The sequence below is a fragment of the Ictalurus punctatus genome, chromosome 26 (genome assembly GCF_001660625.3).
Source record: "Ictalurus punctatus breed USDA103 chromosome 26, Coco_2.0, whole genome shotgun sequence".
NCBI classification, from domain to species: domain Eukaryota; kingdom Metazoa; phylum Chordata; class Actinopteri; order Siluriformes; family Ictaluridae; genus Ictalurus; species Ictalurus punctatus.
The window spans coordinates 3461626-3524261 of NC_030441.2; the positions used below are offsets into that span (position 1 = coordinate 3461626).

The 62636-nt window shown below is 39.8% G+C and overlaps 2 protein-coding genes across 6 annotated transcripts; both read left to right on the top strand.

Moving 5' to 3' along the window:
- The first annotated feature begins 13932 nt into the window (after window positions 1–13932).
- fn1b (fibronectin 1b) lies at window positions 13933–50547 on the top strand. Of its 5 annotated transcripts, none has more exons than XM_017457249.3 (48): window positions 13933–14250; window positions 16793–16918; window positions 17454–17591; window positions 17975–18106; window positions 19018–19155; window positions 19767–19937; window positions 20887–21084; window positions 21459–21641; window positions 23121–23297; window positions 23907–24059; window positions 25238–25366; window positions 25672–25812; window positions 29267–29379; window positions 30361–30529; window positions 31225–31401; window positions 31956–32084; window positions 32428–32517; window positions 32613–32807; window positions 35534–35815; window positions 35899–36165; window positions 36359–36453; window positions 36716–36884; window positions 36979–37065; window positions 37526–37717; window positions 38428–38706; window positions 40030–40218; window positions 40436–40525; window positions 40619–40885; window positions 41058–41174; window positions 41305–41478; window positions 42263–42418; window positions 42519–42638; window positions 43375–43530; window positions 43624–43743; window positions 43972–44241; window positions 44537–44724; window positions 44887–44977; window positions 45686–45865; window positions 45962–46051; window positions 46252–46440; window positions 46630–46719; window positions 47430–47875; window positions 48081–48219; window positions 48367–48528; window positions 48806–48931; window positions 49291–49397; window positions 49544–49636; window positions 49783–50547. In XM_017457249.3, the coding sequence occupies exons 1-48, from the start codon at window positions 14112–14114 to the stop codon at window positions 49858–49860; spliced, it is 7707 nt and encodes a 2568-aa protein (XP_017312738.1). In that variant the 5' UTR covers window positions 13933–14111; the 3' UTR covers window positions 49861–50547. The 5 variants fall into 5 exon arrangements, with proteins under 5 accessions (XP_017312738.1, XP_017312739.1, XP_017312743.1 ...); XM_017457250.3 differs by having other exon boundaries at window positions 19767–19922; XM_017457254.3 differs by lacking the exon at window positions 38428–38706.
- A 3535-nt stretch (window positions 50548–54082) lies between these two features.
- On the top strand, window positions 54083–57351 carry LOC108258559 (tripartite motif-containing protein 16-like). Its single transcript, XM_017457267.3, has 6 exons — window positions 54083–54702; window positions 55050–55145; window positions 55328–55561; window positions 55777–55936; window positions 56144–56194; window positions 56308–57351. The coding sequence occupies exons 1-6, from the start codon at window positions 54097–54099 to the stop codon at window positions 56829–56831; spliced, it is 1671 nt and encodes a 556-aa protein (XP_017312756.1). The 5' UTR covers window positions 54083–54096; the 3' UTR covers window positions 56832–57351.
- Window positions 57352–62636: the final 5285 nt, after the last annotated feature.

Sequence of the window (62636 nt, forward strand, 5' to 3'; positions counted from 1 at the left end):
TTTATCAGAATAATTGAATCATTGAAATGAATGGGGGCAAATGGGACAGTTTCGACTGGCGTGTTTGGGCTGCTAGTGTGAGAATTTCATTCAGCCATATCCAAATTGTAGCTTTTGTTGGAGAAATACCAGAGGCCACTAATGCTATGAAAAAGTTTGCTTGCAGTAGTACCTTTTTCACCACCTTTTCAAGCCTAATAAAGGAAGTAAAGAATTCAAGCCTATGATGCTAAATGACCCCTGCTACTCAGTGCTCATTTCTGTGCTCCCATTTCCACTAAAGTCCTGCCGTCAGCGCTGTGGGAAAATCTGCTATCTAAATTATCCGAGCGCTGACCGGTGAACTGAGCCTGGCTGCGGTCTATCCAGCCTCGCTCACTCGGTCGTTAACGGAGTGTGGTATTTCTCGTGGAAAAACTGCGGCGGCCATTTAAGGAGGCCTGAGAAATACTGTGAGGCAGGCTCATATCCTCCACGCCAGCAGACTGTTTTATTATGACTACGAGAAAGAGATCATACGAGGGAACAGACGTTCTTTTGGAGGGACCCGGGTTGAGCCATGGTATGGAGGAGAGTAAATTTAGAGCTCTCGTGAAAGAACAAGATGAAAACTTGTAGCAGGAGGAGGAGGGGATGAAAACATGGAATTGTCTCCATTGGTGAATCACGTTGTTGCGGGTTGTGTGTGTGTGTGTGTGTGTGTGTGTGTGTGTGTTGACCTAGGAAAACCTTCTCAAACCCTTTTCAAAGTGAAAAAGGACGTTCCAGAGGATTTTATTTTTGAGTGAGCCTGAATTGCATTCACATTACTATCTTGGTAGACATTTCCTCATTTATTTATTTTTTTTAAGCTCCTTTACATCTGGATGTCTGTCTGTCTAGCTGAAAGAAACGCTGGGGTTTTAGTCATGCGGGAATCTGAGATCAGCATCACCTTGTACGGTACTCAAACGCACAAATATGTGAGAGAGACGTCCAAATGTGGTCGAGTCTGATTATAAACCAGGCTTTGGTATGCAAATGGGAAGTACGCTGCCGTCGCTCGGCTGGGTTTGTGGGTTCTTAACTGAGCAAACACAAGCTTCCTGATGCTGGCACGATCTACTCGGCCATCAGCTGTGATCGTAAAGCTAACGTTAATGTGGCTAATAACAGTGTAACAGTTACTATATTCAAATATTTGCCTCAAATGAGCCTGGTACATGGTAAATCTGCATTAAATAGGATTTATTTCCCTTAAAGTCGTAGTATATTTATTTTTTTACTTACAACATGTTGGGTATTTTCCTCTAGCAAGTCATTCATCTGAACCGCTAACTGCTAGTTGTGTTGTTTTTAGCGAAATGGCTTACTCAGCTAGCTCTTAATAAAGATGAAATAAACACACAATAGTTTTGTTTTGTTTTGTTTTTTAACTAATAGCACCAAAAATAGATGAACAAGCAGAAAATGAAAACAAAATGAGCTTAGCTATAGCAATTAGACAGGGACTGCCCCTGCTAGACAGGTTGCTAGAAGCTTAATGGCTAGAAAAATAAGCTAGCATCATATTGCATAAAGTAGCGCTCTACATGGGTAACCTAAATCACTTTAGTTTTTTTTTTATTATTAAAATTACAGGATTACACTAGATAGCCGAATCATATTTAACTTTAAAAAAAAAAAGTTAATGAGACCTAGCATTCCACAATTATAGTATCTATTAGCATTTATTTTGAGTGAACTGTTTCTCTTTTCATTGCTAAAACATTTCTGAATGTTTCCTTGAACCTTTTGAAATGTCATTTTACTCAAAATAAGGAGTAAGTGCTCCTTTAAAATCGCAGACGTTGACCAGCTGCTGGTCTGAACAGCTGTGATGCAAAAAACTACAGCAGGTTTATTAAGTGTCCTGCGGTTAGCGAGGATGACTCAGGACATTCTGGTATTTGGCTAATTCTCAATGAACTAACAGCACCATCTTTGTCTTTGGAAAGCATGCTTTTGGAATTAACCTGTTTGTGTGTGTGTGCGTGTGTGTGCGTGTGTGTGTGTGTGTGTGTGTGTGTGTGTGTGTGTGTTCATGCTGGCCTGAGTATAGATTGTACAGTTGGCCTGATTTGAACAGTTTTCAGTTGAGTTCCAGTTAATCCGTGGGAGCTTCCTCGCCCGCTAAATCAACTCCGAGTGGGCACACACAGACACACACACACACATACACACACACACACACACTCAGCATAACGGTCCGGACGTCTGGACATAGCCAAACACAGGAAGACCACAGCCGTCTGGGGCCCGTACAAGAGAAAACAGAGAGTGTTATGTTCAAGAAAAAAAACACAATGATTTCTTTAAGAAGGCTGTGGTCAGTTAGCCAGATAACAAGTTCTTGCTGATTCATCACCACACCATTCAAGTCTATAATGATGCTAGTCATAACGTTGCATCTTTTCAGTTGTTAGCTAATAGCTGCATACAAATATGCATATCACTTACAAAGTCGACAAAAGCTAGGTTTGTGGTTGATGCTAGCTGTAGTACTGGGTAATTCCAGTCAACCAGAATCTAGGAAAATCAGGTTGTCATTTGAAGTACTAGCAGTTTGTGGCAGTGTACATAGACACAGCTTTACAACAGAAGAGAAGGTCAATTTGGGGTTAAAAAGTAGTTAGCTCACAGCCTAATAGGAATTAGCTACAGTGGTGTTGAAAACATTTTCTATATTCATGCATAAATATGACCTAAAACATCATCAGATTTTCACACAAGTCCTACAAGACAAAAATATTGACTTGGCCATTCCAAAACATTAACTTTATTCTTCGTTGACCATTCTTTAGTAGAGCAACTTGTGTGTTTAGAGTCGTTGTCTTGCTGCATGACCCACTTTCTCTTGAGATTCAGTAAATGGAGAGATGTCCTGACATTTTACTTTAGAATTCACTGGTATCCTTCAGAATTCATTGTTCCATCAATGATGGCAAGTCGTCCTGGCCCAGATGCAGCAAAACAGGCCCAAACCATGACGCTTCCACCACCATGTTTCACAGATGGGATAAGGAGCTTATGCTGGAATGCAGTGTTTTCCTTTCTCCAAACATAACTCTTCTCATTTAAACCAAAAATTCTATTTTGGTCTCATCCATCCACAAAACATTTTCCCAATAGCCTTATAGCTCATCCATGTGACCTTTGAACTGTAGAAGGGCAGAAATGTTCTTTTTGGAGAGCAGTGGCTTTCTCCTTGCAACCCTGCCATGCACACCATTGTTGTTCAGTGTTCTCCTCATAGTGAACTCATGAACATTAACATTAGACAGTGTGAGAGAGGCCTTTATTTGTGTAGAAGTTACCCTGGGTAACTATGTGACCTCTCGGTCTATTACATGTCTTGCTCTAGGAGTGACCTTGGTTGGTCAACCACTCCTGTGGAGGGTAATAATGGTCTTTAATGTCCTCTGTCTGTGTGACTGTGGATTGGAGGAGTCCAAACACTTTAGAGATGGTTTTGTTCCCTTTTCCAGCCTGATGAGCTTCAACAACTCTTTTTTTCTGTGGCCCTCAGAAGTTCCTTTTGTTCTTGGCACAATACACTTCCACAAGCATGCGTTGTGAAGATCAGACTTAGAGGGTCACATGCTTTTGCCACTCACTGATATGTAATATAGTCTAACTAGCGGTTACTATATGAGAATAGATAGACTCAACACACATCTGCAAAGCAAGCCTCATGGCCAGAAACTGGTATATTGTGCGTTCTTCTACATTTATTGACAGAATGGCAGATCGTAAACAGACTGTCCAGCCATATATGTTGGAAAAGACTATGTACCTCCACCAGTTTCCATAGCTTTGAACTAAAACATTTGGAAAACTGAGGTTTTACAGCTGCATATACCGTAACCAGAGGTTTACTAGGCTGTATTTTTAGATGTTTTGGGTGTGATGGTGCGTGACAAGAGCGTTTAAAAAAAGGAATAGGATATAGAAAGTTTTTGATGGCCCCTAACAACATGGTAAAATGTGCAGACACCTCAACAAACAGAGTCCTCAGGACAAACTCGCTCCATTGGTGGGGGGGGCGGGGTGTGAGCGAGAGAGAGAGAGTGTGTGTGTGGTGTTTGGAAGGGGGTCGGGCAGGCAGTGAAAGTTTCCAGACTCTGTTTAGACTTTCCTCAGGTGTTGCCTACAATCCCTACAAACACGTTACACAGTAAAACAGGCTAACTGTGCTTTTTCTTTACTTGAAAACGATTCCTTCTTGTCGTGTTTAACCACACACCTACACACACATAAACACGCAATTACATTTCGGATATGTGGCTTGCTAATTGCTTGGTTAACCCCGTTTCCCCAACATTTTAAAAAGTTTGTCACCGAAGACCAGGCACGTACTGATACGTGATGTTTCATATCACACATTTAGTCATATTTTCTATGATAAACAATATAGGGTAGTTGATCTTCTTAACATATTTGGTTCTTGCAAGCTAGCTCGCTGATGCTAGCTATGTAGCAGTATACAGCAAAAAGCAGTACACGTAGCTTGGGCTGTCCTTAACTAGCTAGCTTTTTTTCTGCTAATTGGTTATATCTTCGATTTTTGGAGAATTAATGGTTGGAGTTTATTCATTAGGAAGAAGGCGGAGTTTGTGCGAGGTTGCATTTACATGCATATTGCACACTGCATTTCGTCATCTAGAACATCACCCTCGTTTAGAGGCCATTTCATGGGGACTTTAAATAGGTGATTGACTCTTTTTATTGAAGGGCGGGACTTACGCAGTTTTGCTGCCATTTTGAGAGTCTCCCTCTGCCACGTTTATATTTCAATGAGTGTACCGTCTCTACTCCATATAGTCTTTGCTTACATGTAGTTGAACACTGAGTAAAAATGGTGCGCCACCTCTAGATGGCGTTATAATCATTGTTGAATAATGCCATTTGTGGCTGTTAAATTGCTCATCCTTGTAACAGATAGGTTTGAAGGTTTTTTTGGACTTAGACTGAGTTTAGACGTTAGCCTTGTAGCTTGTAGCAAAACCGAAGAAGCAAGTCGGCTAATTGTGTACATGTTTGCGAGCAAGGAAAAGCTAGGTTGCTGCTTGAGGTGTCAACAGTGGGTCCCGTCACACCTGGAGGCCTAACTCTGCGTCTAGACAGAAATGCTTGAGTAATCCTTTCACCAAAATGGGTGATGTGACTCAGAAAGTAAACCACATGTTTCTTTATTCAGTTGAGCCAGCCATTCTTTTCATGCATTTAATTCATTAAAACTCGTTCCATAACGCATTTATCTGAAGGCCTGGCACATGAGTTTTATTTACGGTCAAAGTGCACAGTTTAACTGTCAACTCTTTCACACACACACACACACACACACAGAAAAAGGAGTTGTTAAAAAAATGGATATTGGCGTATTAATCAGTCAGATAAGAAAATACACTCGAGGTCAAAGTTGAGCTCGAGAATGCAGAGATATTCCTTCAGTTAAAGTATTTAAACACACATCATGTATGTGTTTAGGAGGTCTTTCCCAGAATTCATTCCATAACACTAAGGAGCAGAACTTTGGTGGGGGAAACAAAATAAAATATTTAGAATATATTATATTATATTAAGGCACATGGTGGCTTAGTGGTTAATGGCCTCACACCTCCAGGGTCGGAGGTTCGATTCCCACCGTGGTCTTGTGGGTGCATTTTCTCCCCGGGGTTTGCATTTTCTCCCCGTGCTGCGGGGGTTTCCTCCGGGTACTCCGGTTTCCTCCCCCAGTCCAAAGACATGCATGGTAGGCTGATTGGCGTGTCTAAAGTGTCCGTAGTGTGTGAGTGTGTATGTGATTGTGCCCTGCGATGGATTGGCACCCTGTCCATGGTGTACCCCGCCTTGTGCCTGATGCCCCCTGGGATAGGCTCCAGGTTTCCCCGTCGCCCTGAAAAGGATTAAGCTGTATAGAAGATGGACGGATGGATGGATGGGATTATATTATAATAGTACAAGTAATTTTATGCAATTTCATAATTAACTGGAGCTATAAGAGTACAAAAAAAATTAAATAACTGAAAATGTCTCTTACATGTACTATGCTAAAGTAAGTGTCTGTGTAGTATGTACTACTTTAAATATATATATATATATATATATATATATATATATATATATATATATATATATATATATATATATATATATATATATATTTTTTTTTTAAACTCATCCTAAAGTTCTGTCAAAATTTGATTAATGGCCACTTACTGGCCTTCAGTGTGTCATGGTGTGTCATGTGCCAATAAGAAAGAAAGCTTTTGTTCCTAAAACTCCAGGACAAATATAGCTAAGAAACGCCTCAGCGCTAGCAGACACAGACGTAGCATGGTCCGAACGCACGTCCCTGACACCGTCCAGTGATCAAAACAGACGTCACCGTCTTGCCATGACCTCGCCGACACACACTGACACACAGACACACACACCATCACCCCGTCCGTTGATTCAGTGGTAGCAGGGGCAGCTAGCGCCACTGCCGGACACCTAGTTTAGCATCTGTGCTAACAGGAAGTAGGGCTTTGTGGGAAATGTAACACCTTGCCGAAAATCTGACTGTGAAGCGTCAAAGTGCTGGTCTTTCAAAATGATTAGTAAGTAGATTCGGGGATGGGGGATGGGGCATAGACGAAGAATAAAATAAAACGCCTCTGTCAGGATTTAGTGTTACAGAAGTTTAGCAAGAAATATTAGTAATAAAAGAGAAAATGAAACGGATGACTTGGTCGTTAAAATAATTCACTTTCCCATTAACTTCCTTCTTGTGGTATATTTATTTAAAAAGGGTCAGAGGTAATCCCCCCCCCCCCCCCCCAAAAAAAAAAAAAAAAAATCCTATATATATTATATGATAGGAGTAACTGCAGGATATTTTAGTAATGAATGAATTTAAGTTAAAATAACAACAACAACAACAACAACAAAGCGTAGATATGACACTATGGCCTCCCACTTACAAATTTGTAATAATGTGCACATTTTGTATGGAAAGCTACAAAAGTTAACATCGAAAACCCTTTTTGTCAAATTCAAAGAAATCCATCCAACTGGCCTTCAATTGTTTGAATTTTCTATGGTTCCTACAAGATTAGGTACAGAAATGATTCATTTAATAGCTTTAATAACGTTACTGTAATCTAACTAAAACTAACTAACTAACTGAAACAGTTCTTCAATCTTCAATAAATAAATAAATTCACTTTAGTTAACTTTCCTGTAGTTGTCCAATTGCAGGTGTCTTTATATATGTTTATACCACATTTCTCTTGAATTCTGGATTCTGATTGGTCAGAAGGTGTTTTGTCTGATTTGTCTGATTGGTCAGAAGGCATTGCACATCAAAGGTTTAATAATAATGTGCTCTCTCTTATAGGTTATCGTTTCTATCGTAACAGCTCGTTCACAAGTACAGCGGATGCTCCGTATAACCTAAGAATCTAACAATTAGTGACCCTGAAAAGGAGTAAGCGGTAGAAGATGGATGGATGGATGGAAGGAGTCTCCAGTGTCAGCGCTTTGTATGCAGAGGTAAAAAGCTGTGACTTGAAAATTTTCTGGCCTCATAGTTTCTTGGTAACATGACAAGCATGATACCTGTACTTAACGTGTTTCATGGATGTTCCACAACATTAAATGTAACAAGAAATTGATAAAATAAAATATAATTTAGTAATAAATGAAAAATTTGAATTACTGGCAAGTATAATAGGAATAAAACCCTTCAAGTGGTGCTTTTTTTGGAAAATGATGAACAGTAACTCCGCTTAATTACACCACTTTGTCGTTGATTATTTTCCGATAACAGCATGACACCAAGAGTTTCATTCCTTACATATCATATACGTTTTATAACTATATTTTCACCACAGTATTACAGTTATACTGCAAAAAAAAAAAAAAAAATGTGTAAAAAACAAGATAGCAGTAACAAAGAAATCCATCACTTTCCCAAATGTTCTACAAATGACATGAGACCACAAAAGCAACATGATGTTGAGAAACAATGAACAGTACTGCCATGATAAGTCTGAGAGGTGCATTGTGGATTGACCGAGGATCTCAAATAGTCTTGCCAGGTCATGGCCTTGTTACACCTAGCAAGAGTCACTCTGGGTCAGCAGGCAGACAGACAGAGAGAGAGAGTGAGAGAGAGAGAGAGCGAGAGAGGGAGAGAGGCAGGGGGGTGGGGGGTGGGGGGTTAAGTGATTCACTGCTCCACTTGACGGTGGTTTTAACACTCGTACGTGAATTCAGCTTGGAAATGGAAATGAGAGTACACTTTTCCAGTGGTTTCTTCTGCAGGCTGTTTAAAATCATGTGTCTATAAATGTACAATTGCATATTTGTTTACAGCAGCAGGGGTGAGAGAACTGAGCGAAAAATCTTCTCATGCAGTTCACAAATATGCAATAAATCATTTAGATGTGCACCATGTGTTATCTCAGCAGTATGATGTGTGTGTGTGTGTGTGTGTGTGTGTGTGTGTGTGTGTGTGTGTGTGTGTGGGTGGGTGGGTGGGTGGGTGTATGACTCAACTGTTACAGAAAACCATATAGATACACATGTAATCATATAGTCAGATGGATGGAAGGACTAATCGATAGATATATAGACGGATAAGGGGATAAATAGATGGATGGATGGAGGACTGGAAAGACAGATAACAAAGAAACAAACAAACAGTTGGTCAAAAGGTCAAACAAATTGACATATGAGTAGACAGATGGATGGAGCAATGGATGGATGGAAGGAATGAGGGAGGGATGGATAACTGGATACACCAACAGATAGATGGATAGATATGTATGTAGACATGAATGGAAGGAAAATCAGTGGATGGATGAATGTATGGACAGTTGGATGTACATATAGATAGTCAGAGAGATGAATGGAAGGAAGGGTAGATACATACAAACAGATAGAGGGATAGACCAAAGGATGAACGAACAGGATGGATGGACAGAAAGATGCTATGGATAGGTTGGGCAGATTGGAGGACAGACAGATGGAATAGATGGCAGGAGGGATAGCCCAACAGACAGATGGAGAAACAACTAAACAGGCATGGAAGAAAGGAAAACTGATGGACAAAACTGAGTGATAGATAGATAGATGGACAAAGAGATGTATAGATGGGTGGATGGATGGACAGATGGGCAGTTGGACCGACAGATGGACAGGCAGAGAGATGAATGGAAGGAAGGGAAGATGACATACAGAGAGATAGATGGATGGACCAGAGGATGAACAGACTGGATGGACAGAAAGATGCTATGCATGGTATGCATGGAGAGTTGGACAGACAAATGGTTGGACAGAGGGATGAACAGAAGTAAGGACAGATGGACATGCAAAGAGAAAAATGGATAGACCAGAGGATGAACAGATGGACAGAAAGATGTTATGCATGGTATGGTTGGAGAGATTGGTAGACAGACAGATGGGTGGATGGATGGCTGGATGGATAGACCAGCAGATAGATTGAGAAACACGTAAACAGGCATGGATGGAAGGAAAACTGATGGCTAGACAAAGGTATGAATGTATGGATGGGAGGATGGGATTGATGAAATCATGGATAGATAGAAGTTCTATGTAGAACCCTAAAACAGAGCATTTATCAGAAAGGGAAGGCATTTTAGGAAGCTAAAATGCCTTCCTTTACAAAAGGTCTCTGATGCTACCACCACACAGTAGATTTCAGAGTCTGCCAGGTTCTTTACTTCTCTGGAGAATCACTCAAATCTCAGCTATGGAAGCTTCTAACTCCATCAGAGCTGTCACTAGAACTCCGTTTTGACACTCATGGTTTATGAGGACGGCCTGTGCCAGGCAGTTTTACACCTGAACCCGTATGTATGTATGTGTCCAAGGAATATTCATCCATCTATCCATCCATCCATCTTCTACACTGCTAATCCTTCCTTCAGGGTCACAGGGAACCTGGAGCCTATCCAAGGGAGCATCGGGCACAAGGCGCGGTACACCCTGGAAAGGGTGCCAATCAAGGAATATTCAGTGACTTGTAAATTTTTGTCTATCCATCCTCTGAATGCTACATTTGTTTGGAGTGTTCTTCATATTCATTGTGTATTTGCCAGGAAACTGATTCATCAGCAGTCGGACCTTTCAGATACAGCTGCATTGTATACCTTGACTACACAAAGGCGAGCTCATTTTGACAAATTAAGTGACGTCTTATAAGTGTATATAAATATGAATTTTGTAGAGATTTTTTTTCACTTCACAACATTAAAGAGTCATTTTCTGTGCAATGAAGGCATTGTAAATAAAAATAAAACAAATCAAATTCTGGATGTATAATAAGTAAAGCAATGTGTTCGCTAATCTTTATTGTGAATCTTTTTGAAATCATTTGAGGTTTATGAGGATTTTTTTTTTTTTTTTTTTTTTTACATCTCTGTGTACATCATCCTGCCAGGATCTGATTTCACATATGTGGTGGTTTCTCACACTTGATTAGTTGGAAATAAATCAGAGGTGCAGCTCGCAGTTTCTGTAGCACCACATCTGTGTGTTTAAGAAAACCAGACTCAACAATTACAGACAAAACCATTGTTTACTCATGTCACTATGGCAACAGACAGGTAGATAGAGAGCCAGATGGATGCTTTATTAATGCAGTAAGGGAATAACAGTCTCGCAGCCAAACAGCGGTAAAAAGTAAAAAACCCAGTTCTACATGTACCAAATCGTACAAAACATGTACCAAATCATCAAGTCAAATAAAGCTCTACAATTACAGAGCAAAAGCAGGTAAGAATTTCAGAAGTCCAGCAGACTGTACATTGGGTACACAATGAAAATATTGTATTTTGAACATAATGAAGCATTTTCCATTTACCTTCACAAAAAATACAACCAAAAAACAAGAGCATTGCATCAGTGCATCTTTCAAGCACCATAGTAGGAAGGGGCGGGGCTTCCAGGTGGTTGTCAGTAAATATCAAATATGTTGCAAATGTTGATTGGTCATCAAAAAATCTTCATTTTTATTCTGAAAAAAGAAGACAAATCTTTTGGCGTATTTTTTAAAATTACGCTCCAGCATACTACAAAATGCAGAACTCCTACACGAAATGCTTAAATGTTGTCACATACGGTGTAAAATTTGGGATTTGTTAAACACGTGTATCCAGGTTCTACGCGCACAAGTAAGGAAATTCCGAAGCTTATAAATACCAATTGTTCATATCCGTCATGTGCATCCATTTTGCATCCTATTTAAATACAGACACATCTACAACAAACCATATATGGTGTGTAAGCATCGCTTCATATGGGACCTTTCGAAATCTTATATAGCCATCAACCTCACGAATCTTAGAATTAGTTCCCACCATGAAGTTGAGTATTTTACTATAACAACTGGTCCTGAAGTGTATTTGCAAACGATTTGCAAATTTTTAAATAAATAAATGACTACATGTGGTACTTTTGTTTCTGTTTATAGTTCATTTAATGTTAGTTTGATGTTGTGGAATGTCTGCAAAACAAGTTAGTCTCTGTTACTGCTTATGTTATAGCAGCTATAAGACAGTCTCAGATTTTTCTCCTTTCTTGAAGTTATCAAGACAAAAAAACCCCATGAAGGTCATAGGTTCCTGTGTAAGTTGTCGGAGAATATGAAAACTCATAAATTGAATTTCCTTTTTAGGATTAGGAAAGGCGATTGTGTGCGCTTCTCACTTCTGGATCCACTTCAGTCTACCTAATGCCTCCGCCGCTTCATTTGCTTTATTGCTGGAAAATGTGGCACACTGTTGGCAAACCCTGCTTACCCCCCCACCCCTCCCACCCCCAGCCCACCCCACGCCCCCTTGGCCAGCAGACAACATGGTTAAGCATTAAAAAAAGAAAAAAGAAAATGTCTTTACCATTCTAAAAAGAATTAGAGCAAGGCCCATCTTAAAGCTGTGTTCCTGGAACTTATGTCCACCTACATGAGTCAGAGAGACACTGGGGAAGACAGAAAGAGAAACACACAAGACCTTGTTCATGACTTTGATTAGTAGTATTATTAATGTATATCCTTTTAAAGATAATTCAACTGTAAGTATGTAAGAACAGCATCTGTCGAGTTTTAGTTACAAATGAATGTAGATTGACCAGGTAGTTATACAGATTGTCTTTCAAAGTGTCTCATATGGGTTTTAAAACCCATGGTCAGGAATGAGAATCTGGGAGACTCATGTGATGTCGGCTAATTGGTAATCACTGTTAGCCGATTAGCCAGGATTGTGTGTTAGAGTTTTGGACATACCCGTGACATACATAAAAGCTCTATATGAGTGCACCATTTTACATAATTAAGAAAAAGACTTTGGTTAAAATGGTTGCCTACTAACACGCAATTCTAACTACAAACCTGTCATTGGGAGTTTTACGCTTTGCATGCATTAGCATGTGCACCGTTAGCCCTGCCCCTTTCCCACTAACAACCAGCACAAATACAGTTATCTGAATAAACACACACAGAGACACCTACATAGTCGTGACAGTAAGCTTCGAGTGGCCTTTGAACCAGTAAATATACAAGTGAACAAATCCATCATTCTCAGAGACATGAATCAGGGGCAAACACACACACACACGCGCACACGACAGGCAGTGACTAACAAAGCCCTAGACAGGTGAACTCATCAAGATGGAAATCATATAATAAGACAAATTGCTTCTAGGAAAGGCACGTGTGTGTTTTAGTGGCACACACACTCACACACTCACACACACACACACACACACACACACACCGGCATAAAGAGATCTGCTCATACTCGTGTTTCAGGGTGTTTTCTCACTCTCTATACTCCTCTCTCTTTTACAATCCATCTCTTTTAAACATTTTGTAACCGGTTTTTGGACGCAAGGAGGTTAATAACCAAACAAAATGTTGCGCTAAGAGCTCTGCTCTTGTATAAAAGTGAATTTGTTTAAAGTTTGATATAAAGACGGCATGACAAGATGAATCCTCCTCTTGGGACGATGAACTTTTCCCCTCAACGTCTGATGGAGTGCAGGAGTTCCTTGACAGCCGCGACCTAATCCTTTCCAAAAACATAATGTCCTCAGTGCGTATATGAGCTATGCTAATAGTCTCAGACACATCATTTATCGTTTCAGTTAAGATAACTTTGAGTTCGGATTTGCTTGACTGGGCCGTATTGACATCAGTACATGTCGCTTTGCGTCATGCAGACGTGAGACGAACATCTGAAACATGATATAATAGTTTTGAAACACGTGAAACATTTCTTTTCATATTAATCAATGTAGCCTACATATAACTAATTCCAGAAGAAAATCCGATACCTTTGCAATGCTAGACAAGCTGAAGCTAGTTAGCTACACTACCTCAGTGAGTCATTTTTTGTTGTTGTTGTTGTTGTTGTTGAATGGTTTATTTATACTGGTTTAAAAACCGGTCTGGTGAAAAATGGGCTTAAGACAAGCTCCGTTCTCAATGAAGGATAATGAAATGTTAATAATACTAATTTGTGGGTTTTTAATAATTAATAAATATGACATAAGTCAAGTTTGTATGCATAGAACTGCATTATAAATAATGAATTTTTGTTGAGGACATTTTCCCCACCAAGAGAGCATAAAATGATTTTATAGACAGACAGACAGATAGACAGACAGATAGATTGATACATAGATATGATGTCACAAAAGTTCAAAACAATATATTTATTCAAGACTGTGTTAATTATTTTTTCCATTTGGCTACAACAGTTAGCTGAGTCATTTCTAGTCATGGCGGTTAGAGAGGATGCCCTCGCGAAATTCCTACCAATCAGAGAACGTGGTCTGGTAAACTCCGCCCCCACACCAGCGCGTGCGAGTCTGTTGGGTATATAAGTCAAACCTGTGCCGCTTCAAAGCGCACGGTGCGGCTCAGACGCATCAGTAGCGCAGCCTGCCCCAAGAATACACACTAACACCAGCAAAGACTTTACAAAAAAAAAAAAAAAAAGAAGAAGAAGAAGTTTTTTTTACGTTAAATAATAGTTTCTGTCATAAATTCGATTTTTAAATATTTTTTTCTGTGCGCGAGCATGAGGCGCTTGGTGCTGTTGGCGCTGTGCGCGTGCAGCGCGGTGGTGTGTGTGCCGAAGTCAGGCAGGAATAAGCGACAACAACAACAACAGGTGCTGCCGGGCATACCGGTGGAAGAGCTGGCATACACACGGCAAGGTGAGGCACAACACACACACACGTTATGAAAAATGTCCCAATGGAGAGACTGGAGAGTGTTTCCCAGTAAAAGCTGTGCAAGTGCAATGCAACTTACAGTCTGAAAACCTAATGCAACGTTATAAATAAGTGTTATACATCATCACATCATATTTTCCCCACAATAACACCTACATTTGTTTGTTTGTTTTAAATACGTTTTGCATTGTAAAAACTGTTCAAATATATTATGAAGAACCAAAACTTGAGTTACAACGCTTACAAGTTGCTTAAAGTTGTGTTTTCTTAAATAAATGTTAATACAAAGATTTCCTCATTACCCCAAATGTACAAACTCAACCTAGACGTTTTATGTCTATTTTTTTTTAAAAATTTACTTTAGTATTGTAACTAATGCTCAAAAGTAATAAAAGTTTATTTCACCTAAAAATAAATTCTTGCATTTACTTGAAACAACATTGCGTAGCTACAATATCTCATATTATTGATTATCAATTGTGTAACTTAACAGACAGAGTCCGTATTTGCACATCGAAGTTTACTTCACCCCAAAAAAATCAATACAGGTACATTGTGTAGCTACAAAATCTCATTTTATTGATAACTTTGCTACTTGTGGCACGACACAAACTGATGTAGTGTGCCGCAGCATGCTTCATAACCTAGGACTAATTTCTAATGAATTTCATTGCAAACTATTCAACTATCATTGCAGTCACTGCATAAATTGTTTTCTTGTAATTAATCTTTTTTTTTTTTGTAAATGCAGATGTTGCATTTAAATGTAAAAAGCAATGTATTGATTTGTTGAGATTTTTTTTTTAATTACATAGGCAAGATTTCATTTAACCAAATCATACACCCACAAATCTAAACATGTTAAGATTCAACAAGTCAACGTTCCTCTCTTCTAAATATCTTTAGAACTTCACTAGTCTAATCAATGATGGAAAAGGTACTGCTACTGATAAGTCACATGTGTACAAAAAAACTTCTTAAGTAACAATAAATGTGTTGTTTGCTAGAATACTACTGAAGCTACAATACAATAGTAATACTACTATTTGCTACTTTACAAATAACCACTAATCGCCATAAACTGAGCTGGTGAAAAACACTTCACAAAGTAAACGTAAGTTAAAATGACTCATGTAAAAGTTTAAAAGTATGATTATATGTACTTAAGGTAGCATTTTGTTTAAAAACAGTAATAATTATGCTAATTTTCCTCTTTAATACACACATGTTTGATCATCCAAGACCGGTTTGGTGTCTGATATTTGTTACTTTACTTTTTCACTGGAGTTATGACTAATGTTGCTAAAAAAACAAACAAACAAAAAAAAAGTTAATTCTTATACTTACTTCAAATATTATCATTAGCTACATGGCTACAAAATCTTATTTTATTGATAAATGACTGTAGCAAATAACAGGAAGAGTCTGTATTGGCACATTAAGGTAAGACTAATGCCGCTCAAAAGTAATAAACGCTTATTTCAACCAAAAATAAATTTCTGTCCATACTATAAACAAAATCATGCAGCTACAAAACCCCCATTTTATTGATAAACAATTTTACATTTGTAAAATAATCTGAAGAATCTGTATTTACCTATTAAGTTATGACTAACATTGCTAGAAAGTAATGGAAGTCTAGTAATGGAGTGCACCCCAAAATAAATTCCTATAATTACTTTAAAATAACATTTGTGTAGCTACAGAACCTCATTTTACTGCTAAGCAATTGTGTTAAAAGTGGAAATATGTTATTCCTAGCATATTATTGTAAAGTTTGAAAGCAGAATTACACTGAAAAGCTGGCAGTTAGATGGATGCTAAAGTTCTAACTAAATTATGTTTGACGTTAATGGAAGCTGAAATTTGCAGAATAGACACTTATCTGTTAGATTGCTAATTCCTGTGATGGGAAATTGGTGACTAAAGTAAGAAGCAGTCATGAAATTAGCAGTATGGCATGAGTATACTGGTGTACGTTCATTTTTATATTAAGATCGATGTTTCAAGGTAAACTATCTGCCCAGTAATATAAATTGAGCCCTTGTTTTATTGTGTACTTCCCTGAAGTGAAGTTCTGGACGTTTCCATTTTTGCACTAGAAGTTAATATATACCTACTTAGAAAAACAAGGACTTAATTTAAAGTGCGCAGCAACCTAAATAATAAATGCATTGATTTACAAGCTGTTATGGAAAAGCTTAGACTATAGTCACATGGCATAGTTTGTACAGTGTTCTGTTTGTTGATAACCTCTAAAATCACCTATTAGATCCTAAACTAATTTTCCTAAAATTGCATAAACTGATGTCACCACTTCTATGGCTTTAATGTAAATTTATTAATCAGTATTAAAAAGTATCAGTATCAATTTCGATGAAATTCCATAGCAACAAACAAATGTTAAAACTTGATTCAACTCATCAATATTGAGAGATTATATTTGCATCCTATTGTGGAGGAACTTCCGGTTGTTTGGGTTTCAACCTGCGGTGGTTTATGGGTAATATTCTTTCTCACACAGCTGTCTGTACGGAGAATGGGCGTTTTTACCAAGTCAATGACCAATGGGAACGACCGTACATGGGCAGCACGTTACTGTGCACGTGCAAAGGATCGGCCGGCATCCAGTGTGAATCAAAACCCGCAGGTGAGAATGAAAATGATGCACAACATGAGCTTTTATGTTGTTATGAAAATGCAATTATATTGGAATAATACTGAATTTGAACTTGGACTTGAATGTGTACCAATCTCTCCACTTCAATTCTAAACTGGTTGAGTAGCCTTTAGTTAAATCTTTGTGCTCATATTTCCAAATAAAGACTTAAACAAAGTCATAGATCAGTTCATTTGAATACAAGTTTTTATCATCCCAGGGAAGAATACAAAAGTAAAATCAACAGTAATATTCCTCAGAACGCACAGTCATTCCTGACCAATCGAGCCACACCCGCTCAGCAGCATGCCAGCTACATGACAAAATTATAGCACAATTGTTAAATCAACTCCGTGTCGTTGTTGGTTTCTGACCCCTTTTTCACAACGTTATTTAAAGAAACGTATGTCATGTAGCTTTTGTGGTGGCCATTTTGTATATTTACAGCACTTTATCATGCTTTTTTAGTCACTTTTTTCACAGCAAATAAAAATGTAAGCGCTAAAGTGTGTTCTGTTCCATTTAGGTGAAGAGATGTGCTTCGATAAAGTCAACGCGAGGTCGTACCGCGTGGGCGAGACGTACGAGCGGCCGAAGGACGGGATGATCTGGGACTGCACCTGCATCGGCTCGGGTCGAGGCAAAATCAGCTGCACCATCGCAAGTGAGTCAAGTTTGTAATGAATAACTGACAATTTTGTATTTCAAAAAAAGTGCGTTTGAAAATTTTGCCTTGCTGTAACGTAAAACACACTTGGAAAATGTAGGAAAAGATTTTTTTTTAAAATGCCCAAATAGAAAAGTTCCATTAATTAAATAATAATAATAGCAGACTTTTCTACAAACTAGCCTTAGAGTAAACAGGCTAGCCTGAACTAGTATTATAGCAAACAAACCAACTTACTAACTAGCATTGTAATAAACAGATTAATCCGGAAATCGTTATATCTTTATCATGACAGCAATCTTGTTGATACGAAAAGCTCACAGTTACGCATGGAAGAGGTTTGTGACCTGTCACGACGTCTTGTTTTGTCTTGGTGACAGATCGCTGCCACGAAGGAGGTCGCTCATACCGGATCGGCGAGACCTGGACAAGACCTCACGACACAGGCGACTACATGCTCGAGTGCGTGTGCCTCGGAAACGGAAAGGGCGAGTGGACCTGCAAACCCATCGGTGAGCGCTCAAGAAATGGCTCGGGTCAAAGGTCAACGTGGTCTGACTGTTTCTGACAGTGCACAGATGATAAACATGCCGTGTGCTTGAATTCTTTAGTCATCACACTTTAATTATTATTCATTGTGATAATGTTAGAAATGTCACCTGCAAGCGCAATATCTCTCTCTTTTTTTTTTTTTTTAAAGTACAGACGGGTAAATCGGGGATAATGTTTAAACTCCGTGCAAATACTGACAGGACAGCGGTCAATCTGAACAGTACAACAAACACAAACAAACCCAGTAACCTTGTGGTTGTAAAATTGATGCATTATATATTTGTCATTAGACATTTTAAAATACATAAATAAAACATGTAATAAAAAATGCACAATATACGTTAAACATAATGGAGAGAATAACACTGATAATAAAAACTAAAATGTTAAATATATCAATATTACCAAAATAAATATAATAAATACACATATAACACTATTTCAAATGAAAAATATATAAATCTAAATAAAGTATTTAGACATGTTTGTTTTTAGTTTTATCTTTAATTTTCTTGTTTCAACTATTTCTTTTATTATTACTGTTTGAATTATTTATTTGTATTCAGTAGCATTTAGGCAATTATACTGTTTTGTGTATTTATTTATCCATTTGCATTTATTATAATTTATCTATTAACATTTTTCACTTATTTTATTTATTTAATACTTGTGTTTTTTAAAATGATTTTTTAGTTCATTTTTATTTGTTTGATCGAAAATTTTTATCGTTTTAGGCATTTTAGGGGGGTTAAACTTGTGATCTCAGCAATATGGTTAAACTTTAGATTGCGATATTATCTCCACCTGTGTATCACAGCATTCATTATGTAACTATTTCTCAGTGTATCGTTATTGTGCCTTTATTTCACAGCTGAGCGCTGCTACGACACGTCAGTCGGCGCATCGTACGTGGTTGGGCAGACGTGGGAGAAACCTTATCAGGGCTGGATGATCGTCGACTGCACATGTTTGGGTGAAGGGAATGGGCGCATCACCTGCACCTCTAGGAGTGAGTGACGCATCACGTTGTTGTTATTTTGTCATTTACATAATTTATGTCACTGTTAATAAAGTTCCCTTGAGGACCATTTTCAAGTTAGAATTGTTCGCTACATTTATTAGCTCTACGAACAGTTATTAGCTATAGAGTGATAGCTAGCTATATTATCAGCTACTATTTGAATATATATGCATAGCTACACATGACTAGCTATCTATATTTCATACTTCAATGACAGATTCTTACACAGTGTAGCTAGTTTTAGCAAGTTTTTTCTTAAAGATTAAAACATATAGACATATAAATAAAGACATTTTGTTCAATTACTAGAGGTGACAATACAAGGTACAGCTAGAAAATAACTAGGAAGCCTTTTTCTGCTACGAAGAAAATTTTTTAAAAAGGTAATTGTGACTCATATCTCACAATTTTTTTCACTTTTTCCTCACAATTTTGAGTTAACGTCTCACAATTGTAATAAATCAGTAATCAGTAATAAATCTATATAATTATTCTGTCCATATATAACAGCACATATATACTGTAGATGCGTTGCAATATTCCCTTAATTAAAAACATAATAATAATATTGGGCAGTAATAATATCGTTGCTGTTTCAGACCGCTGTAACGACCAGGACATGAGGAAGTCGTACCGTATCGGCGAGACGTGGACCAAAGTGGACTCCCAAGGCCGTGCACAGCAGTGTGTGTGTACAGGAAATGGACGTGGCGAATGGAAGTGTGAGAGTCACACGTCTGCGCAAACGGCCCTCGGTGAGTGCGATACAGGTAACGGTATGCTTTATAAAAATCTTTCTATCCCAATCATTTCCTCATTAATCCCTCAGATCAAACAGTGTGCTCAATGACTTAACATACACTATATTAACTATATATGACTGACCATCTCTTTTTATTCTAGCATAAGGAGTTTTAGCAAAATGGTCTTATCCACATTTTGCTGTTTTTACAGCCCAAGAATTGTGGTTTGTAACTGTACTTTGGAATTTAAATTAAATAAACCCATCATTTTGGCTTCTATGCAAAGTAAGTCTGTATATTTGTATTTTAACTAAATTATAGGGACAAATATGGGTTACAAAACTACTAATCATTAAGCTTTTTAAGTTAACAATTTGTTTGTTTGTTTGTTTGTTTTTAGAAAAGAATCAATATTGCTTACATTTATTTAAAGATTTTTTTAATAAATAAAAAATATCGAATGCTTCAGTTTTTCTGGGTTTTTTTTTTTGCCTGGGCATTACTTGATTTAAAAAATTTTTTTAAATTCATTTATTGAATTATTTAAATTATGATTTAATAATAATTTAATAATTTATTTTAAAAAGATTTTTATTATTGTTGTTGGTAATGTAGGTATGTGATTTTATATTTGTACAATTATTTATAAAACTGTAAAATAATTGTTAATTATTATTATTATTATTATTATACTTAAATAATAAAAAAATTCATTTCAAATGTTCTCCACACATGAGTCTGAAACTTTGGTGAAAAATGTCTAAGGTGACTTAAATTGGTTAAGTGAATCAAATACATGTACAATTATAATTTTCTTTTTATAATTATATATATTTTAATTCTTTAACTGCTTTGCTTTCTACCTAGGCTTTTCCTTTTTTGGTTAATTTGACTTTGTTTGAATGGTGTAGCTTCCCAATGCTATGCTAACTTTTTTGCCGCAGTTTGTTCTTACCCTGGTTTTATTTGCTGTTAGGTTCAGGCTCAGGCTTGTCCACTCAGGTCAAACCCGTCACTCACCAGCTGAACATCCTGCCCGTGCTGGCTGAGATCGGTACATGTCAGACCAGATCTGGCACCATCTACTACGACGGCATGCGCTGGGTCCAAACTCAGGGCAGCCAGCAGATGATCTGCACCTGCGTTAACGGAGGCATCGGCTGCGAGGAATGGGGTATGCCCGAATTTTATCTTCACTTTAATCATCACAACACTTATTGTCAATGGAACAACAATTTTCCAACCCTTTTTTTTTTGGGTTCAGGATCACTAACAAACAAGACCCTTAACTATTACAGAGATGATGGTTAAGTCATTTTGAAGTGAGAACCGTGAGGTGAAATAAACCTGTTTGAGATATGGTGCAGTAAACACTGCAAAACCTCTTTAAACCTCATCCAGAAACTTGCGTGCTGTTTTGATGGAGTGAACCGTACTGGAGTTTTATGACTTGCTGTCATGGAGGCTTCCACATTGGCTCAAATTTTGAATTCCCTTAATTCTGTGGTGTTTGTGTGTGTGTGTGTGTGTGTGTGTGTGTGTGTGCAGATGGTCAGTCTCATGTGTATGGTGGAAACTCTAACGGCCAGCCGTGTGTGTTCCCCTTCACGTTTGGTGGAAAAACACACTACTCATGCATCTCTGAAGGCCGAACTGACGGCCAGCTTTGGTGCAGCACCACCTCCGACTACGACACGGATCGGCAGTACTCTTTCTGTACTCAGAGGAACTGTAAGTCAAACGTTGGTCAAACATTTCAACTTCTATTAAACCAGATTTAAGCTGAATTTATAGTTGTGGGTTTGAACCCAGACTTGAGTTAAGTCTGAAGGAATGGGATTTTAGACAGTACTGTAGGTTTGGGATTTAATTAAAACTTCTTGTCTCTTGGTTTTTAACCCAAGACTCATTTGGACTCATTTAAATAGATGCATAGTTTTAGCATTGGGATTTGAATCGCTAGTAACACATCGATTAGGACTGGCCATAAAATTACTGCTTTGGTGTTTTGCCAAAATTCTTAGCTTTGTAATTGAACCAGCAAGAACCCAAGCTTTGGGCCTTAAATCACAGCTTAGGGACTAGAACTAACATTTCCCATTTGGTATCGGACCTAATATCACAACTTTGGAATTGAAACTACAGATTGAGCTTTGAGATTGGTCCTAAACTCCCAGCTTTTGGGATTGGACCTAAAGTCCCAGCTTTGGAATACTACCCAAACTCTCATCTGTGGGATTGAAACCAAGGTCTTGGTTGGGTATAATCAGTAAAAAGAGCCTAGTTTTGTAATTGGAGCTAAATCTTTTGGGTTTGGAATTGAACTAGGACTTTACATTCAATCCAAACCCAAAAGATGGGAATCTCAGATGGGATATTGGGATTGGACCTTAAGTAACAGCTTTAGGATTGGACCTTAGGTCTTAGCTCTGGGATTAGACCTAAATCCCCAGCTTTAGGATTGGAACTAAAGTCTCAACTCTGGGATTGGACCTAAAACCCCAATTTTGGGATTAGAGCTAAAGTCCCATCATTGGGATTGGACAAAAAGTCTGAGATTTGGGATTGGACCTAAAAACCCAGCTCTGGAATTGGACCCAAAGTCCCAGCTTTGGGATTGGACCTAAAGTACCAGCTTTAGGATTGGACCTGAACTCGTAGCTTTAATGCAGAGTTTGAACTTTGGAAGTTGATACAAAAATCAAACCTTAATGGAACCATCAAACCAAAACCATTAAATGGAAGTGCTAATTTAGTTTGTTTATTTATTTGTTTGTTATTTATTTTTATACTAGGACCTAAATATCAAATTTCTAATCTTTGAGATTCAGCCCAAAGACCTATTTTGAAGATTCAGCCCAAAGTCCCAGCGTTAGGATTGAACCCAAGATCCCATCTTTAGGACTGAGCCCAAAGTCCCTGATTTTAAATTGAACCCAAAGTCCAAGCATTGGGATTGAACTCAAAATTCCAGCTTTGGGATTAAATCTTTGGGATGCCACCCCAACTGGACCCATTTACAATTACCATTTGATTTAATATAGACCCTTAATTTTGGGAACTGACTCGAACTCTTTTTTTAAAACCCAGATTGCTAGCTTTTGGATGAAATCCCATGTAATCTAATATAATCTGTAGGATTCTGATTACTAACAGGAGAGTACTTGCTTGAAGCTGCTTCTTATAGGAAGATTTATACTTTCATTGCAGTGATGGTGACGACTCGTGGTGGAAACTCTAATGGCGCGCTGTGCCAGTTTCCCTTCCTGTACAACGGCCGTAATTACACAGACTGCACAGCCGATGGCCGACGCGATGGGATGAAGTGGTGTGGCACTACAGCGAACTATGATGATGAGCGACGCTACGGATTCTGTCCCATGGCAGGTACGCCGAGTCCACAATGAACTACGAGCAAGTATAGGGTACCCGTGGATGCTAACAGCTGGCTGTACACAGTTTACCTGCGTAAAGGTAGTATATTTGATTTAGACTGGATACTAAATACACACTCTAACAGGCATGATGGGACACAGCTGGCCAGCCAGACTCTTGCACTGAATCATCCTTTTTGTCTGAATCTCTGCCATGAGGTTTGGTTTTATAGACGCAAATAGCTTTTTCATGAAGGCAGCCACGCCGGAGTCCAGGTCGTCAAAACCCGAGTGCAGGATTTAAGGGTCATTATGTAATTATGAGAGGGAATCTTTATGAGCACATAATAATTGGCTATAACTAGTTGCTGATTTGTAGCTGTCTTGGCCAGAGCTACGTGATCCACCCTTTTTTTTCTTTTTTTTTCTTTTTTTAAAGAAAACATGCTGAGATTTAGATGAGAACGAGATCAGAATCTAACACATGCACACACAAACACACACTCAGTACATAGCTGATATAGGACTTTGGTTTTTAAAAAAAAATTAATAATAAATGATGGGATAAAAAAAGCATAACATACGGTACACTAATCTCACTGAAATTCCTTGTGTTCTCCAGCTCATGAGGAAATTTGCACAGTAAATGACGTCATGTACCGCCTGGGTGATGAGTGGGACAAGCGCCATGACACCATGGGTCACATGATGCGCTGCAAGTGTGTTGGTAACGGCCGGGGCGAGTGGAGTTGCGTCGCCCACTCACAGATTCGAGGTGCAAACCCAAACCTGATTCTGTATTTAAATTGATTCTATAGCTAACAAAAACAGCTCATTTAATATTTGTTTAGCATTTGTAGCTACCTTAACACAAATGTTATACATGATTCAATTCTGTAGCTAACTAAGTACCAAGTATTTTTTGTTTACCTTAACCCTAAATTATTTGTATATTATCGTATTTATTTCTATTGCTATCATAGCTTACATTTTGTATATTATTATGTAGCCACAAAAATCCAAACTTTGTATTTATTTCTAGTGCTATCATAGCTTAAACTTCAGGTATTATTTTTTAGCTACTTTAAGCACATTTATTTCTATAGCTACCATAAAACTAATTTAGTTCTTATTCCCATAGCTACCATAGCTTAAAGTTTGTATTGTTTCATTCCTACCAAAACCCAAACTTCTACAGCTAGACTGTAGCTACTACATCCATGTACATGCATTGAAGTCTATATCTACCTTTAACTTGAACTTTGCAAATTATTTTATAGCTTATATTCGGATATTTTTCTATAGCTACTGTAACTCAAACTTTGTGTAGATACTGTAATATAAAATTCATGTATTATTTTATAGCTGCATCACAAACTTTGCATTTATTTTTACAGCTAACATAGCTTAAACTTTCTGTATATAATAGTATTAATTTTTATAGTTATAGATAACATAACCCAAACATTGTATTTATTTCTATAGCAACTGTTACCCAAACTTTATATTTATTCTCATAAATATAGATACCATATACTCAAACTTCATATTTTTATTTCGATAACTATAGTTACTCCGAATTTATTTCTATCACTATAGGTACCGTAACCCAAATGTTGTATATATTTATTTAACTGTAGCTACTGCAACCCAAACTTTGCATTTCTTTGTATAACTGAACCTACCATAACCCAAACGTAGTAATCATTTTTATCACTATACCTTATGTAACCCAAACTTTGTAATTATTTCTATAACTGTAGCTTCCATAAACCAAACTTTGTATTTATTTATATAACTGTAGCTACTGCAACCCAAACATCATATTTATTTCTATAGCTATAGCTTCTATAATCCAAATTTTTATATTTATTTCTAGAACTATAGCTACTATAGCCTAAATTTAGTAAAACTTCCAATGTTTTACTAAATACGGATGTTTTTGGCCATCAGATCAGTGTATTGTAGACGGACTCACATATGAAGTGGACCAGACGTTTGACAAGCGCCACAACGAGGGCTACATGATGAACTGCACATGCTTCGGTCAGGGCCGTGGCCGCTGGAAATGCGACGCTATCGGTAAGATACACTCTCTCCTTGTGTTCTTTATCATTTCCAGCGCCTGGAGACATTTTCATGCCAACCAGAGGTTTTCTTGTGCTGAGAAGTGCCTTGTTTAACTTTTTTTTTTCTTCTTCTTGCTTTTTACTAACATTCTAGAGAATAAAAGCTTACAGCTGTGTGGACTCAGACAGGAGGAGAAGTTTGAGAGCTTCTTTTGAAAATGTGCCAGTGCAGATGTTTCCCAGCCAGTTTGACAGCTCGAGGGGAAAAAAATAAGAGCATGTGCACTTTAGTAATATAAATATTTTCCAATCCCCCAGATCAGTGCCAAGAAGCCGAGACGAAAGTGTTCTATCAGATCGGTGAGACATGGGATAAAGTGAGCCACGGTGTCCGATACCGGTGTACCTGTTACGGAAACGGCATCGGAGAACATGCCTGCGAGCCTCTCGAGTCCAGGGGTGAGTTATAATGTGTACAATAATCGCGAAAATAATAACTAAATAACAGCTAAACAAAGGAAACTGTGGGAAAAGTGTTATGTTACAGAAGTTAAAATCCAGTGAGGGTTAATAGAACATAACCAGCATTCGTTTCTTCAGTTTCTGTGTAAAATGGGCGGAGCTAATCGTAGGTCGATGGCGCTCGTCTTTCCCACCAAGCTAATAGTCTCGTACAGATGGCTGTCAATCAAGCATACACATTAGAATATTCAGCCACGCCCATTCTACAGCTACTACTGCATTAGTACATGTCTGATTTTTTATAATTTTTTTAAAATAAAAAATCAGATACACACATTCATACTGTAGGGATGGGCATTTTTATTTCAGTGTAATGGAGTGTATTAGATCAAGTAGCAGCTTGCCAGTTTTACTCCTCTTGCTTGATGGATGGAACTTGGTGTCTTAAATGATTAAAAGCGAAGGCAAAGTTTGACACTCTCGAAACAAAAGATTCAGAGTTTCCTTCAGTATTTTTCAGGAAATATGTTTCACAGGAAGCTAGATTCAGAGAGGAGAGGGAGACTGGAAAACGTTACGTAAAACACGTTTGATCTACAGTTTGGACCCTATTCAGGTGTTGACGCTGTGAGTCCATATCCAATGGTTAATCAGAGTTTGTCTCGCATATAAAGGGTCAGCTGATCAATCATCTTCCCCTTTGATCACATCTTCAGAGTTTTGTTAAAGAGAACGTTTCCTCACATCTTCGTCGACCAAGCTGTTATAAAGAACTTTTGGGATTAGTTTATTCAACAAGTTAGACTTTGTCCAGACGTACATTTGAAGCACAAGGTGCTGCCAAACTGTGCTCAGACTCAAAGGTCATTTTTTTCTCTCTGTTTTTTTTTTTCCTTTTAAATTCATGTTAACTTCATTACATTGCCAGTGTACTGAGAAGTAACTATTCGTGAAAGGAGGTAGAAGGAGGGATGAAAGATGAAGAAAGAAAGAATAGAAAGAGGGAAAGGCAAAAGAAGAAAAAAAGGGTTATGGGTGAAAGAAAGAAAGAATGTGGGTTTAATAATAAAGTAAGAAAGAAAGGTTTTAAAAAAGGAAAGAAAGAAAGAGAATGAGTAAATAAGGACTGTAGTAAGTATGAGAGAAAGAACGAACGAAAGAAAGAAGGAGAATGGGGTTAAAGAAAGAAAGAGAAAGGTTTTAAGAAGGAAAGAAAGAAAGAGAATAAGTAAATAAGGACTGTAGTGAATATGAGAGAAAGAAAGAATGAAAGAAAGGAGAATGGGGTTAAAGAAAGAAAGAGAAAGGTTTTAAGAAGGAAAGAAAGAAAGAGAATAAGTAAATAAGGACTGTAGTGAATATGAGAGAAAGAAAGAATGAAAGAAAGGAGAATGGGGTTAAAGAAAGAAGGAGAAAGAAAGAATGAAAGATTTTAGGAATGAGAAAGGGAGAGAGAAAGGGGTTGAATTAAATTTTAAGAATGAAAGAGAATGGGGTTAAAGAAAGAACGAGAGAGAAAGAATGAAGATTTTAGGAATGAGAGAAAGATTTAAAGAAAGAAATGGGGTGGTATTGAATGAATGATTTTTTTTTTTTTAATGGATGGTCTTAATTAAAAAAGGAAGAGAAACAAAGAATAAAAAAGATTTTAAGTAAGAAAGAATGAACATAGGGAAGAAAGGGAGAGAGAAAGAATCAAATAAGGATTGAATAGCAACTAAGAAAGGATGAATATAAAAAGAAATAAAGAAATATGGAAAAGAATTGAGGCTAAGGAAAAGAAAGAAGGTTGGCATTAAGAAAGAAAGAGTTTAAATAAGGACGAAAGAAAAGAAGAAGTGTGGTGAAATAGAAAGAAAAAATATAAGAAAGAGAATGTAAGAAAGGAATAAAGGTGGTATTTTAATAAGAAAGGGAATAGAATAAGAAACGGGTGACTTTAAATAAATTTATAAAGAACGGAAGACGAAAACGGAGGAATAGATTTAAATAAGTAAAAATGAAAGACAGGAAGAATTGCGTGTTGACGGAAAGATGAAACGTGCGCGGTGCTTGCGTGCGACTGAGTCCAAGCTCTTCAGAGATGTGCTTTTAGATTGTGTTTATTCTTACACCAAGCTGAAATGGCCTGGTCTCCTCGGACACAGGGGTGTGTGTTGTGACCTGTACTGAGTCTAAAAGACTCACAGCTGCGAGATGACTAGAACAGTGCGTCATGTGTGAATGTGTGTGATCTGTAACGCTGACGAAGGACGGCTTTGAGGCTTTATTTACCGACTTAGTGTTGTGTGTTGTTTAGAAAAGGACATTCTGGTGATACTTGCTCAAGACAATACAAAAAAACAAAAATAATTCAAAGGTAATGAATAGATTTGGTAAAAATATAGATATAAAGGTATAATGGTAATAAAATAAAAATAGAAGTAATTTGAGAGGGGGTCCTGGACAGGCAGACAAGACGTCCCCTAGACGATCAGGGTTCTTAGGAGCATCATCGACCGCAGAGCCGGAAGAAGACGTGATGCCCCCCACCAAGCAACAAGGCGGAGCGATCTCCCCCACACAGCTGATGGGTGGCATCCCAAGGTGGAGCACATGAGCGAAGCAACAGCCACAGCAAAGCTGACGGCGGAGAAAAGCCCAAGGCAGAGCCAGAGGGGTGCGGCGTTCTCCACGGAGTTAGAGGGAGTGACGTCCTCCACAAACCCAGAGGGGGACGCGATGTTGTACACGAAGCAAGAAGGGAGCGCGATGCAGACCGCAAAGCAAGGGGGAGGAGCTGCATCCTGAGTGGAGCTGAATGACATCCTCAAAGGTGTGAGGAGGCGGAATGATGTCAAAGTGGTGCCGGGTGACTTATAGATGTCCGAGGCGGAGCAGGGAAATGGAGTGACTCCCAAGGCGAAGCTGCAATCTGTAGTGGCATCTTCTGCGGGGCAGAGGGGCAGGAGAACACCCTCAGTGAAGCAAGGAGGCAGAGTGACATCCAAAGTGGAGCAAGGAGGCAGAGTGACAGCCGAAGTGAAGCCAGGTGGCATACTGGTGTCCGAGGCAGAGCAGGGAGACGGGCTGACGCCCATGTCGAGGCTGTGGCATCTTCTGCGGGACAGAGGGGCAAAAGCATTCCTCTAACAAAGCAAGGAGGAAGAGTGACTCCCTCAGCGGAGCAACGAAACAGAGCAACGTCCATCGGGCCTAGCCATAAGGTGGTCTAGAAGGGCCCCAATGTGTTCTGTTTCTGCTGGAGTTGCTCACTCTGGGCCCTCACGCACTGAAACATATCTGCTGCATCCATTTTAGGTCAACTTTTCTGTCACGCAAAACCCGGCTTAAGACTTTATAACCAGCTAACTACAAATCTAGCTCCAGTTTGAATCCATAATAAAGATTTACAACTAGGTTTGTTGTAACCTAATACTAAATCTACGGTTCTTTATCTTTGTCTCACTAGTTCCAGTACGCGTGACCATCACGGAGACAGGAAACCAGCCCAACTCGCACCCCATCCAGTGGAACCCACCAGCATCAGCCCACATTACTCAGTACATCCTCAAGTGGAAAGTCGTAGGTTCACAATAACGTGGTTTAGTTTGATTGAAATGCCATGTAACAACCCCATGTAACCAGGTCTCTAAATCCACAGAAAGTGCGGTATTTGTAGTTACACAGTTTTATTATGGGATCCCTCAGGGTTCGGCATTTGGACCGGCATTTTTAAAAAATATATATATATATATTTATAAATTTTTCATGTAGAATGTACATACTGAAGCCTGATTTTTAAATCTGTACTATTGCTCAAATTGGACAGGGAAAATTTCACTTCTGTACACAAACATGTGAAAGAGATATTTGCATAGAGGTCCAGGAGTACGGTACGTTACGTGTTATCATGCGCAAACAAGCACACGGTCCTTGAACTTCACACACATGAGTTAGGAGAATTAAAGGCAGTTTGGTTGTAAAGAGGATTTGGAGTGTTTTGTAAAAGTTTAGGAGAGCTGCATTATTTCAGCCAGTGTTTGAAGATTTTTGTTGGACAAAACGCTTGTTCCTCTTTTAAATTCGAGTTAGCTTCATCAGCTATTTGTAAGAGATCAAAAAGAAATGAGAAATGAAAGACGAAAAAAGAAGAAAAGAAAGGATTTGAGTTTAAAGAAAATGAAATGAAAGAAATAAAGGTAGGGTGGGGTTAAGAAAGGAAGAAAGACGTGAAACAGAAAGAAAGGAATTGGGATAAATACATGAAAGAAGAGAAAGGTAGGATGGGGTTAAGAAAGAAAGACAGGAATTGGAATAAATGAGAGAAAGAAAGAAAGAAAAAGTTGGGATGAAAGAAAGAAAGACAGGATTGGGTTAAGAAAGAAGGGAATTGGAATAAAGAACGAAAGTGGATAAAGTAAGCAGTGGAAATAAGTGAGGAAAAAGAACGAGGATATTAGGAATGGAAGAAGAAAAGTAAGGGATTCAACAGAGGGAAGAGTGTAAAAGTGAAAGAGAGAGAAGAGTGAGTTCCCAATGCACTTGTGCTGTTGTTGTGAACAGAAGAACACGCGGACTCCGTGGAGAGAGGTCATCATCCCCAGCCACATCAACTCCTACACCATCTCCGGCCTGAAACCGGGCCTCACCTACGAGGGTCAGCTGATCAGCATCCTAAACTACGGTCACAGAGAGGTGACTCGCTTCGATTTCACCACTTCCTCTGGCTCACGTAAGTCACGCCCCTTTCCTGTCCTCCTCACAGCACTTTGCCATGTTCCCTACACTAGCACTGTAGCAAACAAGCTAACACTCAAACTAGCACTGTAGCAAACAAGCTAACACTCAAACCAGCACTGTAGCAAACAAGCTAACGCTCAAACTAGCACTGTAGCAAACAGTTTAATAGTTTAAGCACTGCTTAAACTAGTTCTGTAGCAAACAAGCTAATACTCAAACTAGCACTGTAGAAAACAAGCTAACACTCAAATTATCACTGTAGCAAACAAGCTAACGCTCAAACAAGCACTGTAGCAAACAAGCTAACGCTCAAACTAGCATTATAGCATTCAAGCTAACACGCAAACTAGCATTGTAGCAAACAAGCTAACGCTCAAACTAGTACCTTAGCAAACAAGCTAACGCTCAAACTAGCACTGTAGCAAACAAGCTAACACTCAAAGTAGTACCTTAGAAAAACAAGATAACGCTCAAACTAGCATTGTAGCAAACAAGCTAACACTCAAACTATCATTGTAGCAAACAAGCTAATGCTCAAACTAGCACTGTAGCAAACAAGCTAACACTCAGACTAGCATTATAGGAAATAAGCTAATCCCAGAAGTACTATTATAGTCAACTAGCCATTCCAGTAAACATGTTAACATGTGACAGCATGTTTAAGCCTTTTGCATTATTCATTTCCAGTGGTTCCTACGGAAGGTGTGACGACTCAGAACACTCGAGTGTTAGACACGTCTGAATCCATCACCGAGATCACATCCAGCAGTTTCGTTGTTTCCTGGACGTCAGCGTCTGAGACCATCTCCGGGTTCAGAGTGCAGTACGAACTCTCTGAGGAGGGAGCTGAGCCCACGGTGATCGGTAACGATAACGCTTCATAGCATTATAGTAAACAAGCTAACACACAAACTAGCGTTATAGTAAACAGGCTAACACACAAACTAGTGTTATAGTAAACAGGCTAACACACAAGCTAGCGTTATAGTAAACAGGCTAACACACAAACTAGCGTTATAGTAAACAGGCTAACACACAAACTAGCGTTATAGTAAACAGGATAACACACAAGCTAGCGTTATAGGAAACAGGCTAGCACACAAGCTAGAATTATAGTAAACAGGCGAACACAAAAACTAGTGTTATGGTAAACAGGATGACCCACAAGTTAGCGTTATAGGAAACAGGCTAGCACACAAGCTAGTTTTATAGTAAACAGGCGAACACACAAACTAGCGTTATAGTAAACAGGATAACACACAAGCTAGCGTTATAGGAAACAGGCTAGCACACAAGCTAGCATTATAGTAAACAGGCTAACACACAAACTAGTGTTATAGTATCAAAAACAAAAAAATGCTACTCTGACAGCAGTTTATCGGCTTGTCTTTTTCACCGGGTTTTGATGGTTTTTTCAGATCTCCCACGCACGAGCACATCAGTGAACATCGACAGACTCCTGCCAGGCCGAACGTACCACGTCCAGGTTTACGAAGTCGAGCCGGAAGGAGACACAAACCTCATCCTGACAACCACTCAGACCACTGGTACGGCTCAGTTATTTAGCTGTAGTTTAGACCTCCTTCCACTAGGGGGAGGTTTCAGTTTTAGATGCCAAAGCTAGCTACTAGCTAGAGCGTTACTATGCTACTTCGAATGTCCAAACCAATCAGTTTTGTTTGTGCTAGCTGTCAGTTAGGCAGCTGAACTGAACCGGTGAGCTGTCACATTCGAAAGGAAGATATTCAGTTAGCTTTCTGATGTAACGTTTTGGAATCGAGTTAGCGGTCGGTTAGCTCGTGAAGTAGCTACGTGCACTATGTCTGAGGAGAGCAGCTAACGTGAGAGAGGCTAACGTGTACTGTGTGGAATCGTGTTTGTAATTGTCAGCTCCCGATACGCCGAGCGATCACCGAGTTACGGAGGTTAGAGAAACATCCATCGTGATCTCCTGGACCAAACCACATGCGCCGATCACCGGTACGTTCTGCGCTTGCTTATTTCAGAAGGGTTCTGTTTATCCGTAACTCAAGACTGGAATTTTATTGTGTGTGTGTGTGTGTGTGTGTGTGTAGGTTACCGTGTGGTGTACACCCCGTCCGTTGAAGGCAGCAGCACTGAGCTGAACCTGCCTGAGACGGTGACCTCGGTGACCTTGGTTGACCTCCAGCCCGGACAGTCGTATAATGTCAGTATCTTCGCTGTGGAGGGAAACCTGGAGAGTGAAGCAGTGGTGCTGCAGGTCCGTACGGCCGGAGAGTCACAGCCCGGTGAGAGAGAGAGAGAGAGACACACACACACACACACACACACATACACACACACATACACACACATACACACACACACAGACATACAAACACATACACACACACACACATATACACACACACACACGCACACACAGACTTTCATACACACACACACACACACACACACACACAGAGGCACACACAGACATACAAACACATATACACTAGAGATGCACCGATACTAAATTTCTCAGCCGATACCGATAACCGATTATTCAGAGTGATATCGGCCGATACCGATAACCGATAGTTATGCCTTTTATATCTTATTTTAAATTAATAATAATTTATTCCACAATTCTGAAAGAAATGCAAATAAAAACTTTATTCTCTCCATTTCAACAAGTTTTTTTCACAGTAATTGGTCTCTTAAACAGAAAACATATACTCTAATTACCATTAACACATTAAATAAATTCTGAAGATTAAAGTGGGGAGGTATAAACACATACACACTTCCTCTTCTTTCATCTGTATTCTTTCTTCATTTTGTCACTCGTTAACATTTTCTTTATTTCTTTCTTCTTCTATCCCTTTTTTCTTTTGTAATCTTTCTTAGTTTTCATTCGTTTTATTTCTTTCTTTAATTGTTTCCCTCAATTTTTCTTTTTTATCTTTTTTTCTTTCTGTTATTCATTGACTTTCTTATTTCTTTCATTTTTTTACTCTCCCCCTTTCTTTCTTTTTTATTATCATCTATTTTTCTTTTTTCTTTTGTTTTTACTGTCTTATTTCTTTTCTTCCCTCTAATTTTTCCTTTTTCTTTCATTTTTACTCTCCCTTCTTTTTCTTTTTTTACCCTCTATTTTTCTTTCTTTCTTTGGTTCTTTCTTTTTTTATTAATTTACTTTCTTTTTCTTTTGTTTTTGCTCTCTCCTTTCTTTCTTTCCCTCTGATTTATTTGTTTTTCCTTTTTTCTTTCATTTTGCTCCCCTCCCTTTTTTTCTTTTGTATTCTTTCTTAATTTTTTTCATTCATTTCCTTTTTTTTACTTTCTTCCTTGTTTTCCTCAATTTTCCTTTTACGTTCCTTCTTATTTCTTTCATTTTTTTACTCTCTCCCTTTCTTTCCCTCTAATTTTTCCTTCCTCTTTCATTTTTATTCTCCCTTATTTTCCTTCTTTGTTTTTCTTTTTCATTCATTTACTTTCTTTATTTCTTTTGTTCCCTCTAATTTTTCTTTTTGATTACATTTTTACTCTCCCTTCTTTCTATATTTCATTTTACTCCCCTCCCTTTTTTTTCCCTTTCAAATCCTTTCTTCAGTTTTTCATTCGTTAACTGTCTGTCTGTCTTTCTTTCTTTTTGTTCCTTTCCTGCACTCCTTTCTGAACTGTATCACAGTTCTGCGCATGGGTTCATGCTTTAAGTTTTAATATTTTTGAGGTAATTCATACAAATAGGAAATAAAATAAATGGACTTTTGCAGCTTTAAAACTGGTTTCCTTCTTAAAAGCGACGTTGTGCACCAGGACTCTGTTCCCGTGCCGTATTAAATAACAACAAGGCCAAATCCAAAAATCCTAAAATGCTATCCCAGGAGCAACAGTTAAACATTTTTACACATTGGAAAGCATGATGTAAGCTCGGCATGTGCCGATTTAAATGCTTACCGCAGTAACTACTAATTTCCTATAAGGCGTAACAGCTTTTTTTCCCAGCATGCACTGGGCTCACACATACTTCCTCTCTTACATGCCAGTGTGCGCCAGGTTTCCCTGTGATTCACATTGTCCTGAAAAAGGAGTGCATTATAGGGCCACAACAGGACGTGTGTGTGTGTGTGTGTGTGTGTGTGTGTGTGTCTGTGTGTGTGTCTGTGTGTGTGTGTGTGTGTGAAATTATCAAGAAAAGGAACCAGAAAAAAAGAACACACACACACACACACACACACACTTGCACACACACTCCTGAAAGGAAAGCAGCCTCCTTGATTTTTTTCTCCATCACTCGTTCTTCATCTCTTTTGTTCTGTTTTGTTTTTGATGGATCTGAGAGAGTCTGTTCACATGAACCTTCCACAGCAGTGATGACGTGCTTCTCTGGAGGAAACGCGTTCATGTTGTTGAGGAAAGCTGCGTTGATGAACAGGGTGTTATTTGGACAGCATACACTAGGGGGCTTTCTGTGAGATTCAAACTTATTAGATCAGCTGAGTGAGTGCGTGATGGTGTGCTATAAGAAAAAGGATTTCTTTCTTTCATATTTTCTTCCATTCATTTAATTTCTTTCTTTTGTTTTTACTCTCCCTGTCATTTCTTTCTGTCTTTTGTTTGTTTGTTTGTTTATTCATTTTGTTTCTTCCGTATTTCTTTTTCTTTTTTGCTCTGATCTCTTTTGGGGTTTTATATATTTTTTATTTATATATCTTTCTTTCTTTCTTTCTTTCTTTTTTTTGCTTCATCTTCGTTTTAACTTTCTTTTCTCTTTTTTCTCATTTTCTTTCTTTTTTCTTTCATTTTTGCTCTCCATCATTCTTTTTTCTTTTCCATTCATTTTCTTTCTTTTTTCTTTCTTTTCCATTCTCTTTTTTTCATTCGTTTTCTTTCTTTCTTTTTCCAATCATATATAAACAATAAAGCATGACCTGTAACACGCTGAATACCAGCATCACGTTGGGATTGCCCTTTAACGTTGATGTTCATGTGAATAATTTCATGTGACGTCATATGACTCCGCCCTCAGAGGAAGTCCAGGCACCGACTGAGCTGCAGTTCTACGAGGTCACTGACGTGAAGATCACTATCACCTGGACCGGACCACCCAGCGAGGTGTCGGGCTACCGCGTGACCTACGAACCCGTGAGTTCGGACGGCCACTCAACCCAGAGGCCGCTAGCGCTCCCCACCACGCCCAACGCCTACGCCGAGATCACACACCTGCAGCCCGGCACCTTGTACCGCTTCTACGTGTACGCCGTCTACGGTGGAGCTGAGAGCCAGCCGCTGGTGGGCGAGAAGTCTACCCGTGAGTCTGCACACGTTCTCGTATGGTACTTATTTGTTATTTAGACAGTCCCATTGTTAACCTTTGACCTCTTGTTCCTTCAGGACCTGACGCTCCTACGGACCTGCGCTTCCCAGACGTGACAGAAGACACTGTTCTGGTGGTGTGGTCCGCCCCGCAGGCCCGTATCACCGGTTACCGCCTCTACATAACCACGGAGGACTCCACCTCTCCGACGCTGCTCAGAATCCGACCTGAAGAGACCCAGTACACCGTCCCGAACCTGCAGCCTGACACGATGTACACCGTCACACTGCACTCGGAGCACGGCAGCACACTGAGCGAGGGCGTCTCCGGAACTGTCACTACCAGTGAGTTCTCAATGAACATCCAGGGGAGGCTATGCTAGCTACCAGAGAGTCTTCCGTTTCCAAACACCTTGAGAAAAGAACATTATTACTTTCTTTTAGGCATGAGCAGTCTCTGTGGAATTAGCATATAAACGTTTGTGTTGCGAGTCAGTTCGTGTCATGTCTTGTGGTTTGTTTTTTTCCCGTTGCTCAGCTGTGCCGATTGGTAACGCCCCCCGTTTCTCCACGGACGTCACCGACAGCTCCATCATCATCTCCTGGACTCCTGTTCCTCGCTTCAGCTACAGGGTAAATACACAACATCACGTTCGAATTTTAGTTGCAGAGTCGTTTTTTTTTTTTTTACAAAGAATTAACCAACAAATCTGAGGAAAACGTTGATCTTCTCTACACATTTGTCACATGGTCTTGCCTGTATGCAAGGTCTTACCTAGCTAAATGATTAGTGTTGTTCATTAGCTAGCATATATGCATTGTTATGTGCTGTTTCCCAATTGCCAAGCAACAGCGTTGACGCAACTCGAACCACGTTTTGATTTGTTTAAATCAGATGTCGGTGAAGCCCAGTCAGGGCGGCGAGGCTCCCAGGGTCGTGACCTCCGACTCGGGAAGCATCTACATTTCAGGCCTGACCCCCGGCGTGGAGTACACCTACAGCCTGCAGCCCATCATCAACGGCCGCAAGCAGGGCAACGCTATCACGCGCAACGTTGTGACACGTAAGAAACCCGGATGAGAAGAGCGTGTAGGACAAGCGCAGGTGCGTTTGGTTCGAATGTTAACGCGTGTCTCGTGTCCTTGTTTGTTCTGTAGCGTTATCTCCACCGAGCGATCTGAATCTGGTCTCCAACCCCAACACGGGCGACCTCAGCGTACGCTGGCGTGAGAGCACGACGCCCGGTAAATACACACCTGTGTGTCTGCTGTTACTGTGGATGTTTAATCTTTTTTTTTGTTACGGTTTAGAAATGCAGTCAGAACTTTTTTGTTTGTTTGTTTTTATTTTTAGAATTACGCCTTTGTTTTTGTCATAGAAGCACCTTAAAACTTTTTTAATTTCTTTTTTTATTTTTAAAAATATTTTATAGTAACGTTTTGGCTTAAAAACATGATCCGATAAATTTTTTAATTTCTATTTTTCGGGCAATTTGTATTATTATTATTATTATTATTATTATTATTATTATTATTATCCCTTAAAAACAGTTTTTGGTAGAATTTTTCCCTGCTTTTACATTTTTCTATTCTCATTCGCATTTAAAAAAGAAATATTTAGTTCATGCTTTATTTTTATCTTATATTTTTATTTATATCTTATATTTCTTACTCATTTTTATCCCCACCCCCTCCCCATCCTCAGACATCACGGGTTACCGGGTGACATGTACGCCCACCTTGGGGCAGCGTGCAAATTCCCTGGAGGAGTTTGTTCGAGGCCAGCAGACTTCGTGCACGCTGGAGAACCTGAGCCCTGGTGTTGAGTACAATGTCAGCGTCTACACCGTTAAAAACCACATCGAGAGCGAACCCATCTCCTCAGTTATCACGCAAGGTAGTCACCGATCGGCGTCATGCGGAGGCTCTGTTTATGCTAGCGTTATTCCTTACAGGAAATCGTAACATAACAGTGTTGCAGAAGCACAATGTTAAATCACGTTTGTATTGCTAATAATTGCGGTGAATAGATTTTACCTACGATTAGCTAGAATTTTTGTTTATAATATAAATTTCCATCAGGGGGGTTAATTCCACATTTCTTAACCATGTTTCCAAAGCGTGGAAAAAAAACAAAAACAAGATGGCGGAATGTGGTCTTCTCTCTGAGACTGAACGATGGCGCTAAAATATCCGGTCTATTATTGCGAGAACTTGACAGACGTCTTTCTCTAAACCTTAACGTTTCTATCTTTAATTATTATTATTATTATTATTATTATTACTGTAGCTATTGATTAGCTGTCAATCAGTTCTGTATGAAGTCTGTAATTCTGGCTGCCTCTATATCTTAATTAATTTTCTGCACTAAATATGATCTTAATTAATTGCATAACATTTAATTGCCGGTCATCATTCTTGTAATTGTTCACACCGTGTGTATGTCGTATCTGTAGTTATTTACAATGTAAGCACTGTTTGTTTGTTGAATTCAGTTCGAATCTCACGCATGCAGTTTTAATTTCCTCTTTCAATCAAATCTCTAATCAGCGCATGACCATGATCTGTTCTCTCCTCTGCTCGCGTTTCTGAATGAACTCGGTCCAGACGTGCCGAAGGTGAGCGACCTCGGCTACGTCAACGTCACCGACACCACCATCGGGATTCAGTGGACGCTTCTAAACCACCCCGCCGTTACGGGGTACCGCGTCACGGTACTGGCCGCCGGGGAGAGTTTGCCCATCCTGGAGGATTCGCTGGATTCGGGCACCGGTTTTTATACGGTTCGAGGGCTGGAGCCCGGGGTCGACTACCACATCAGTGTCATCACGCTCACGGAGGAGAGCGAGAGCGAGCCAACAACGATCACGCAGCAAACGCAAGCTGGTGAATTTTATTTAACGTGCTAAGCGGCGGTACAGCAGGGAAACCGGGTCGTTTGGTTAAAAAAAACAACTTTTAAAAAACACAAACTCGGTATTGGAATTTGATTTAAATCAGTGGTTTAGCTATTTAAAGCAAAAAGAAATGATCAGAAGTCCATTTTACATACAATATAAAATGTTTTACAAACGTAATTTTGTTTAAAATGCAAACTTTCATTAAAACACAAATGACTTGGGAATACAAATAATTCAAATTGGAATTCAAACAAATATGAAAATGTTAAGGATTTGAAATAGAAAACAATGTTTGGAATTTCATTGAAATTTGGTCTTAATTACACAATGAAATATTTGGGTTTTAAATCGAATAAATTTTAAAAACAAACTACTCCATCAATACAATCAAAGACTTAAAATTTGGTTTAAATGTAAAGATTTAGATTTTTAATTTAATTTGAGGCAAGTATTAGTTTAATATATATATATATATATATATATATATATATATATATATGTGTGTGTGTGTGTGTGTGTGTATGTATATGTGTGTATGTGTATATATATATGTGTATATATTATATATATATATATATATATATATATATATATATATATATATATATATATTTATAAGTTTGCTTTCACATTGAACCCAAAATGTTTTCATATTGACATCAAACACAATCAGCGATATACATTTTAAATGTTTGGAAACGCAGTTTTCGACGCTGACAAAACTGGAGTAAACAGCAAACCAGGAGGTTCACTGCGATGTCAAATGTGTTTGGTTTCAAGTAAAAATCTAATTTTTACTCAAAAGGTAAAAATGTTTCAAATCCAGATTAAAGAGTATAGATTAATATTAGATGTAAAATGCAGGGTTTTGATCGAAATTTTTGGGATGAACTTGGACTAAAGGAAACGAGGGTTTGGTTTTAGTTTAAGTTTTTATATAAATAGATGCCTAATAAAGACAAGAAAGAAACATTGGAACTTGATTACGCATGCAATCGAATGGTGTTTTGAAACATTTGAGTTTCTACCTAGCTAAAAAAAAAATTTAAAATTAAAATTTATATGTACACGTTATATATTTACTTTCCTATTACAGTATGTAAAAGAAATGAACATGTACACGTAAAAGTGATGTACATGGTAATTAGTACACAGTTAACTAGTACACATCAGAACGTAATTACTACTTGGCTAGTTTTACATTTTATTTATCATTTATTTTCAGTGTGCACATATTTCAATTTCCTGGTTTATTCCTGAAGATGAAATTCGCTGAAATAAGGTTGCACTCCTAAACACTCTTTCTCAGGTGTTCCGGCTCCCACCAACCTGAAATTCGGTGAGGTTGGTCCAGACTCGATGCGCCTCTCCTGGACCCGCCCCTCGGTCCGCCAGTCAGAGATCAGCCGCTTTGTGATTCGCTATCACCCGAGCAACGACGACGACAACATACAAGAAGTAAACGTGGGCGGAGCAACCAGCACCTACCTCCTCCAACGTACGGCCATTTTCGTGTTCTAGAACAACAGCTATTATAATAATAATAATAATAATAATAATAATATTACTAATATGTAAATAAAATGCATTTAAATGTTAATATATGTGGGATTTTATTTAGCGTATGTCACGCTATATACACCGTATTGTGTTGGATGTCCATCACAGTGTTTCTTGTTTGTTTTGGTTTTTTTGCCCTTTCTCGCTTTGTGTAGACCTGCTTCCCGTCACTGAGTACGTGGTGAGCGTGTCGTGTGTGTATGGCCAGAGAGAGAGCACCCCGGTCACGGGCAGACAGACCACCAGTGAGTCTCGTTTCTATATCTTGAACAGATTTTTTTTTTTTCAGTCCTAATGGAGTTAACATATTGGAGTGCTGATCTTTATGCTTCACTCAGATCTCGACTCTCCCAGCGGCCTGGTCTTCTCCGATGTGTTCACACACTCGTTCACGGCAAACTGGCAGGCCCCGCGCGCCCCAATCACAGGCTACCGGCTGGCATACGAGGCGACCAGCGGAGGGCGGCGTCAAGAGGAACGTCTGCCACCGAGCCGCACGCGTTACGCCCTGAACAACCTGCAGCCCAACACACTGTACACGCTGCGCATCTACGCCGTCAGCGGCCGCCAGGAGAGCCAACCTCTCACCGGCACGCAGGCTACCAGTGAGCACAACACACACACACACACACACTTATTTATTTAATTTTATTTATTATTTTTATTTTATTTTATTTTATTATTGCCATATTATATTTTGGCCACTTGAATTGAGATATTTTCTTTTTAGAACTTTATAATGTTTTTATATAAATATAACATTTATAATGTTTCTAGTCTCAGATGCTCCCACTGACCTGGAGGTGACCTCATCCACCCCGAACAGCATCACCATTTCCTGGGACGCTCCTGCTATTCCAGTGCGCTACTACAGGATCAAACACGAACAGACTGGTGTGTGTGTGTGTGTGTGTGTGTGTGTGTGTGTGTGTGTGTGTGTGTGTGTGTGTGTGTGTGTGTGTGAGAAATAGGGATTTGAATTAATAAAAAAAAAAGTATGACATTTTGACGTTTGGATCCACAGGAGAGCGCGGCTCTGGCCAGGAGTTCACCGTGCCGGGTACAGAGTCGACGGCCACCATCGGTGGCCTCCAGCCGGGCACCGATTACACCGTCACCATCTACGCAGTGACTGGCAGAGGAGACAGTCCAGCGTCCAGCACACCGACCATCATCACACACCGCACCGGCAGCCACGGTGACTATTACTACAGAATAACGCGAACACCACATGATACCCATCCGGGAACCAAGTAAACAGTGAATAATACAGTCTAATACAGAATAATACAGTTGGGGACAGTAAAGACAGAATAATACTAATACAGGAATAGAATATTAACACTGAATAAGGCAGCTCTAGAAACAGAGTTTAAACAGAACATTCAAAGATTCAGGAGCAATGTAAATGTCTAGAGAATAATACTGATCCAGGAACAGGATAGGAAATAATAGGAAATAATACGGATAATATACATGATACAGATTAAAACTGATCCAGGAACAGCGTTAATAAGGAATAATACAGATAATATAGTTAATACAGATTAAAACTGATCCAGGAACAGCGTTAATAAGGAATAATACTAATGCAGGAAATCGTTGCTTCAGGTGAAGTAAGTGAGCCTGGAACGACATTAATGAAGAATATTGGTCATTCAGGAACGTTAATACAGAATATAATATAAATCCGGGATAAAACAGAATTATTATTAAATAACATGGCTCCAGGAACAGAATAATGTTGAGTAATACTGATCCAGAAACAAAGTTAATACAGCTTAATACTGATCCAAAAATGGAGATCAAACTGAGGAACAGAGTAAATACAGGATAAACAGTGGATACAGAGGTATTACTAAATAATCATGGGTTAATTCAGATCCAGAAATGGTGTTAATACAGAATAGTACTGGCTTAGCACGATGTTCTTAACTACAAGAGCCAGTTGCGATTTTGTCCGCTTGTCTCTTTTATCCCAGGCGTCCCATCTCCCTCAGATCTAGAAGTGACCGATATCCAGGACCAGGCCATCGTGGTGCGCTGGAGTCCTGCCAGAGGCCCAATCACCGGCTACAGGGTCACCGGGCGCCCCAGAAATGGAGTGGGACCCACTTTCTCCAAGGAGGTGGGACCAGGTGAGTCTCTGCGGATACAACACACACAAAAAAATACTAGTCTTCATGCTGAGTAACAGTCCAGGAAACTGAAAAGTACTTTCCTTCTCCACGTTGTCAGATCAGACAGAGTTGAGAATAACGGGTCTGGTTCCGACGGTGGAGTACGTAATCAGCGTGTATGCCATCAGCCGTGATGGAGAGAGCACACCGGTGGTGGAGAAAGCAACTACCATCAAGAGTGAGTAGTCAAACCTGACCTTATTTGGACGAGAACTGTCGTGATTGTGGGGTCAGATAAAGGAAGGCCGTAATTCTGGTCAATGGCCAATAGATTCAGAGTTTAAAAGAGAACCATGGTGGACAGGGCTACGTTACTATAAATACACTACATTAAATACGCCAAGTAAAAAAACCAAAAAGACAGATTAAAACTGATCTAGTAATAGCGTTAATAGGAAATAATACAGATAATATAGTTAATACAGATTAAAACTGATCCAGGAACAGCGTTAATAAGAAATAATACAGGTAATATAGTTAATACAGATTAAAACTGATCCATGAACAGCGTTAATAAGGAATAATACTAATGCAGGAAATCGTTGCTTCAGGTGAAGTAAGTGAACCTGGAACGACATTAATGAAGAATATTGGTCATTCAGGAACGTTAATACAGAATATAATACAAATCCGGGATAAAACAGAATTATTATTAAATAATATGGCTCCAGGAACAGAATAATGTTGAGTAATACTGATCCAGAAACAAAGTTAATACAGCTTAATACTGATCAAAAAATTTAGATCAAACTGAGGAACAGAGTAAATACAGGATAAACAGTGGATACAGAGGTATTACTAAATAATCATGGGTTAATTCAGATCCAGAAATGGTGTTAATACAGAATAGTACTGGCTTAGCACGACGTTCTAAGTGATTTTGTGATTTTGTCCGCTTGTCTCTTTTCTCCCAGGCGTCCCATCTCCCTCAGATCTAGACGTGACCGATATCCAGGACCAGGCCATCGTGGTGCGCTGGAGTCCTGCCAGAGGCCCAATCACCGGCTACAGGGTCACTGGGAGCCCCAAAAACGGAGTGGGACCCACTTTCTCCAAGGAGGTGGGACCAGGTGAGTCTCACAACACACACAAAAAAATACTAGTCTTCATGCTGAGTAACAGTCCAGGAAACTGAAAAGTACTTTCCTTCTCCACGTTGTCAGATCAGACAGAGTTGAGAATAACAGGTCTGGTGCCGACGGTGGAGTACGTAATCAGCGTGTATGCCATCGGCCGTGATGGAAAGAGCACACCGGTGGTGGAGAGAGCAACTACCATCAAGCGTGAGTAGACAAACCTGACCTTATTTGGAAGAAGCGTCGTGTTTGTGGGGTCGGATAAAGGAAGCCCGTAATTTTGGTCAACGGCCAATAGATTCAGAGTTTAAAAGAGAACCATGGTGGACAGGGCTACGTTACTATAAATACACTACATTAAATACGGCAAGTAAAAAAAACAAAAAACCCAGGTTTATCCCAGTTCAACACTTTTTCACCCTCTCTGATCTTTAGCAACGGACAGTCCCACAGATTTGACGTTCTCTGATGTGGACAGCTCCTCGGTGCGCGTGTCCTGGCGTCCCCCACAGGGTCGTGTCACCTCGTACCGCGTCTTCTACTCAAGCCCAGAGACCGGAGAACGCGAGTGGAGTCCAGCGCCGAGCAGGAACGACGACAACGTGCTTCTCCAACACCTGAGACCCGGAACCGAATATAGCGTCAGAGTGATCGCCACAACCGACCGGGGTGCCACCGCGGAGTTGGCGGGAACACACACCACCGGTGAGACACACCGTGTCAAAGAATATGCAAATTAGTCTCCCGGTACTGTTGCACGGCAGGCATTCACATACTGGATCCTGATTGGCTTTTATATTTTATGACGCAGCAAACACTTACCTACAAAAGTACCTCCAATAGTTTTTCTAGCAAATTATGATTCAAAACAGACATCATAGAATAATTCACCAGTGTGAAAAATCAAAAATTATACACACCACTGTAAGTCTTCAACACTAGAGTAAAACAATCTGTCACTTAATAACTGTTTCTTTCTATATACTCCACCCCCTCGCAGTTGTCCCCGCCCCCACCAACATCCAGTTTGGAGACGTGGGCCCCTCATCCTTTGTGGTGCTCTGGAGGGCACCAGGCATCAGGCTGAATGGATACCGTGTCCTCGTGAAGCCCAAAAACAACATTGCGCAACCGAAAGAGCTGAACGTAGCTCCCGATTCCATGCAGGTCACCGTCACTGGACTTCTGGTATGAAAAAAAAACAATAAATAATTTTTAAAAAGTGAAAGCTTTTACAATACCTGATCCAGTTGAACTCATTCATTTGAACGCACAGACTGTTTCCAATCACGAAAGATCGAAACTGTTTATATACGCAAGGTAGAACTGTTTACTGCTTCGTGTCTCCAGGTGTCCACGGTGTACGAGGTGTACGTGTACGCGTTGAAGGATTCGGTCAGCAGTCCACCGCTTGTTGGAGAGGTCACTACAACCGGCGAAGGTGAAGAAGTTTATATAATAATGCTGTTCATATCAATAGCTATAATATTAGTAAACATTAATAAAATGGTAATCACCAGGGGCCAAGCACTGATTTTCAAATAGACCCCCTAATGATTTGCAGTGATTAGCTGATAAGTTCAAACATTTGACAAATGTGTTCGGTTGTTCGTTTAGAGTTTAAATAATTTGCTAATTTGATTGGCTGTTTGAAGCCAAGGTCATTTTCTGTTATTATTATTCGTTTTTGTTTTTTTTTTCTTAGGATTTCTGGTGTAGAGAAAGCATACCAGATTGGGGAATTGTGACAGTTTTTTTTTTTATTGTGTTGTAGCACCTCCTCGTGGACATAATTCACAAAATATATATTACTGACCTGTAGTAATGGAACATTTTGATAGGATCAAATCTCTGACCGATTAATGATTTCAGTTTTTGGATTGAAATACTACACATCAGATTTCACACACAGAAACCTACATCACCGAAACACTGTGAGATGTGGACTTGAAGCATTTTACAGAGGTTTGAAATGTTTTATAAGGTCTGATAAACAATATACCCGGTAATATCGGCTTCTTAACTAGCTAATACAACAGGCTTTAAGAAGGCGACAGAAGGGAAATGACTAGGGGAAGTGGACATAGGTAAACAGTGTGAAACATTTAACCTTAAGAGTCATTTAACCTGTCTCTGATTGGCTCGGCAGACATCAGCCCTCCACGGCGCCCTCGCGTCAACGAAGTGAAGGACACGAGCATTACGCTCAACTGGCGCGCCAAGATCGAGCCGATAACAGGCTTCTTAATCGAGGCCACGCCTATATCAGGAAACTATCCAACCATCAGGAAAGAGATTCCAGGTGAACATCGCAGTGCTGTAATTACAGGTAAAGTTTTTTTTTCCTCATTTAAAGGGATAGTTTGCTTATGTTAATACTAAAGTAACTAAAAGTAAATAAGAACACACACACACTGTGTTTCAGGTCTTCATCCTGGCACCGCTTACAAAATCAACATCTACACCTTGAACGGAGACAGACGCAGCGCACCCTTCACCCTCAGCACCAACACAAGTACCATACCACACACACACACACACACACACACAGCTTTCAAATTTGATTCCTAATAAATACTCATTTGAAAAAAAATCTTAAAGCATAACTAGCTTCCTTATCAAAATTTCAAAACCAAAACATTATAAGCTTCAGTGCTAGAAATCTCATTTGGTCGTCCACGTTCTTGACTTAGCGTGTGTGTGTGTTTTCCCCAGTCGGTTCATCCCTCCAGCCCCCCACTGACCTCAGGTTCCAGGCTCTATCTCCGACCTCCATCTCCTTTAACTGGCAGCCTCCCACCAGCCACATCACAGGATATTACATCACTTACGAGGAAGAAGGAAGCAGCCCACGTGAGCTCACGCCACGCCCACACGCCGGCACCAACTATGCCACCATCACAGGTACGTAAACTGGTTCGACATGGTTTTCCATTTCAATATATGAAACACCTAATACACGATATTATACCAATACTCTCTATATTCCCATACAGATGTGATATAGAGTGATGGAAGCAGATGTTTGGTGTAAAGTGTGTGTTGATGTTGTCTCGTGAGGATATTTAGTGCTCGGTGTCGATGTGATTGTAGGTCTGAAACCAGCCACTGTGTACATCATTAAGATTATCGCTCTGCAGAACACACTGAGAAGTCCACCACTGGTGGGCAAGGCCAGAACACGTAAGTACACACACACACACACACACACACATTTGTAATAAAGGTGTACTCCTTTCCTCAAAACCCTCTTTTTTGTTGCTCAGTGGTAAGAGCAGACAAAAAAAGACGTTTTGAGCCGCTAGCACGATGACTGTTAGCCTCCGCATTATGGCCGGCTCTGTTATATTAAAGCTAGCAACAACGGCTACTGTAACGCTAACAGTTCTGTGTGTGCTACTACATGTGCGATGCTATTGATTTTAAATGCCTTTAAATGGAGGCAAACTGTGGTGAGCAACGCTTAAGATCCTAAAAGGAGAAACGCCTGGATCTCTGTTTCACAACTGAGAAAAATATTTTTTTAAACTAATATATAAAATTATAACAGCCATTCACATTCTGATTTTGTCCCCATTGAAATTAATGTTCTGTAAGGTCTTAGCCGCCGACTTCCTGTATCTAATTGTCATACATTGAAGATCATTTAAACTGCACTGGCCCCGCTCGCCTACACCCGAACAACCACTTTAAACACCATAGCAACCACCCTAGCAACCACCTGGAATAATTTGGTTCATATTACACTGTTAATAATAATATATTTCCCATTATGTGGCATTTCCTGAACCATTCTTTTCTCCTCGGATGGATCTCTGCTAACCGTTAGCCGCTGTTTTATCTCTTCATTCATCTTCCCGCTTTGCTACTAATGGCGGCTTTTCTGCTCTCAGAGGAATCGCTGCTGTTACCGCTGCCTATACCTCCACGCCACAACACCCTCGGTCCGCTGGATGTGCCCGAGACCGACATCTTGGTGAACGTGGTGGGTCCGACTGTGCAGCCGGGACCAGGCGAGGGCGGCCAGGGCATGGAGTACACCGAATACAACAACCAACCCACTCTGCCTCACAGCGGGCACCGACCGAACCCCTACGTCCCCGGGACGGGCCAAACTCTCATCTACGTGCCCGCCCCGGGGCCGGACGGCTCGCGAGTGCCCAAGGTGGTGCAGCTGAGCGACCGAAACGCTCACGGTTTCACTTTTCCAGAAAATAAGACTGGGACGCCACAGGAGGCTCAGACTCAGACAACCGTCAGCTGGCAACCTTTCAGGCAGAGCAAAGCCTACCTTGTGACCTGCCATCCAGTCACACAACGCAACGAGAAGATGTTCCAGGTGAGCAAGCCGATAAGAACACACTGTATCCGGACTTTTGGTTGTTTATGAGAAATACAGTTGGATGAAATGGGAGGTGCTGTTATAGACCCTCATTAGCTTTTGGGTGGTACTTCATGATGCATGCGATGGGTGTTTTTGGTTAAAAAAAAAAAAAGTTACACATTATTATGAACTGTTTGTTGAACTTGCGGTTTGGTCGCAGTTGCAACTTCCCAGCACGTCCACCAGTGCCACGCTGATCGGCCTCACGTCCGGTGCTTCGTACCGCGTCCTCGTCGAGGCTCTGAAGGACGCGCTCAAGTACAAAATCCTCGACGAGGTCATCACCGCCGGTAACACAGGTACAAGCTAAAACATGTCCGTTAGTAAATAGCTCTGCGTTTAAAATCCTTATCATTTTTTAGTCATTAAAATTCTTCAAATTCACATTTTTCAATGTAAAAATATCATCAGATTGTATGAAATCACACGTGAAATTTCTCCGTCAGATCCAGCAGGAGTTCCAGCCAGCGACGATTCATGCTACGACACCTTAACCGCTACTCATCATAACATAGGGGACGAGTGGGAGCGCATGTCCGAGACTGGCTTCAAGCTATGGTGCAGGTGCCTAGGCCTGGGCAGCGGCCATTTCCGATGCGACTCCTCCAGTATGTACACGAATTAACTTCAAACCGAGATGAAATTACGCTACAAACAAATTCTAAATAGAAGTTCTAGATAGAGATCATCAAACATGATTGGCTCTTATATCTTACGATGCAGTAACATAATGTAAATAAAATGTGTTTTTATTAAAATGACCATAAAACCATTCCAGAAACATTAAAGATGTCCTACTGCACCCTGAACCCAGGTCCGAAACGTGAAGGGGATCCTGATAAAGTGTTCTGTGTGTTTTGCGTGATGTTGCGTTCTGTCACTCAGAGTGGTGCCATGACAACGGCCACAACTACCTCATCGGCGAGCGGTGGGAGAGACGAGCAGAAAACGGTCACATGATGAGCTGCACGTGCCTCGGCAACGGCAAGGGAGAGTTCAAGTGCGAGCCACGTGAGTGTTCCGACTTCCTCGGAAGAGAAATTACATTACATTACTTTAAACATTTTTACGGTTTGACATTGAAACAAATCCCACCCACATTCACAAACGGATATCCTGTGGCCCTTAAAGGGTGTGCGAGTGTCTCTAAAACACAAACATGCATTTCAGAAAGGGTTTTCTCAGCAACTTAATACACTTTTGCTAAGACCATTTATTGCTTATTGTGTTATTATTTAGCATGGTCTACATATCACAAATCCAGGTTATTTGTAAAGGATTTTGAAAAAAAATGTATTACTGCACCATTAATAATACAGTCATGTGAATCAAAAGAGAAGTTCAGGAACGCTTGTCCTTTGCGTTTGCAGATGAGTCGACGTGTTATGATGAAGGAAAGACGTACCAGGTGGGAAACCAGTGGCAGAAGGAGTATCTCGGTGCGATCTGTACCTGCATCTGTTACGGAGGACAGCAGGTGTGAACATTCACCACTGTTTATGCATGACTATGAACATGTTTTTATGCTCTAAATAATACCAAGTGTTTGAGGTCTTTTTGGGGCAGTGTACATTAAGGTGTATGTTCTCATTAATGTCTGTGTTTGTGTGTGCTTGGCATCAGGGTTGGCGTTGTGAAAACTGCAAAAAGCCCGGGACCGAGATCAATACTCATCTGCTGAAGCCGGTTCGCTACGGAGATGGTATCGCCAAAGTGGTACGTTTTGGATTTTAAAAAATAATAAAAATTTAGCGCACTGCTGTAAGCAACACCTGGAAAATAGCAGGTCATGTATATTGAAATGTTTACGCTCTGTAGTTCTGCTGCATTATATATGATGCCAGTAATCTTTTTCTTTCCAGAATATCCACTGCCCAATCGAGTGTCTCCGGCCGGATATCCTGGCCGACGCCGTGGCCAATCCCAACCCGTTAGAGTGAAGGGATTCCTGATTTTCAACTCCCCCTCCCCCAATCCTCCCTCCTGTTAACATGGCTCTGATCCAACACGTAACATCTGTGAGACTGTACTAACCCCCCTAGTGCCTTCAAGCCTTCCTATTGGTTACTGCAATCACCGCTACTGCTTCTCAGCCAATCAGAGAAGCCGACATTATGCCATAGCAATTTTCACTGCATTTAATTGGTCGCTCAGGCATATGATTGGCTTTCATCTGTTTATTTTTTTGTTTTTTTTAAAATAAAGAACATAAAACATTAAGCTTTAAAACATACACAAATGTTGACAATTTCAGTACAAATGAATAAAATGAAAGAAATCTACTCTACCAGTATTATTTTTTTTAAAAACCTTAACTATAAATCTGCACAAATAATATAAAAAATAAAGCACTGATTTGTGAGAATGTTACATGAGCTTTTAGCACACTGAGCTTTTTTAATCCTTCAGTTAGTTTCCCATGGCCGAGTTCGCTCAGAGCCAGCACTGTTTTTAGATCGACACATGATTTTGCTGATCTGTCCTGATTTGTCGAACGCTTTGATTTATTTATCCGTTTGGACCCACAAGTGTTTTCATCACATGCAGTTAAGAAAGTAATTGTCCTGCTGGTGCCAAAGTCTTCATTACTGTCAAATTCCTGTTTTTAAATAAAGTTTTACAAATAACGTTGATGCATTTGTGCTTTATATCCTTCATAAATATGAGCAAAAAAGGCTATGAAAATTGTCTTTATTGTTTAAACTTTTGATCTTTTGCTAAAAAAATGCACAACAATTCTCTGCTCTCATGGATATTAAACAATTGCAAACAAAATACAGGTTTATCCCCCCCAAAAAAATCTTTGTTAACTATAGGTTTGCCACAATTATTGGCACCCCTATGAATTAATATGAGAAAAATATATTTGAATTATATTCTCATTGATATTTTACATTTTTTGTACTCTGGGGTGACAGGAACTTGCTCAACCATAACTTCCTGTTTCACAGGGGTATAAATATGAGGTAACACTTAGGCCAAATTCCTTTAGTCATTCATAACAATGGGTAAGACCAAAGAATATATGAATGTAAAAATTCAGTATAAATCTTAAATGTAATATAATTGAACTTAAATGTTTAATTCATATGCTAACTGACCCCGCCCTCTCGGCATGTGCGTCATGGAAAGACACAGTGTGTGGTAGGGTTGCCAGGTTTACACCATATTGTGCTACTCATGAAACAGTTTAGGACATATAGCTGATTTAAAAACGGTCTTGCATTGGATCTTGCATTGAAAAGCTAATAATGAGAATGAAATCAAATCAGTGTCCATTACTCGTGGGGGCGGGGCAATTAACATATGACCAAAACATTTCAATTCTACCTTTATATTTACATTTAAGATTTATCTTTAAGACTTAAGATTATCTTTAAGATTGACACTAAAACTTAAAAGTGTTCAATATAAATGTTAAAGCTTAAGTATAAATAATAAACATTAAATAAACCTTAAACTACATACCCAGTGTAGTTCCCTTTCAAAGAGAACTCCACATTGTGTGAGCTCAACACTGTGGGAAACCACTCACTAATGACCGGTATATGAAGCTTGTGTAATATCATGCCTATTTATAGGCCTGCTGTGATCAAATGATATGGCAATTAAGTGCATTGCGTACCTGTGAACTGCACCGTCAACCTTATTATTTTCAGCCAAACTGCATGTCGGCCGTTTGTGTAACGCCTGCAAAAAGACTTCATTTCCTCTCTATCTTTTCAACAACAAAAAAAAGAAGGAAAAATAAATCTCTTTACTTTTCTGTCCCTTTAAAAGAAAAAAGCAAAAAGGAGAAAACTATGAGCGAGAGCGAATTCAGGAATTGTGATACGCTTTGCTCCCGTTTCATCGCGGGGGGACAGACACACTTTCTGTGTGAAGTGTCTAGGGATGGAGCATGCGACGGCAGCCCTCGAGAGGTCTGACTGTGTGCATTTTGAATGGCTTACAATTAGACTCCTTGGCCGAAGGGAATTGGTTTTCAGAGCCTCGTGGATCTGGTCCAGTCGCTGTTGAGTCAGCCAGCTGGCTCAGGTCCTGGGGATCTTGTATGTATCTGGAAGAAGAGTCGGGGATGAGCACGGCTCTATCTCTTGCTCTGTCTTCTGGGTCCGGCTCTCCGCTGGATGTTGTAGCTCACGTCGCAACTACTCCTTCCGCAATGAAAAGCCAAAAAAATATATAATAATTTCTCTCTTACTCCGAGGAGCCAGAAGGGTGTGCTAAAAACTGAGAGCAGCTCTCAAGCATATAAAGAGCTGCTTGAAGTGATTACTAAGGCTGGATGAACTTTTGTCTCCCCAGTGAAAATAAATCTTCCTCACACTGCAGAAAACTACCCTTTTTTCCAGAAGTGCATGACAAAATATCACGACTTTGGGGGAAAGCCATGCATAAGCTATATTTATAACCCGTTGATTGTTTTTTTTTCGGCCATCGAGGGGAAAGAAAGTCACGGCTATTTAGCTATGCTGAAGTTGGAGGAGGGGCTTGTGAGCTACCTCTCTCCATTGACAGCAGGTAATTTAGGGGGGCCAGCTTTGCCATCCAAGCCATGTAAGGCCACCGCGGCATTGGGTCTGCTTGTGGGTCACTGCAGACAATGGCAGTGTTGCAGGCCTACCAAGCAGACCTGCTGAGTGACCTTGACATACAGTGCATTCAGTCAGTTCCTTCACTGTTGTGTCGAGTTCACCTGGGCCAGCGCTAATGTAAGGGAGGCACAGAAGGTGTGTGTGGCGGCCCACCTCCCACCACAGACAGTCAGGGAAACCGGGCAGCCTGAGAATAGTCATAAAGGCCAAGCAGACAAAGGAGGAGTGGTCCTGAGGGGCCGTAGAGGGACGTATCACAGGACATGAGATTGTTAGGGCAGTTAGCCCCCTGTATTACTGTAGGGCTTCCCCTAGCCAAGGCTAAAGACCATCTGGCAGTGTGGAAACTATTGCCAAATGTGTCTCCATGGGTTCTGTCAACCGTAGAAAACGGTTACCAGGTCCAGTTCAGAGCTCGACCCCCCCGGTTCAGAGGTATGCTCCCCACAGTAGTCAGCACAGGGCGGAGCTCGATGTTAGTGCAGGAAGTAAGATCCCTCTTGGACAAAGGGGCCATAGAACATGTACCCCATTCTCTGAGGGAGGGAGGTTTTTACAGCCTCAACCTCAGAAAAGGGCTTATGGCAGTAGCAGCCAACATCATACTGTTGGGCCTATTGCACAGGAGACCATTTCAGTGGTGGCATATAAATCACCTAGAAATGCGGGTCATAATTCTAGCACTGAAATTCTTTCTTCCGCAACTGAGAGGTCACCGTGTGTTGTGACAGTCATCCAAATTGTAATGCTACAGCATACAAACACATTCTATACATTCTTCCAACTTTGTGGCAACAGTTTGTAATAGGCCCACATATGGGTGTGGAGTATAATTTACAAGGCACTGGAAACTTTCCTTTGACATTCTGATTGATGTTGACATGACTGTTGCACATAATTGCTGCAGATCTGTCAGCTGCACATTCTTTCTACAACCTTCCTGTTCTACATACCAAAGGTGCTCGAAAGGTTTCAGATCTGTCGACACTGAGGCCATTAACGTACACTGAACTAATGGTTATGTTCATGGAACCAGTTTAAGATGGTTTGTTATTTGTGACAGGTGTTGGAATTAGACATTATAAAAATGGGTAAAACTGTGGCCATAAAGGGATTCATGTGGTCAGTAACAATACTCAAGGGGTGGCATTTAAATGATACTCAAATGTTAAGAGGTGCCAAGGAAATGTTCCCCACACCACCACCAGTCTGAAGATGACTTTAAAAAGGTATCCTCCAGGTTATTCTGACTGGCCCCTTTGCATTTATACTCATTCAAGGAAGCTACTTAAATAGTGTTCTGTAGCATTTAGGTATAATTAAATTGTAGTTGAGGATCTATATTTATCAACTCCAGGATGGCAAGTGCTTATTAAGTTGCAGATCATTAGTTTCAAAAGCAATATTTCAACACTACCTACCATGATGACAGAGGATATCATTAAGCTTAAAAAGTCTAATCTGAATGTAAAACATTTGGACTCCACCTTTTCTATCTCCACCCCCTCTTTTACTAATTATTTTAGAGAAAAATAAACTAATCTCTGAGTGCCGCACATTCTCTCTCACTGTGAGGGCATGAAAATGGCAGAGGCTCGTATTTCAGTAGATCAATTTTCAGTGGATCAGTTCAGCTGTCCAGTGTGTCTGGATCTCCTGAAGGATCCGGTGGCTATCCACTGTGGTCACAGTTACTGTAAGGTGTGTATTAATGGCTACTGGGATCAGGAGGATGAGAAGGGAGTCTACAGTTGTCCTCAATGCAAGGACACTTTCACTCCGAGGCCTGTTCTACACAGAAACAACATGCTGGCTCAAGTGGTGGAGAAACTGAAGAAGACTGAAGTCCAAGCTGCTTCTCCTGCTCATTGTTACGCTGGATCTGGAGATGTGGAGTGTGATTTCTGCACCGGGAGAAAACACAAAGCCATCAAGTCCTGTCTGATGTGTCTGACTTCCTTTTGTGAAACTCATCTTAAACCTCATCTTGAACTTCCTACATTGAAGACGCACACCTTAATCGAAGCCTCCTCAAAACTCCAAGAGAAGATCTGCTCTCAACATGATGAAGTGCTTAGGATCTACTGTCGTACTGACAAAAGGTGTATTTGTTTTTTGTGCATGTTGGATAATCACAAAGGACACGACGCTGTATCACTTTCAGCAGAGAGAACTGAGAAACAGGTGAGAACTAGAAATCTTTTCAGAATGGATTCATCTGAATTATTTGTCTTATCTAGAATCAGCTGCTTTAGTCAGTTATCAGATTTAAATTGTGATTGTAATGGTTCAGTTCATCAGAATGATTTTAAAATGGTGTATTACATTCCAGTGTGTTGTGTTTACACAAGTGTTTTTGTGAATTTGTCCTCCTCACCCAGCGTTAGTCATAATCACATCAGAGCAGCCAGTGAATTTTTGAGCAACTTAAAGAATTCCACACAAGACTGTAAACTTCAACCATGTAGCTGCTGTTAATATTCACCGACACATCATTTATAACCAGCTGAATATAAGTGATTTGTGTTCAGAGCGAGTTAAAGGAGGAGCAGATGAAATCCCAGCAGAGAATCCAGGAGAAGCAGAAGAAGGTGCAGGAGCTGAAACAGACTGTGAACACGATTAAGGTGAGCAGTGAGCAGAGACAGAGCTGCTGCTAGAAACACACACAACAGGAACAAGCAGTCATCCAGAGTCCCAATAACAGAGGGAAGTGTGTGTGTGTGTGTGTGTGTGTGTGTGTGTGTGTGTGTGTGTGTGTGTGTGTGTATGTGTGTGTGTGTGTGTGTGTGTGTGTGTGCCCTAATAGTCCCATGCTCAGACAGCAGTGGAGGACAATGAAAGGATCTTTACTGAGATGATCAGCTCCATGGAGAAAAAGCACTCGGAGGTGACGGAGCTGATCAGAGCTCAGGAGAAGGCTGAACTGAGTCGAGCTGAACGACTCCTGGAGCAAATGGAGCAGGAGATCACTGATCTTCAGAGGAGAGTCACTGAGCTGGAGCAGCTTTCACACACACAAGATCACATCCACTTCCTCCAGGTAACACTCGCTGTAGTGACGAATGATATTAGTCCTATAAATTAGTTGCCATTCAAAATGACTTAATGTACATCATGACAGCAATGTTTTTAAACCTTCACAACAGTTCCAGCTTTACCTCGGAGTGTAGATTATTAGTGTTAGATAATCCGGGTTTACAGTTCAGCAAACAAACGCTAACATCAATCTTCTCTGATCTGTTTTTCTCTCTGTAGAGTTTCTGGTCTCTCTGTGTCTCTTCTGGACGTGAAGATTCACCATGCATCACCGTCCATCAACATCTCTCATTTGATGGATTGAGGAATTCTCTCTCAGATCTTAAGAAGAGATTTGAGAAATTCTGTGAGGAGGAATTCAGCAAAGTCCCTCCACATGGTAAGAGGAGCTGTTCCTGCTGGAGAAACACCATGATGGACATCTTTACTCACTCAGGAAATATTCACAAGATACACAGAAAGGACTAATACTTTTAACTAAAGACTGATTTAAAATGAAATCATTCACTTTATCACTTTAAACTGTTTCCATCTTTTACAGAAGCTGATGATTAATTTTTGTCTTCATCTCTGTTTTGTCTCCAAGCTACAACAGTTCCACCATCAGAGCCAAAGAGCAGAGAAGATTTTCTGAAATGTACAACACACACACACACACACACACACACACACACACACACACACACACACACACAAACAAACAAACAATATCCAGCATACATTTTCAGCTTTTTTTCTATTTTATTTTAGGTTTCTGTTTTCTGACTCTGGATCCCAAAACAGCACATCATTACCTCCGTCTGTCTGAGCAGAACAGAGCAGTGGCAAGCAGTTGGAACCAGCAGCCGTTCTCTGATCATCCAGAGACATTCGACTTCTATAAGCAGGTGTTGTGTAAGGAGAGTGTGTGTGGATGCTGTTACTGGGAGGTGAAGTGGAGCGGTGTTGGTGTGTACATCTCAGTCTCATATAAAGACATCAGGAGGAAAGGACTGGGTAATGAGTGTGGGTTTGGACGCAACAATCAGTCCTGGAGTCTGCGATGTTCTTCTTCTTCTCTGTCTTTCTATCACAGCAACATTAAAACTGATCTCAGAGTTCCATCATCCTCCAGAATAGGAGTGTATGTGGATCACAGTGCAGGAAGTCTGTCCTTCTACAGCATCTCTGACACGATGAAGCTCCTCCACAGAGTCCACACCACATTCACTCAACCTCTATACGCTGGGTTTGGGGTTTATGGAGGAACTGTGAGGTTGTGTGACCCGAAATAACAGCAGATGCAATTAATTTGTCTTTGAAACTTTATGATTGAAACTTTGGTAAATTTGGTATAAACAATTTGATTCTCTAATAAACTCTAATAGAGCCTCACAAAGCTAAAATAATAACTCAGTAACTCATGTAAATGTGGTAATAGATGAACTAGAAGGAAATATCCACGTTTTGAATAAATGTGTAAATCAGAAATGTTGAATATTTTACTAACTGCTTATTTTTGCTGAGTCGAGTAATTCAGTTCAGTTCACTGAATCAATGATTTGATTCATTACTTACTGATGAGACTCACTTTACCAAGACAACATGACACCAACTCAATGAATTATTCTAGCTAGCTCATTAGCAAGTCAATAAGACACAGAGTCAGCTAGTTATTACACTCATTATAATTATTATACAAAGTTATTACACTCATTACCAAGCCGTTGTGAGAATAAATCAGCTAATTATAATGTTAGGTAGTGACGGGTTTAGGATCAACCATTCCCTGGTGATTTTGAAGTTCATGACCTCTCATGCCCACTGAGTAAGCCCAAAGACCTTCGCTTCTATTGCCTCAAGTCTTTCTTCTCCAGCCCTCATGATGCAATTACACATGCCTTGCCAAACAATTTCATTGCTTCCTCCAGCCCTATGACTTGCCCTGTCTGGGCAAATTTAGCCTTGGCTCCACTGCAGCACCCTACCACTCCAGATCCATCTCCTGTACCCCCTCTTCCATGTCCTTCACCACCAGGTACTTCAATGCTGGAACAGTCAGCTTACTCCGGTTCCCCTTCCCTGGTCAGTGTGTCAGCACTGTCACAAGTGCTGAGTGCCCATGCACTTTAAGGACGTTCATCTTTATTAAAGGACTTCTGTGATTAATTTGTACTGCTTAGAACACACATGGATCAGCCATAATATTAAAACTACCAGCCTACTTTTGTGTAGGCCCCCCTTGTGCCACCAAAACCGCTCTGACCTGTTGATGCATGGACTCCACAAGGTCTCTGAAGGTGAGTTTTGGTATCTGGCACCAAGACATTAGCTGCAGATCCTTTAATTCCTGCACGTTGAAAGGTGGGCCGTCTATGAATCAGACTTTTTTGTACATCTTATAGACACTCAATCAGATTGAGATCTGTGGAATTTGGAGGCCAAGTCAACAACTTGAACCCTCTGTCATGTTCCTCAAAAATGTTTCAGCATGGCAGGGCGTATTATCCTGCTGAAAGAGGTCACTGTCTAGGGAATACTGTTGCCATGAAGGGGTGTACTTAGTCTGCAACAATGTTTAGATAGATGTTACAGTACATATCAAATTAACATCCACATAAGCCAGGATATAATTACTTATGGATTTCAGCTGGTTCCTTGCCTTCCCTTGCCTTGAAGAACTGCTTTTTCTTAGTGTGTTCAATACTTTTTTCCTGTGTCATTCCACTTAATTACTGTCACAGCAAACCAGTGACGACATTTCCCATACTGCATAGTGGCCTACAAATATGGCTGCCATGGACTGCAATTCCCAGAACGCTCACACACACACACACCCACACACACACACACACACACACACACACACACACACACACACACACACACACACAGAACACTCATTCTAATCACACATCTGCATCCAATCTCATACACACTCACAACTACAGTATAAAAGAGACTTTGTGAACATTTAGACTTTGTGAAGTATTACGTGTTTCATCCGTATACCAAGCCGTTGATCATCATGGTTTCTGTCCTAGTTTTGATCTTGTTCTAGTCCTCATTTTGGATTCTTGTTTTGCCTCGTTTAGGCCCGTTTGCTGATCGCCTGATCTATTGCCTGTTTATAACCATGTCTATGTTTCACAATTTGGATTTGTCTGCCTGTCTCTCATATAATAAAGCTCTTATCTGCATTTGCATCTGTCCTCAACTCCATTACGTGAAAATTACACATAACTTTATTTATGGACTTTAATGTTGTGAATTCTTTATATTTCCAGATTTCTTGAGTTAATACTGATATCTGGTGAAAATGTCATGTGAATAGCCATATTGGAAATATATTTACCAGAGATGCACCGATGTATCGGCCGATAATCGGTATAGGCCTATAAAGCCAATTTTCACGCTAAATTATGTTTAAAAACATCCGATGATCAGGGCAGATTATATCCTGTCAATCAAAGGTGGGTGGGAAAACACATCGATTTCACGCTGTGTGTAAAGATGATGTCTCTTGTGGAATGATGACAAAACTGCAGTTTGTAAGCTCTGTAATCTCACCTGTAATCTAAAGGTGGAGTCTTGTGTCATGAAAGTGGGGAAGTGTTTTATATTTTAACTTTTTGTTATTTGGTGTGTTTGCGTGTATGTGTATGTATGTTGTGGTCGTGAGTTTTAAAGTTTAGATTGACATATTACATCGTGTATGCTGGACAGGGGAAGGGCTGACTTTTTTACACTGAGTAGTGTTTGATCACGATTCCTATTGTGCTGTGTAATAACCACCAGAGTGCAGTGCTGTGCAGAGTTAGCATGTTATTTGTCTATTGACATTTGGATTTGTGAGGGCGTAAATGTTTGTTGAACTTTCTTGTGAATGGCTCTATTTTTCTAAATGAAATTGTTAATAAAGTAATATGTTTCCATAAAGTTGTTTGATGTACCCTCTGTTATCCATAACTCTGGTTTAAAATATATATATATATATATATATATATATATATATATATATATATATATATATATATATATATATATATATATATATATATATATGTACGTATATATATATATATATATATATATATATATATATATATATATACGTACATACATATACAGTATCTCACAAAAGTGAGTACACCCCTCAAATTTCTGTAAATATTTGACTATATCTTTTCATGTGACAACACTGAAGAAATGACACTTTGCTACAATGTAAAGTAGTGAGTGTATAGCTTGTGTAAAGTGTAAATTTGCTGTCCCTTCAAAATAACTCAACGCACAGCCATTAATGTCTAAACCGCTGGCAACAAAAGTGAATACACCCCTAAGTGAAAATGTCCAAATTGGGCCCAAAGTGTCAATATTTTGTGTGGCCACCATTATTTTCCAGCACTGCTTTAACCCTCTTGGGCATGGAGCTCACCAGAGCTTCACAGGTTGCCACTGGAGTCTTCTTCCACTCCTCCATGACGACATCACGGAGCTGGTGGAAGTTAGAGACCTTGTGCTCCTCCACCTTTCGTTTGAGGATGCCCCACAGATGCTCAATAGGGTTTAGTCCATCACCTTCACCCTCAGCTTCTTTAGCAAGGCAGTGGTCGTTTATGCTTTTTTTTTCTTCATTTAAACGCCTTGTGAAAGTTTTTTTTTTTTTTTTGTAAAGATAAAACCGAATATTCTTTCATCTGGAAGAAATGGTGCCCCGACTTTTTATAATTTTATTTCATAATTATTTTGCAGTATATATTTAACTTATGTTTAACATGTTGAAGTAGCCTTCTTCGCTGGATAATTTAAAGGGGGCGGCACCTCAGCACCCTCTATTGACCAGCTGCCACAGGTGACGTTGTCTCTTCAGTTTTGTTGCTTGTGTCATTAGTCTCTAAGTCATTTCTTTGAGATGTTCTCATTTGGTCCTCATGAGAATTTGATAATTTGATTCTCACAAAGGCAAGGACAAGAGTTCACCTTCAGGCAAAAACAACTAAGCTCATGGTGCTGAATTGTGCCATGGGTAATGCAGATAACCTGATGTATGCCCAGAGTGCCTTTCACTGATGGAAGCTCATTATTTATTAGAGAAGATACTTCTTGAATCTCCTTCTTCTCTACATAAAACAGATACATTTTTTTCAGTGACACATGTGCTTCAAAGAGGATTTTAGCATTGGGGAAGTCAATGCCCTTAGCCACCAAAGAATCGGCTGATCTCTCATTCCTCCAGAAAGCTCCAGTTAAATACAGTGAAACCCATCTGAAATGGAAATGTTCACAAAAGGTAAAAGTTTTTCTTTTCTCGATACTGCATTGTTGGACCATGACTAATGAAAAACTGCTTTTGCATACTTGAATGCTGCTCTTTGAGATATTGGAGAACAGGTTTTAGCTCTACACAAATATCGGCAGAGTCATGCGTCACTGAGGGAGAGATGAAACAGAACAATTCAGTACCTTTTGTAGTCTATACAACACAGTAGTGCAGTGTTGTCTGTCTGTGGGATGCTCCAAAGTGTATTTGATGCACCTCTGAAGCATATTTACATTGGCAGTTTTCAGAATAGTCAACATGCAGACTGGCTTCATCATCTCTTTGAGTTGGCCTGTGCTATTATAGCCTCAGATTCTTACCTAGCCAGTGTAGTTTTCTGATGTTACAGCTCATCCGCCACAGAATTTCACATGATTCAGAAATACTTTTCTGCTCACCACAATGGTAAGGAATGGTTATTTAAGTTATCATAGCCTTCCTGGTCATTTTCCTCTGATGTATCTCTTCAACAAGGTGTTTATGACTGCTGAACTGCCTCTCACTGGATGGTTTATGTTATCTGCACAATTCTGTGTGAACTCTTAAAGATTGCTGTGCATGACTATACCAAGAGACTATCAGTTTCTGAAATAGTTAATGGCCATCTGTATGTTCCTTTTAAACATACCATTCTTAAGTTAGTCTCCCCTTTGCTGTTGTAATACCCTCCATTCTTCTGGGAAAACATTCCACTAGTGTTTAAAGGCATGGCTGTGGGGATTTGTCCATTCAGCCACAAAACCATTAGTAAGGTCAGGCACAGATTGTTGAGCGAAAAGGCCTGGGCGCTGTTGGCATCCCAGTTCATCCCAAAGGTGTTCAGTGGGGTTGAGGTCAGGGTGCTGTGCAGGACATTCAAGTTCTTCCACCCCAACCATGGCAAAAAAATATCTTCATAGACTTCACAGGGTCATTGTCATGCTGGAAAAGGTTTGGGCCTCTCAGTTACAGTAAAGGGAAATTGTACAAATTGTAATGCTCCAGCATACAAACACATTCTATACATTCTTCCAACTTTGTGGCAACAGTTGGTAATAGGCACACATATTGGTGTGGCATGGACTGTACAAGGGACTGCAATCTTTCCTTTGACATTCTGGTTCATGTTGACATGACTGTTACACATAATTGCTGCAGATCTGACAGGTGCCCATTCTTTCTACAAACTTCTTGCTCCACATACCAAAGGTGCTCAGAAGGATTCAGATCTGTCTACACTGAGGCCATTAATGTACACTGAACTCATGGTTATGTTCATGGAATAAGTTTAAGATGACTTGTTCTTTGTAGGATCTTTATAGGTTCTATAATGATCCCTTGGTTATTTGGTATATGTCATCAGTTCTCTTTAGAACCTTTATTGTATCAAAAGGATTCATATTAGACTCTGGACTGTTTTCAAGGTTCATTCAGGAAACTTTTCTAAGGTGGACTGTAAAGCTTTTATTACTATTTTTTTATTAACTGAGACCTGTCCTTTGCTTTTAGCCCTACATATTGAACATGCACAAGAATGGAACTTTTTAATTTTTACAGATTCAAAATATTGCCTTAAATCACTTGAATCGTTAAAGACTGATCACCTACAAAAAAAAAACTACAGCATGTTCTGTTAGATTCATGGTCATTTTTTTTTCTTAGTGAACAAGCAGACACTAAAGAACCACAGAATGCCAGACTCCACCTTCAGACCTCAAGCTCTTATTCAGATAAAAAATTGGCAAGTTAAATGGGCGGAAAATGTGACAATAAATTATTTTAAATGAATCTGGTTGGC

Bases quoted from the DNA above. Each gene is read 5' to 3' on its own strand.
- fn1b (XM_017457249.3), top strand. From the start codon at position 14,112: ATGAGGCGCTTGGTGCTGTTGGCGCTGTGCGCGTGCAGCGCGGTGGTG. The intron at 25,813-29,266 runs GTGAGTTATAAT...TTGTCTCACTAG, and splicing joins CGAGCCTCTCGAGTCCAGGG to TTCCAGTACGCGTGACCATC. The intron at 37,718-38,427 runs GTAGTCACCGAT...AACTCGGTCCAG, and splicing joins CTCCTCAGTTATCACGCAAG to ACGTGCCGAAGGTGAGCGAC.
- LOC108258559 (XM_017457267.3), top strand. From the start codon at position 54,097: ATGAAAATGGCAGAGGCTCGTATTTCAGTAGATCAATTTTCAGTGGAT. The intron at 55,146-55,327 runs GTGAGCAGTGAG...GTGCCCTAATAG, and splicing joins AGACTGTGAACACGATTAAG to TCCCATGCTCAGACAGCAGT. The intron at 55,937-56,143 runs GTAAGAGGAGCT...TTTGTCTCCAAG, and splicing joins CAGCAAAGTCCCTCCACATG to CTACAACAGTTCCACCATCA.